We start from the raw sequence: 72,089 nt of genomic DNA, 5'->3' as shown, positions 1-72,089 counted from the left end.
GGCTCACTAGTGTCGTATCGGTAAAGAAGAAGAATGGACAAATTCGTGTTTGTATAGATTTCAGAGATCTTAATGATGCATGTCCAAAAGATGAATTCCCGCTTCCAATAACTGAATTATTGGTGCACGCCACAACTGGTTTTGAGGCTCTATCTTTCATGGATGGATTTTCAGGGTACAATCAAATTAAAATGGCACCTAAAGATGAAGAACTTACAGCATTCCGCACTCCGAAAGGAATCTGCTGTTACACTGTAATGCCATTTGGACTAAAAAATGCAGGGGCCACATACCAAAGAGCCATGACAATCATTTTCAGTGATATGTTACATAGCACCATCGAATGTTATGTGGACGATCTTGTCATCAAAACAAGAAAAAGGGAACGTCATTTAAACGACTTAAAGAAAGTCTTTGACAGACTCTGAAAACATCAATTAAAGATGAATCCTTTGAAATGCGCATTTGGAATGACATCTGGAAAATTTCTTGGCTTTGTGGTAAGGTACTGAGGAATTGAAGTCGACCCTTCAAAAATCAAGGCAATCATGGAAATGCCTCCTCCTCGAAACCTGCGAGAGCTACGAGGACTACAAGGAAGATTGGCGTACATCAGGAGATTCATCTCAAACTTATCTGGAAGATGTCAACCATTCACAAGGCTAATGAAAAAGGATGTGCCTTTCATATGGGATAACACATGTCAAAACGCTCTCAGTAGCATTAAAGAATATCTTTTGAAACCCTGGTGTTGATGGCTCCAATCAAAGGGAAACCTTTAATTTTGTATATCGCAGCACTTAAACGCTCACTGGGGGCAATGCTTGCACAAAACAACGAGGAAGGAAAAGAAAATGCACTCTACTATTTAAGTCGAACGCTCGTAGGGGCAGAGCAAAATTATACCCCTATTGAGAAGGTTTGCTTGGCCTTAGTTTTCGCTGTGCAAAAATTACGACATTACTTACTGTCACATAGCATTACTTTGATATCTAAAGTGGACTCACTCAGATACTTGATGTCAAAACCAGTGCCATCCGGCCGTCTTGCAAAATGGTCCTTGTTACTATCGAAATTTGAAATTAAGTATGTCTCTCAGAAAGCTATAAAGGGACAAGCACTAGCTGATTTCTTAGCAGCTCACCCTGTTCCCGACAACATGGAGTTACCGAGTGACTTGCCAGATGAGGAAGTATTCTCGACATACATTTCTCAATGGCAACTTTATTTCGACGGAGCAGCAAGGAAAAAAGGCCCGGGGGTAGGTATTGTTTTCATTACACCATGTGGAGGCCTAATCACGTATTCATTTTCGCTCATAGAGTTATGTTCAAACAATGTGGCAGAATACGAGACACTCATCATCGGACTTGAAATTGCACTCGAACTACATGTCGATTGCCTTCAAGCTTATGGTGATTCACAGCTAAGCATTAAACAAATGAATGGTTAATATGATGTGAAAATTGAAAATCTAACCTTGTATCATGAAAGAGCAAAACACTTGGTGTCACAATTCCAAGAAATCAACATTACTCACATTCCAAGGTCTGAAAATAACACAGCCGATGCACTGGCAAAGCTAGCGGCATCTTTAACTCTCCCTGAGGAACGAGAAGTTAAAATTACAGTGGGAGAACGACATTTACTTCCTTCAACACTAGAGCGGATTGAAGAAAACCATGAAGTTAACGCGGTTACAGTCCTGGAAGTAGATAAATGTTCTGATTGGCGGTAATCTTTGATTGACTATCTTCAATATGGAAAACTACCAACTGATCCCAGAGGAAGAGTTGATGTACGAAGAAGGGCCAACCGATTTGTGTATATGAATGACACACTATACAAAAGATCGTTTGACGGAATATTGCTAAGGTGTTTATCAAAAGAAGAAGCGACCTATGCTCTCTTCAAAACTCATGCCGGTATTTGCGGAGCCCATCAATCTGGACCTAAGCTTGCAGCTCAATTGAAAAGACTTGGGTATTACTGGCCTACAATGGTTCAAAATGCGATGAAACATGTGAAGTCATGTCAGGCATGTCAAATACATAGAGACTTCAAGTACCAAAATCCATTGCCCCCCCATCCGACCATCTTGTCTTGGCCATTCAATGCATGGGGGTTAGATGTGATAGGCATGATAAACCCAAAATCGTCCCTCCAACATTAGTACATCCTAGTAGGTACAGACTATTTCTCAAAGTGGGCTGAGGCAATACCGTTGAAAGAAGTGAAAGTGGAAGATGTTGCAAATTTCATAAAGAAAAACATAATCTATCGCTACAGAGTCCCGTCCAAAATAATCTCGGACAACGCTCTCTACTTCAAGTGTAGGGCTATGGTCAATCTTTGCAAAAAGTACAACATTCAACAAGCCTTCTCCGCAAGTTACAACCCAACCGCCAATGGTCAAGCAGAGGCTTTCAACAACGTGTTGTGCAACATTCTAAAAAAAATGGTGGCAAAGAACAAAAGAGATTGGCATGAACGCCTTCCCGAAGCATTATGGGCCTATAGGACCACCGTTCGTACATCCACCCAATGTACTCCACATAGTCTGGTGTATGGATCAGAAGCCGTGCTACCCTTAGAAGTTCAACTACCTTCCTTAAGAGTAGCCATACAATTGACAAATCCTGAAGAAAATGTAAAAATCAGGTTAACGGAACTTGAAGCACTTGATGAAAAACGACTTGCAGTGCAACAAAGACTTGAAATCTATCAAGCTCAAGTGGCAGGTGCATTCAACAAAAAGGTTAAGTTTAGATCGTTCTCTGTTGGAGATTTAGTCTTAACCATCCGAAAACATGTCGTCATCACCAGAAAGATGCAAGGAAAAGTTGAAGCCAAATGGGAAGGACCGTATGTTGTCACCAAAGTCTTCACCAAAGGTGCCTACGAACTCTCCAACGCCAATGGGAAATGCATATACCCATGCGTTAATGGGAAACTCATGAAGAAGTTCTACCCATAAACAATGTGAAGCGAACTCCGAGAGGGAAATAAGTGCAGAGGAAGCAAGACAAGGAAAAAATCCTTTCCTCTGAACGACGTATGACTTGATCCCTCAAAAAGGGGTACGTAGGCAGCCTATCATTAAAAATGGGTGCAATCATAAAAAAATCAAAATCAAAATCAAATCCTGAAAATTAAGGGGTGAACTACGTTCGGCTTGATCCCTTCATAGGGTACGTAGGTAGTCTAGCTTTATTACTAGATACAGCCGTAAAAATCATTTTCCCAAAATCAAGGGGTGAACTACGTTCGGCTTGATCCCTTCATGGGGTACGTAGGTAGTCTAGCTTTATTACTAGATACAGCCGTAAAAATCACTTTCCCGAAATCAAGGGATGAACTACGTTTGGCTTGATCCCTTCACAGGGTACGTAGGCAATTTGATTCCCAAAATTAGATGCAGCCATAATTCATCAAAAATTATATTTTTCAACGGAATTAGCATTTATTTGAACTGCCACATGCTAACATTTTCAGTAATTCTCAAGGCCAAAAGCCACTAAAAACGATTTTAAATTGAGAATGGCAAAAGCATTTGTTCAAATAAGTCATATGCTAGAATTCGTTTGAACTTTTCCCAAGCAAAAGTTTAAGGACAAAACATAAAGTGATTTTCACTTATGTAGAGTGATAAAAAAAGGGATGAACTACGTTTGGCTTGATCCCTTCACGGGGTACGTAGGCAATCTGATCCCCAAAAATTAGATGCAGCCATAACTTATAAAAAATTATATATTCCTCCAATGGAATTAGCATTTGTTTGAACTGCCATATGCTAAACGTTCTCAATATTTATCAAGACAAAAGCCACTCAGGGTGATTGTTAATTGAGAACGGCAAAAGCATTCGTTTGAATCATCATGTGCTAGTATTTGTTTGAACTCTTTGCAAGCAAGAATTTAAGGACAAGGCGTGGGTAAATTTTCACTTGTATAGTGATAAAAACAAAAACAAAAAAAAAATAAAAAAATAAAAAAAGAAAAAAGAGTGATGTGCATTGAAAAACAATAATTGACATGCATGCTTGACTATAAAGAAGCCAAGTCCAAATACCAAAACTATAAATTGCTCATGGGTACTGCACAACAGCGGTACATACCTAACAAAGGGTAAAGCAGCAGCAGCAGCAACCTTGTCATTTCCTGGAATTCCGCCAACAAAAGGAATCCCTGAATTAGCATCATCATCATTGCAGCACCGTCGCCGTTAACAAAAGGAAATACTGGGCACCAGTCAACAGCCCGCTGGACACAAATTTGACCATATGCATTCATTCCTTGAAATATAAAATGCAGCATTGGTCATAACCTCAGTATACGATGTGGTCATATCAAGTCTTATACGCTCAAATTTTTTTCACGCATAAAGCTTGAGGGGGCAATCTGTTGAGCAAAAAAAAATAATAATAATAAATAAAAGGAGGTTGACTCCTCGAAATAGGCACAACAATTTCTTTTATTCCTTGTGGTACAGTAGATCAATACTCATTGCTTCCTTCCATACAAGTATTGTTGAAACAAAAAATAACATACAAATAAAGATGAATGGAAGAAAGGCTGTACATCAAAACCAAAGAAACAAAAAGAGTCCTACTGTTTTGTACGAAGACATCAGGCAAGCCTTCAAAAGCAAGGGGTCATCACCAAAAGACACCTGCAACAAATCAAGAACAAAAAATATATATAAAGTTGCAGAATATTCATTCAAAACCAAAACAAAATGAAAAAAATATGAAGCTTTACTGACCGTTCTGTTCTTCTCTCAAAAAAAATAACGAACAACAAAAATGGTACATGACAGCTTGTGCAGAAGAACTGATCGAAAGAAATTCAAAGGGTTTTGGGAGAATGCTAAAGTAGGGGAATTTGAATTCCCTTCCCTATTAACTAGCATGAAGATAAACCCCTATACAAAAAAAATAATAAAAAGAGAAGAAGTTTGCGGCAAACAAACTCCTTAAAAGAAAATAGGAGTGCCGCCCACATGGAAAAGTTTAGACTTGGGAATCCAAGTCCACAAGGAAACAAGAACCAAAGATAAAATAAAATAAAAAAGAAAAGAAAACACGTTTCTTCCTACAAAAAGGGAGAGAACGTGGAGCAAAACTCCCCATCTTCTGCAAAACGTGGAAGGTTTTTTGCAAGACATGGGAGGTTACACAGTTAGCGGGAGAGGGTGGCGAAAAATAGGGCCTCTATCTCCCCCACGTAAAAGCTCCAGAGGCTTCCTATGATGCCTATAAATAGGCATTAGTCACAGAGAAAGGAAAAGAAAAAAAGGAAGGAGACCCTGCAGAAATTAGGAGAGAAATTGAGAGATCTCGCCAGAGAAGAAGAACGAAGGAGGAGAGCAAAGCGAAAAAAGAAGGAAAAAGGAGACACAACAAAGGAAAGAACCAAAACATTTAAAGGTACATATCTATCTTTCTAGATTTCTTTGTTTGGTTTCTCTCAGTTCTACAGGAAAAGAAAATGAAGCAGTTGGCTTCGCTCTCCATCACGGCGATTTCGAACTAGAGAATAAAGTTGTAGGCCTCTGTCACCTTCCTTTCTCCATCAGTGAAGACACTTGTAGCAACGTCACGAACGTCAAACGAAAGCCCAAAAGGATGTTGCAGCCATGTCGTGACCTCTCTACCCATCAAGTTCGTCTGTGCCGAGTAGTAGTCCGTGCGGTTGTAGTTAATCCCATGAATTTCTTCGGGATGGTCTAAACCACCCCGTGAAGTTCCAATCAAATTCAGGACGCTGCAATGGCTCTAACACCACCGTCGCTGCGTCTTCGCTGTCATCAACAACCCGCAAAGCCTGTGTCAAAAACAAACAGCCGTGATCACATCTTCAAGGACAAGCCCGCCTCCCGCATTCTAGAATTGATGGTGTTATGCACAACGTTCCAGCTGAGAAAGAGAGCCATAAGAACTTTCAAGGAATAAAAAACGCTTACCGCCGTCGTTGTCTTGAAGTAAAAAAAATGCCTTAGAAGAAGGAAAGGACGTGCTGCCCACATAGAGTACCAAAAATAGTACGAGATGCAATCTAAGTTGCCAGGAAAAAAAACCGAAGTAGCTACCGAAGTCGAAATGGATGCTGCTTCAAAGTTAAGGACGTGCCACTACGGTTATTCCCATGAATTTCTTCAGGGTGGTCTAAACCACCCTGTGAAGTTCCAATCAAATAGAAGTGATCCGTACCGCCTACTGTTGCCTTTGACATCGTGAAATGGCTGCTATGAGTTTTTAAGTTGATTCAACAGGTACGTTCGTGTTTAAGGATATTGAAAAGAAGCAGCAAGTCACTCGATTTTCTTCCGTGGTAGAGTGATCATCATCACAATTTTATGGAGCCCAGAGATCTGCAGCTGCTACTGTCACTTCAAATTTCCGTGAGTATTCTTCACCATTCCACATAATTCAAATCAAAAGTCTTGGGCTCGATGCCGTCAAACCCAAAAATCCAAATCAAGACCTGGTGTGCATGGAGAAGGAAGAAAACTGCTTTCGCTGTTGCGTCTTCGCCGTCTCCAAAAGACTTTGGTAGCAATTCAACACAAGCAATCAGCAAACTTTGCCGCATGTTGTTCTCTTCCAATGACTCCACGAAAATGACAAATTGTTCGGGTATCCAAGGCCCTCGGTGGTTGTGCTTTTCTAAGTCTTATTTGGGCTAGGAATTCAACCCGTGAAAGTTCTAGGATGGGTACTAGTTTAACCTAGAGGGGGTGAATCGGTTCCAATTTAAAAATCCAATTCAATTTTCAATTTAATTTTTAGTTCTCAAATTAATTCCACATTCACATCACATATAAACTATCCTACACATATGCAATTATAAAGATAAATAAAATGTGCACACAGGATGTAGGATTTAACGAGGCAAAACCCACCACTAGGAAAATCCTCGGGCTTCCAAGCCAGGACAAACACTAAGAGAAATGAGTACAAAAAGACTTACAAAACTCATCAACTAGACACACATACTAGTAGGCAGCTTTGTCTTCGCGCTTTGCTACTCGATCTCTCTTCAGCCTTCGAGTGGAAGTGGCACGACACTAACGCGGCCGTCAATCACTGTCGCCTCGAACTTTGCAGGATACTAACGCGATCATGCAGAGTGAATGTATGATGTTATGATTTTTGAAAAACAATCAATTACGAAAATCACAAGGCACATTTTCATAATTGATTTCTTGTTAAAGCACGATAAAAATCAGTGATTAAAATAAGAATTAAACTTTTGAAACCGCACAAATGCAAACTGATTTTTCTCTCTCAAAATACTTGAAAACCATTCTCTGTGTCATGGGCTGCTATAAGATTTTTCTCTCAAAAATTATTTCATAGACTAATAGCAACGTACAATTAGAATATCAATACACATGCCGCATTAGAACAGAGAAAACGAAAACTGGGATTATGATGCAGACTCGTGAAAAAACCTAGAGCATGAAGTAATGTCTTTCCAAAACAAATGACACAGCAACAACTTGAAATCCTTACTCATGCATATGCGGCAGCCATAAACAAAACCACAGAACCTACTTTAATGCATGATGCGCCCAAAACCCCGAACCCTATTGTGCTGCACTCGGTATTATATATGCTCTGTTTAATCCCGTGTGTGTTATGCGGCAGCCCTAAAACCCTAACCTAATGCATCTATAAATAGACTGCAGTAGAAGACTTTAACTTGATTTCAAATTCCTTAAGATTGGAATGACATGTTACCAGATAAAAATTAAAACCAATAGGAATTATCAATATGCTAAAGGTGCAAATGTACAGATCAACAAGTAGTCTAGGAGCATGCGGCTAATTAAAAAGACATGGGCTTTTAATTAAGATAATGAAATCATAATTAAAATATCAAACTAATAAATATGAGAAGCCCAAACCTAAATAATCCATTTAACATAGACTTGGACTATATGAATGTATATGCATGTCAAATTTACCTGAGTGGATGTCTCTGAAACGCTTGTCATTTTGTGATCGAGAGCACGTGAGACAAATTTAGACTAAAATAGTTACAACTGAAATAAGCACTAGTCTAAGATTACAGACTCGGCGTTTTGTTTAGGAATAGCCAATTTTACCTAACAACCCGCATGTTGTTGAAGAAAATAAACAAAGAATGATCCAGTAAAACAAAAAAAAAAAAAGCTTTTCTCAAAATTGGTGAGCTTTGCACGTGAATGTTGGGTCAAAGTTTAAAAGACTCGAAAACAAGAAATGGTCATCTTCTTATTACCATCCGTCAAAATTCAAGCAAAGGAAGTAGACAAAAGAAAGTCTTACATGCAATGCAAAGCTATTCTTTGCAGTCCCATGAGAAAAGAAGTGCACAAGGGTTTCTCATGCCACCGCCATATCCAAACCATCAACAGACCAATATTGCACTGATCACTCCAAGGAATGAATTAATATCCCAAAGTGGCATCTTCTTTGACGACACCAAATTCATGGATGCAAATTACTCCAAACATATCATGGATATCAATCTCCAGTAGTGTAGCACCCACGACAGGACAATTCCGTCTCCCTCTCTGCCGAGTGGTGGTACTCCGCTCCTCGGCAAAGAGCTCTTAGAGAGCAAGGAGAGTAACGGAGGAGAGAACACAAAGGGCTGCTCAGGCATCTAGAAGGTTGGCAAAGGAAAAGATGGTTTGTAAAGGAAAAGTGAGTAAAATTGACAGATGCTACAAGACAAAAGGGAAAAAGAAAAGAATGTGTTGTTCAAGAGTTTCACCCAAAGTCTTTAGGAATGATAAGCAAAATGGTCAAGAAGCTGCAAAGGAAAAGAATAAAAAAACAAGTTTAAAACTCAAAAGGAGAAGAAGAACTTCAACCTAAAATATAAAGAGGTTTTTTATCACATGGAAAGTAAGTACAAATTATGGATGTGATCTTCTTTTCACCACATGAAGTTCTATTTGGACTGGAAAGAGTTCAACCCGAGTTCAAAGGAAAAGAAAAAAACTTGTTGTCAAACTTCCCAAAGTAATTGGGAAACTCACGTGGCAACCTTAGGAAAGATAGGTCTACTTTTTTTTTTCCTGCTACTTTGACCAAGTGAAACTCCAACACTTTTTCAAGAGTAAGAGAGAAGCTTGTAAACAAAAGTTTCTAGATATCTAATAGATGCTGCACACATCAAAGTTCCTAATTTCATTGGAAATGTTGCCCCATGTGAGAATTGAAGGAATAAAACAACATTTGTTTACTCACGTGAACTTTACAAATTTTGAACTCTATGATTAAATATTGGGCCAGACAATATGGCACTCACAATATGGAAACGGCATCGATTCCGTGGAGGACGTAAATCACCTCAAATGCTATGGATGCAAACTATCTTAAAGCATGAAGCTATATATAAAAAAATCAAATGGCACAAAGCCCCATCAAAATCTCAACAAAGTAACGAACTACGCCGGTTTGATTCCATTAAGGATACGTAGGCAGTCTAATATCAAGTTTTAGATGCAACCACGAAACCGAAACGAATCCTTGGTTTATATAAACTAAATTCACTCTTGCTATCAAATACCAAAATGGCACGAAGCCAAAGAAAAGTTTCAAAGGGCAACAAAGCCGTATCAAAGTCTCAAATGGCACAAAGCCAAAGAAAAGTCTCAAATGGCACGAATCCATATCAAATTTTCAAATGCTCCTCGCCCACATGAGCTAAAACTGCACAAGGCATCAAAATGCTCCAATGGCTTAAAGTCCTCGCCTGCACGAGCTGAAACTGCACAAGGCATCAAAACCCAAACACCATGAACTACGAGTGACTTGATCCCTCAAGAGGGTACGTAGGCAATCTAGGATTCGACCTAGATACAGTCACAAAATCAAACAAACACCAAAATCCTCAAATTACATTTTATTCGAATTGGAATCAAAGGGTATTCCTTTCCCAAAAGAAGGGTTGTAATTAATAGGCGCATAGCCTAGAATGGGTCGAACTCGAATTCATAAAACCCTCTTCAAAAAATGAACGAAAGTAAAATTGTGTCGAGTGAATTATTTGTTTACATATTATGTACAATTTTCGCTCAACAGTAGCTGCAGCAGTTCTTAGTATTAGTCTTTTTTTACTCTGCAGTCTAGTCAAATGCTGCAGATATGACTGCTTTCGTTATATTTACAAGCGGTTTATTCTATTTTGGTGACCAGGTCAAACCTCTGAAACACTCTCATGATCTGCCACCTCCAGGAAAGAAAGGACGCACTTATATATGCAGCTGCATGATTTTCCTGCGTCCAACCAGTGGAGCAAAATTAGTTATGAAGAAGTGGATTGAGGAACTTAAAGACCAACCATGGTCCAGAGAAAAAAAAGCAAATGATCAGCCTGCTTTTAACTGGGCATTAGGCAAACTTGCTAACGAGGTATTTTCACTTTGAAAGTTGTGCTTAATATAGGTACATTGATATTAGGCCCAGATGCGTGAAAAATGTTTATGGCACCATACCTTCACGAATTATTTGGATCCTTTGAGTGATTATGTGTTAATTTTCTGCAGGTGGATCTCTATCTGCTGCCGCAGGCAGCATTCCCAACTGAAGGACTATACTTTAAGAACAAGACATGGGTGCGGGAAACTAAAGGGATGCACGTTATAATCCACAATAATTATATCCTGGGTTTTGAGAAGAAGATAAAACGCTTCCATGATTATGATCTCTGGTTGGTTGATGATCATGTTGATGAGTCACCTCTTGGGAGAATATGAGATTGACGGACATCATGGATATTATATAAACCAACTCCCATAACTCTGTCATCCCAATTTCCTCTTTTGTTAATCATCTTGTTCTCCTCTCGATCACCAGAGTCTCCACTACTTCATACCATTCCTATAATTTCACTTTTGCCACCTTTCTGGTCCCTACGAGGGACGAACTTAACTACACAAAAGAATATTTCCATTTTCATATCCCAATCACGAATAACCAATGAAATCCATCCCCTCCAATATGCAATGACATATGCATATAATCATCATCTCAATATCCACATTATCAACAATAATATAAATCATATTCCAATATACACAATTATATCAATTACAGAGATTTATCAAATATAACACATTTTCACAAAGCTTAAACAAGACAAATAACCCAATGGTGATAAGTTCTCCAAGAAACCCCTACCTCAAATCCAAAGCTAAAACGAAGATCAACTTCATTAACGCAATAGCTAAGCTCCAAGCACATGATCAAGCTCCATGATCACTCCTAAACCATGTATTTCTTGTTCTTTTCTAATCACTCTCTAAACATATATATATAGTGAACAAAAAAAAGAGAACAGTGATTTTGGTGTCACTAAGTTTCAACAAAAATATTTGGACAAAAATGCCCCCAAGACAAAAAACTTTAAAGGCATCCCAAAATAATGCATCAAATAAGGAGGGTTATTTTCATCATTTTAATAATGCTTTTTAATAATTAATTTTTTGGTACAGTTTTTTTTTATTTTTTTTATTTTATAATTGGTATCTCACAATAGGCTAGCAATAATGTGATTCAATTTATCTATTTTAAACATGTTCAAAACATCTTAAGAGGCGTGTAATGCTGGTTATAAAAAAAATTTTAGCACGCGGATAATAATGTGATTAAATAAGTTGTCAAATGATTGTTTTTGTTTTTAACAAACAATATTATCTACACTAAGGGGGAGAGGGGTGGGATTAGCCTCACAATGGGTTAGCAATAATGTGATTCAATCAGTTGTTTATTAGATATTATTTTCTTTATTTTTAAACACGTTCAAAACATCTTAAGAAGTGTGTAATGCTGGTTATAAAAAAAGTCTTTCGCACGCGGATAATATTGTGATTAAATTAATTGTCAAATGATTGTTTTTTTGTTTTTTAACAAACGATATTATCTACACTAAGAGGAAGGGGGGTGGGATTAGCCTCACAATGGATTAGCAATAATTTGATTCAATAAATTGTTTATTAAATATTATTTTCTCTATTCTTAATGTAAATTATATAGAGACCGATTTTATATGTGAATTCAGTTGTTTTAATTGGTTTATCAGGGGTTTCTTCTAGCATGATCTAAAAATTTTCGTTTACTTCAAATATTTGACTTTCCTTTTGTCAATTTACACATATAAATACATTTAAAACGTGTAAGTCGTACGTAGCTGATTTTTTTTTTTTTAAACAAACGATATTCTCTACACTAATGAGGAGGGAGATATGCTTAGCCTTATAATGGACTAGTAATGATATGATTTAATCAATTATTTATTAAATATTACGTAAAAAGGGGTGGAGATAATATTGATGGGATTGTGGAATGGCTTGTTATTTATATTGTTATTTATAGGGAAAAGAAGCGGCTGAAACTTCCTCCCAATTGGTGGGTTTTGGTGGCTATTGAAAGCTGGCATGAAAGGTGTTAGTTTTGTGGAGAAGTTTGATAAGAATGTAACACAAATATGACAACTAGGGTAGGTGATAATGCTGCTAGGTTGGCAACAAAGTGAAGGTGCCAAATGCATGGCTAATGACCCAAGGGTTGAAGAGCCATGTGTACATGACTACCATTTGGCATTAGATATTCAAAGAGTGTTTATGACTGTCCAAGTGGCTAAGCGTTGGTTGACAAGTGGCAAATAAATACAGGTGGACAACAAAATCACAACACATGGCAATTGAAGATGATGATCGCTTCGTACAGAAACTGAAGGATTAGGATTTGGCATTCTAAGTTAATAACTATTATGGAGGGATGAGTAGGCTTAATTAGTGAATAAGCTAGGCATGCAAACATGTAGCATGCACGACACGATTTCACGAAAATATGTGATGGTTCCATAAGGAATTGGTTATAGCAAAAGGGTTGGCTAAGAGGATAAATGTCGTCGAAAAAGGCATTTTGCCGTCACAAATACTTATTTTCAACGGGAAAAAGCCCTCGCTGGGCGTCGCAAATTGTCTCATTGGAAATACTTTTTATCCAACTAGCCGTCGAAAATACTTTACTATCGATGCACAAGACTTGTCGTTAGTAGTTAGTTTTTCATCGGAAATGAATTTTCAAAATGACAAACTTATTTTATTTTTGAAATGGAAATGTGCTCGTAAATAATTATATAGTTGTTGAAATTACTTTCCAAAAGACATGTTTTTTGCGATGATGTTGTTCCGACCAAATAATTGTGTTAGAAATTTTGTTTCCAACAAAATAATTTTTATTTGTAAGAGTGCACAATCGTCGCAATTACAATTTTCAACCATTAACTACTACCCTAATGTGTCACAAATATTATTTTCATCGAAAAAAAATAAAATAATAGATATTTCCAATGGAAATTGAGGTAAGAAATATATGCTTTTTCGTAAAAATTCCGCTGAGTATTGTTTAAAGAATATTTTGTATTATCATTAATAAAAACAAACGTATATATGATAAATGTGGTAAAGCCAATGCATTCATTACAAACCTAAGATCAATGTGGTAAAGCCAATACATTCATTACAAACCTAAGATATGTGTTTGAACATATTAACACTAGTCCTCAAACTCCGAAATGCAAACTTGAATTCTTTCAAAGATGTGCAGATAAAAGCATCTTTCCTTTTGTACATACAGTGTATGTAGCTTTTTCATCACTCCTTCATATAGCTTTTTCATCACTCCTTCATACAGCTCCTTCATGTATCTGATTACATGCAGCTCGCTACAATTTATGTAGCTCCTTCATCACTCCTCATATCTCACTACACCAAAACCACACAACCACAAGTTTAATTATGATACAAACATCAGACTAACTGCTAGCAGAGCACATAAAATTAGCAACTACATAAATGGGTAGCTCCATTTTATTAATAAATAAATAAACAAACAAACAAAAAATGAAAATTTTGAGATTTTGCAAGAGTACTCACAGGGGGCTTCAGAAAACGATGTCAAAGACCTTATTTTCGTCGTCGTTGGACATGGAAGCGACTTGGACACCTGTCTTTTTGTGGCGGAGAAGCAAAGCTTCCGACTTGCACTCTCCGATGAACTCCTCGGTGACCTTCTCGAACCCTAGCTTGTACAAATCTTCATCTGTCAAGGTTAAGGAAGAGAGCACCCACAACACTATGTACCTGTGAGTACCCACAAGAAAAAATGGATTAAATCGCAAAATTACCAACAAAAAAGAAGGGTAACTTGGGGTTTGAGTTTCCTATATTATGTACGTCCTGGTAGTGGTTATGGTGGAGAGTGAGTTGGGGACATGCCGACGGCAGTTGAGGAAAGGGAGGCGAAATAGGTTTGGGAAAATGAGGGAAGGAAGCCGGTGTGACGGTGGAGCAAGGAGGGTGGCGATGGGGTTCGTAATCGGATGGCGGTGGCTGCTTTCAATGAGAGGAAAAACTTCTATTCCAAGATTGAGAGATGAGATGGCGGTGGCTGCCATGATGTTGGGTCACGGTGATGGAGATAGGGGAGAAGTCTGAGAGACAGAGAGAAAAGGAAAGTGAATGAGAGACAGGAGAAGTCTGAGAGATAGGGTATTCCTCCCACCCCTGATTTCCTCCCCAATTTTGCAGCATCTCCTACTCCCCAATTCCCTGTAACCAACCACCAAATTTCATGCCAATTTCCCAAAAATCGGATTTTCTGCCATAATTGAACCATTCGATGAGAACCCTCTCAATTCTGTGCTTGAGTTGATGAAATTCAATCAAATTCTTAAAAAAAATTGCTGATCACCCAAATTATAAGTCCAATCTAAAAGAGAAATTGCATCTGCAAGCATGAGAAAGAAGAGATTTTTACCTTTTCGTCCTGATACAAAGCGATCTGGACGTGGACTTCATCCAAGGATTGCCAGAACACAAAAGCCCCCAAAGTCATAGAGAAGTAGGTTGCCACGTCCTTCACCATCCTCTTAGCCTTCTCGTTTTCTGCTTCCAAATCTCAAATCCAGGAGAGACCTGAAAAAATATATGTCAGACCTCATAAGATATAAACTGAAATACAACACGTGTGAGGATTTCATGGTTTCTATCATCATCACGTATGGCTACTAGAGGATGGAGGATGGAGGCTAGGGTTTCGTTTCTGAAGAGGAAATACAGAGAAGCTGCAAGAAAGAGATAATCGGCACTCTCTTTGGAAATAGAGACTTAAGTTTTTGGGCGCCATGCCAAATTTTTGAAAATAGAGAGCTAAAAATAAAGGCGCCATGCCAAAATTTTAGCAACTTTCCAAAACACACGGTAAGGATTTAATCTCACTTATGTGAGATTAAATCTTATGATTATTATTGTAGTAAAGTTTTTTAATTAATGTCGAAGTGTGAAAAATATAAGAAAAATATACAAACGCTTGTGATGACAATCTCTACAACTTTTGTGAAAAGGTCAACTCCAAAATTCGCCACTATCATCCCATAAACCATAGATTAAATTTTAGCCGTTGATTGTCGTTTACGGTCCATTCTTCTCACAAAATTTTGTTTTTCAAATTTTCTTTTTAGAAAACATAATCTTCTAGTGAACTCAGAAACATGAACGGTTCGGATCTTTGATATCACGTTCAGATTTTTACAGTTAGTCAAATTATTGTTTTGAGTTTATAAAGTATATAACATTGACTCATATTTCAGTTAACCGTAAACATCGGAACGTGATATCAATAACCTAAACCGTTCATTTGTTTGCATCCGTTAAAAGATTATGTTTTCAAAAAAGCAAATCCGAAAAACAAAATCCAATGAGAAGAATGGAGCATAAATGACAATCGACGGTTAAATATAAATCTAGGGTTTATGGATTCTGGTGTCAGATTTCGGATTTGACCCCTTCACGAAAGTTGTAAAGCATGTTATTACGAGTGATTGTATTTTTTTTTTTTACATTTTTCACACTTCTACATTAATTATTATGAGCGTTTGCATTATTTTTTTCACATTTTTCACACTTGTAAATGAATTATTATGAATTTTTTTCATGTGCTTTGGTATCTTAAAATTGCTTTGGAAGTTTTTAATCTCACGTATGTGATATTAAGAATAAAATATTTATGAGTATGAGGGTAAAAAACTTTGCTAGATTAACTCTAAAATTGTTAGCCTAACAATCTTTTTGTTGTATACGAGTTGATTTAAATTTATCCCACTTCTTATAATAGAATAAAAAATAAATAAAGTTTAAATAGATAATCATTTTTGACGGCATGTAGTTCCTCTCGCAAATACACAATCAATTCTAACAACAACTAATAACCCTCGAAAATAAAGAAATTACTTCCGACGACCACTTGTTTCAGAAATAAACAATTACTTCCGACAACTTAAACACACCCTTGAAAAAAAAAATACAACTATTACCGACTAATACAAGTTTCATCGTAAATAAATGTGGCACCAAAAATTCCCTAAAAAAAACAGCTATTTCCGACAGCAATGGAACCCTTTTCCAAGGGCATTTTGAGTGTAGAAAATAATATGCCTCTTGTCGAATTATTTTCGACGGAGCACAATTTTTGGTCAGAAATAATGATTTTTTCAAGGGTATTCGTAGGTCCTTGGAAAAAGTTGGTCGTAAATGACCATTTTTTTTGTAGTAAAATTAAAAACACAGCTCTCACAATAAGTTCTACCAAAAAATATGGTTGGAGCAAATATGGTCAACTAGGACATGGGGATTTTGAGGATCACCTTGTTCCTCACAAGCTAGAAGCCTTGAGTGACAAATTTATTTGTGAGGTGGTCTCTTAGCTTTTAGACTCTAATATAATGCTTTATTGATTCGTATAAAGATACAAGCAGCTTTGGTACTAGTTTTGAGTAAAGTTTCCTGCCTTGTGTTTTGTTAATTTAATATTAATTTTTTTCCCATTCCTTTTTGGCATCTGTGGTTGTCACGTATGGTATCAGAGCTCTTATGACATGTGAAATCTATCTTCTCTACACCCGTATTATTTGTTAAATTGCAAACCACATGGGATTGATCTATCTTTGTTGGTCCATTCCCTAACTGCGTAAGCCTTTTGGGTCCAATGATTGTCTGATAATCAATTAAATTCTATATTATTTGATCATACTGCATGGAGCTTACTAAACAAATATACAATGGAAAGTAATGAAATGGTTTGGGTAGCAAAGAAGTCTAGTCTATGATGGCACTTTGTACGACCTCAAAGCATTATATATTCATCACCTCATGTTGCATCAAAATTAAGTGTCATGTTGCATCAAAATTAAGTCGAAACATCAGAAGAGCAGCAACTCTCCCTTTCTTCTCTATTTCTCACTCACTCTTTTTTCTAAAAGGCAATTACTTTACAAAGTGGAATAAATGCCAATCAACAATTTAACAACCCTAGTTCGAAATTATTCACACATATATATATATATTCAGATAAAAAGTAAAATTCACATAAAAATTAAAAAATGGATAAAAGCTAAGAGGGAGTGATGCAAAAACTGAGAAGAACAACAATTGGGATCTAATTTTCGGGCCATAGACAGTGATGGGGAGTGAGAGACAGAGAACAAGAGCGAAGCGCAATTGGCTTACCCAGTTATCCGTATGGTTGAGTTGCGGCTGCGAGACAATGAGTGAAACAGCAGCTGCGCTAGAGACAAAGTTTTGTTTAGGTAAGTGAACCTGCACACTCCCACTCTACCCAATCATTAATTCTAATTAAAGTTCAACACCAACAACAAACCCTAAATTCGATCCCAATAGCAAACCCTAAAATTCAAAAATTCTATTTAAAACACAAAATTACATAATCAATTGCATAATTAGAGAGAAAATAATAACTAGATTCAATCAATTGCAAGAAAAATAAAAGAGGGGGAATAATAGAAGGAGGGGCGGAATCCCAGAAGAAGAAAACTGAAAAGACGAATTGTCACTCAAACGAAGAAGAAGACTGTGAGAAGACGAACCTGGGATGAGAGCAAGAGGGCGTCTGGAGAGGAAGGGAGCATCTGAAGAGGAAGAAAGAACGTCCGGAGAGGAAGAGAGAGCGCCTGGAGCGGAAGAATGCGTCTGGAGAGGAAGCGAAAAACTGTGTCTGGAGAGGAAGAGAGCCCGACTAAGTTATACCGTGAAATTGGATGGCATAAGCAAGCGGGTAAACACCGTGTAAATAAGGTGGGCCCGGATTATTTAATCCGATGCCTATTTAATCCAAATAGCCACCAAACACCGTACACCGTATTATTAGTACTATCCGGTACCTTATACGATGTGCCAAACAGGGCCTTATGGTTCCTCAAAATAAGCAAATCCATCAAAATTTAACTTAATAACATCCAGAGGGGAAGGGTTCCTCTTGATAATATGGTTATGGTTCAATGGCACCCTCTTGACTGAATTGTTGTTTCCCAAAAAAAAAAAGAAAAAAAAAAGCAGTACCCACTTGTGTTGCCATTGTAAAACATATATTGTATATGAATATTGAATTCTGAATATTATATCACAGTACCAAGTTAACCACTTACTTGAAGATGATAACATGCTTGTTGGGATTAGAGTTCTTCTGCAACTCTCCTCTTCAGTATGCAAGGCCTCAAGAATGGGGTTTGAGTTTCTGTAAGCTTGCGTGATCAGAGAGAGTGCAGGGAATATATATATATATACCATACACAGTGGTAATCAACTAGGACTCTTTCCATTGAGTAATCTTGATTGATCTTAACCTTATCACAGTGAATTCCCTTATTCATATCTGCTAAAAAGACTTCTAGTATATTATGAGTGTTCAAGCTATTGAGTCCTAATATACATATTCCTTATCAGCTCACAAACATTGTCAATGTTGATCTCTAATATTCTCACATGAATAACAAGTGCTAACCAAGTGCATAGCTCTTATCAGAGCTTACAGCCAAACCACGACTTTTAGTTGCATCTGGATCTATGCTATTAAACACTTTGTTATTTCGATCTTGCCATAATTGCCAACAAATTAAAATTTCTTTACTTAAGTCACTTAACTCCTTCTCCTCATTAGCGTTAAGGATCTCTAATCAGTCAATTACATTACTGACTAGATGGTTGCTACTTTGCTATGGATAAATTCCACGTTTGAAGTTCATGATGGCAATTAAGGAAAAGATGATTTTGACTTTCCTTATCCCCATTAAAAACATGGCAACTTGTACTAATGCTTTGAATATGTATACTTAGTCGCAGCCTAGTATGCAATCTTTCCAAGATAAAAAGCCAAGCAAAAATTTTAACTTTTGGAGGAATTTTTAGACTCCACATCCGTTTTAGAAGTTTATTTCTATTTACTTCTTGGTTGTCATTACCTTGGATCTACATGGCTGACTTAACTGAGAGAATTCCCAATTCAAAGAATGCTCCCACACAAAGAAGTCGTCCTTGTTGTACCGCGAAATAACAACCATACATATCTTTCTAACAATATCATTATCCAACACTTGCTGAAGACGTTCTCTGTTCCAGCAATTGTTCTTAATAAATTCATTCACTCTTAAATTCCAGTTCAAGTTTTCATGGTTGTCTTCCGGGATGAGATGAAATAAAGGGCAAGGAAAGACCCAGTGATGGGTCCAAAAAAGGATATCCTTACCATTACCAACAATCCATCCTATACCATTGCGAATAACATCTCTACTTTTCAGAATACCTTTCTAGGCAAGCGAATGATTTTGCTTGATTTTGCAATTTAAGAAACTTTCATTTCTAAGGTACTTATTTGTGATAGTTTTCACCCATAAGCTATGTTTGTACCATACTTGACCAATCCCAAAACTACCAAGCACCGGTCAACGTCATACATTCAAAGACCCACTGAGGGATTCATGTTGAGGCACTCCTGCTGAAGCACAAGAGTTTCCCTCCAACAAGGAGGTCAATTACAGCACGACATATATCAACGTCAGAATAAAGGTTATAAAGTCCCACATTGATTGTGAACAAAAGCTGGAGACTCTCCTCAACTATAAAAGAAGACCATTCTCCTACAATTAGTCTCTAATGTTATTATTGTACTTAAACTAGTCATTAGAACCCACTAATGATGATTATGATTAAACTTATGTATTGTTTAAACCCGTCACTATTAATGAGAACTCCTCTACTCCGTGGATGTAGCCAGACTTAGGGTGAACCATGTACATCTTGTACTTGCTTCCCTATCTCTATCTCTTTACATATTATCATCACTAGGAGACCGAAGCAACCGAGCGAAGGTCGCAAACTTGACACTTTACGTTGTTCCAAAGTCTCATCGATTTTATGCATCAACATTTGGCGCCTTCTATGGGAATGACACTTATTCCTACTTTCTCTAGCTTTGTCAAGCTGGTTTCCATAGTTCGTACACTCTTTTCATCAGGCATCCCTCTCCAACATGGGGAAAGAAGGGATCCATAGAATGCAGAATACCCCCCCCCAGTGCCTAATGGGAAGCAGTGAAGGAATGAGCGAAAGAAGTTTGCTTTTCAAGCTAAGGTCGAAGAGCTTGAGGCTCAGAACAACAAGATAGCAATTAAGAATGAGATCTTCCAAGAACAGTATGAGAAACTCTTCGAGATGCTCTACGAGGCTAGGCATACTCAATCTCATGAGCTCATCGCCCATGTGGATGTTAACCATCACCTGGGTGCCCCTCAACATGGAGGGTCATCGATCTTCAACATGGATACTCCTAATGAGGAGCGAACTACCCATCAATGTGTTGATCAATGCGAGATTTCTCTCAAACCAGTTGCTTTGACCCGAAGCAAGAGAAGTGGAGGGAAGCATCTCCGTGCAGAAGGAGTGGAAGGATCGAAGGTTGTTTATCACGACTGTCAATACTTCTTGAGGCAGCGTCGAGAAAACCATATCCATATAAACTCAATGATCAAAGACCCAAAAGTCATCGAAGGGCTCAGTCCCCTACCACAATGTAGGCCAGCCCTCAATCCTGGAAATGAACGATAAGCCTTGGAGGGACTAGAAGGTGTAAGAGACTCGGGGGACTTCTAACGGGCACGTCCTGGAAATAAGTACGGTGAATCCAGGAAAGGCCACATGTCTTTGACCAAACTTCCCTACTTCCAAGGAATGAGGGAAACTTACAAATGAGAGTTTTGATGGTGTCTGACTCCACTCAAAACCCTCTTATCCTGCATCTCCTCGAGGAAGTGAACATGTTAAAAGCCAAGCGTCATGCCCAAATCCCTGGCTAGGATCAGCCAAGACCATGCCCTATAACAAGGAGGATCTTTTGCACCCCTTGTACAAGGAAAAATTAAATAAAAGCTTAGCTTACAATCGTATACTGGGAGGGAAGATCCAATTGAGCATATCCACATCTTTGAATCTACCATGGTATACCAAAGACACAATGATGAGGAACGATGTCTCATATTCCCTTCAACTCTCACTAGTGGAGCTCTCAATTGGTATTGTCGCCGTCAACCTAATATTGTGGATTCATTCACTGAGCTAAGAAGATTCTTCATGGCTTAACACCTCTGCCAAGTTGATCGCTTACATTCCGCTGATGAGTTATACATCATTCGTCAAAAGTCGATGAGTTATTGCGTGAATATGCATGTCACTTCAGTCATAAGTACTCTCGTTACGCTGAGGTAGATGATAAAATAGCACTCAAGGTTTTTACGGTAGGCATGCGTGAATGCTTCTTCACTTGGAAGACTTACTCTGAGGTGATGATGCAAGCTTACAATCATGCATTTACCGAGGCAATGACATACCAAGGGAACCCTCATATTATTAACCCCTATCAATAAGTAGGGAGTGGAAGTCAAGTTCTATCAAGTGAGATGGTTTTGGCCATTCAGACACCAATTGCATCCTCTCCTGCCTCACTTAGCTACCTGCTAAATCACCAAACGTATTCATCTATTGGCAAGATGAAGGATTTTTACTCTCAGTAAGCTCATTACAACAAGAGGGATAAAGCTTCGTATCAAGATAACTAGGGGTGAACGTACCTTCAACTATTATGACCATGGGGTCAAGCCTCAAAGTGGGGGACTAGGTACTGAAGGAAATGCTTTTACAAGAAGGCATACATATTACAAATGTCTTGACTTTCAACTGTTTGAGATTATTTGTAACATAAGCCATTCGACAAATATTTAATGAAGAGAGAATTCTAACAACTTCGATTGAGTCTTTTACATTCCTAGCATTGGAACACTTGGTCTACACTGACCTACCTCTATACTCTAACTCATAGCTTCAACATGCGTATTTGACATAAAGTAAGTGAAACTATGTGTTACAACCAACATGGAATCCAAACAATGGATTCCTTCATACATAGAAAAACATTCATAAGCATCACTCATGTCAATCAACATAAACATCATACATTTCAACACATTCATAGATAAGCCAACTAAGCTTCGAAGGGGTATCTACATACATTTTGCCATTCAACACTTACTATAATGTGCCTCAGTAACTTGCCACTTTTGCCACTAACCATGTGACGAAGGAACTCACCTTCATATCACCAACCAGGTAATTAAGGGTATAACCCATACTCTAATATCCTTCGACAACTTGCCACTTACCACCAACTAGGTGATGAAGGAACTCACCTTCGTATGACCAACCAGACGATTAAAGGTACAACTCGTACTCTAATATCTTTCTGCAACTTGCCACCTTACCACCAACTAGGTGATGAAGGAACTCACATTTGCATCATCAACCAGGCAATGAACAGTACAACTAGTACTATTAATAAATATTTTTACCTCGGTAACTCACCATTCTTCCCACCAACTAGGTGAGGAGCGGTATAACTTGTACATGCAAACTTTTAGCATTCACAAATAATCAAAAACCCTCAAGCCTTACAAGTTAAAAAGGGGATAAGCAAGCTTAACTCAACCCAACTGGGGGAGCACTTATGCTCAACAAGGGTTATAGCCACCAACAAAGTCTTATTACAAGTTAACAAAGGCTTCAGTGCATGGTGTACAAAGATCAAGCTCTTCAGCCCTCTTGCATCTGCTTAAGACATTATGCAAACACTATAACTCGTAGAAAGCTTCACACAACCTTCATTAAGAAAATTATTAAAATTCACCATATGCTCACTGACATTCCTATCACCCCCAAACTTTTCTTCCAAGTTAACAATGTTATTAAAATCACCTATTAGCAACCAAGGAAAGACCGAGATTATTACTTGGAAATAAAGAGATAATTTCATTCCAAAGTTGGGGTTGATGACTTTTTTGGGGGTACGCATAGACACAGGTAAATAAGAATTGCTTATCTGAGCATTTCTCAGTAACTTCACAATGAATAAATCTAGAATTTTGGGCAATAACATTAAGATTAATATAAAAATCATTCCAACATAAACATAAACCACCAGCCCTACCATCCCCTCTAGCAAAAAAACAAATTACTGAACCGCTTAGACAAATTAGCACTCAGACCTCTAACCAGGCAAACTTCGACTCAACCAAACAAAAAACATCTAAAATATTTAAACTACAAAGTAAATTAAACTAGCTGGCAAATTCGGGCCTACCTCAACCCCTACAATTCCAATGCATCAACTTCATCAATCAACTTCATCTAGGTTGTAGCTCGGACCTTCTCAATATTTAGCTTCACTTCTTATCTTTTTCTTATTTCCTCCAAACTGAACTTGCTCAAGCACACCATCCTTTGTTTCCATGAAAACATCCTCCCCAACCTCAAGATTGGTGACCTCCTTCACACTCTTCCCGTTACTATTGTTGTCGTTACCCAATTCATATCACTCTTACCACCTACGGTACCAGACCTAGAACCTCCATCAACCATTGGGCACCGCTTAGAAACAAGTCAGCCCTCGAGACCTAAGTCCTATTGCCCCTAACGACATTATCATAGCTTTTCCTATCCCTACGAGCAGAGCTTCTATCCCTATTATTACTTATACCTCGCCTCAAAGGTACGTCAAACCACCCCTCATCTTCCTCACGCTGCTCTTGTACATTTGCACCTCGGGACTAACCATCCCCATCCACATGACCAAACTCATCCAACAAAGTGGGTTGAGGAAACAACAACATAACCCCCTCTTGAAGATCATTCTTAGTCTCCTCACTGACTGGGAAATTCTCTGGGCAAATCATCGACTCATCTTAAAAAATCCTATTCACTAGCAAACACCCATCATTATCAAAATCCGCAGGATATGAGTGTTTCTTATAGCGCATCCTTCCACAATAAAAGCAGATTTCAAAAAGCTTCTCATAGCTTAACAAAAACGGACATTCTTCATCATCATTCACCACTATCAATCTCTTAAGAGGTAATCTAAGATCTACTTCCAAAAGAACACGTACAAATAAACTATTCAAACCAGACAGGGTGGTCTCATCAACCCTAATAAAGCTTCCAAAAGGTTGGGTAATAACCTTCAGAATCTTCACATCCTTATACTGGATTGGTACCCTAGGAATTCTTAGCCAAACTCTTAGGTTGGAGATAAATTTAATATCACAAAAATGGATACTCCACCTTTCCAAATGAAAGATTTTCCCTTTAACATACCAGGGCTTGTGATCCAGTGCAAACTCTAATTCTTCCTCATCCATAAACTCAACAGCATACCACCTATGCCCAAAGTGATCAAGATAAAAAGTGTTTTTTACTCTATCCCCCCAGGTAAGACCAAGTTTCCATTTAATGGTCCTAACATCCAGCTACTTGCCCACAAGCTTACCCATCAGGACCCTACACTCCATCTACTCAACATTGAGGTTTGAGAAAAGGATTGTAGAGACCCTAGTAACACCATTTTCCATAGTGAAAGTTCCACGAGCCCTTTCCACCACAACATGAGGTTGACCAGGTAACGGGTTGGCAAACTTATTGGCCCAAGTCGAGATCCTAGAGCTAGTAGGAATACTTGCTTGCGTAGAGGAGAAGGCTTTAAGTTGAGAGACAACCGTCATGGTTAAACAAAGGACACTCAAGCAAGGAGAACTAAAGGGTAAGATGAGAACTACAGCAAACCCCCACCACCTATAAATACTGCCCCGGAACATGCATCAGATACTCACCACGGAAAGATCAACAGATGCACCCAAGCACTTGATAGGAGCTATTTATGCGACTTAGTTAATCTTGTTTTCTTGCATTTATGTTGTTATTTCTTAGTTAATTTAGTATTTCAAGCCATTTTCGTATGTTTGTAGGTCCAAAGGGTTAAAGAGGCAAATAAGTGCATTTTGGAGCCTTTTGGAGCAGTTTTGGGCATGGAATGAATATCACATGCTTGGAGCTAAGTAGATGGACGAAATTGAAGATCAAAGGAGGCTAGGAATGAATAATGTGATGAAAGAAATGAAGAAATGAAAATGAAGAACAAAGAGTTCAGAATTGGAAGCCAAAGTGTCTAAAGTTGGAAGTTTCTATTCTTGGAGGTTTCCATTCTTGAAAGTTTCTATTCTTGGCTTGGAAGTTTCCTAATCCTTCCTCACCTATGTTCCAGCCACAAAAGGATTCCAAAATATGTTATGACATTTAATTACATATTCTAGAAGCCCTAAACCTTCCCTAAAGTCCAGCCGCACCTTTCTCTCCTTTCTTGCCTATTTTCTAACCCAAAATCACATTCCTTTTCCTACATAAATTCCTGCCACATATCCTTTCTTATTCTCTTTAAATTGTGTACCTTTCTTACTTATTTTGATGGATTGTTGACTTTTAATTCTCTTGAGACAAAATAGCTAAGTCTCATTCACTTTTCTCCTTGTCTTTGTCGCACATCCCCTTTCCTATTCTTCCAAAATCTGACACATATATCCCTTTCCCTTTCTACCTAGGATCCTGCCACACCTTTTGTTTCCTTTTCCCTTTAATTTCTGATTTTACTTAGCTTTTCCTTGTGAACTTAGAAGTTAAAATCCTTCTACAATAATTAAAACTTACCTTTCCTTTTCTCCTTTATTCCTGCAGCACCTTAGCCTTAATTCCTTAGGGTTTTTACATACTTTACTCTATATATAAGCCTTAGCCGCACCATTCAAAGGGGGGCCATAATCCACCTTTCACCATAACTCACCTATATCCATCCACCACCATAATTCACCATAAAAATCATCAACCACACCCTGTGCGGCAGCAAAAAAGAAGAAAGAGAGCCTTTGGACGTGCTTGCCATTCAAGTTAGAGTTACTAGAACGTTTTAGGTGTAATCTTTCTTTTGTTTTCAATGTTTAAGTTCAATAATCTTTGTTTTGCGAACATGAGTGGCTAAACCTGTTTTTGCTAGAGGGAATTCAAAGTCATGAACATATTTACAAAATGAATTGATTACTTTCAGTTGTGATTTCATAAACCTTGAATGCAATTTACTTAACTGTTTGATTGATAACTTATTCTTGTATGTTGATTGAGGGTCGACACTTAGTTTCCATGCATGAATTTGATGCTAGAATATAAGGGAGTTTCACCTAATCGTTATGAACTTATATTCATAAGTAGTGGAGGTTGCTGGTCACGATCATGTTAAGTAGATTCCTAGCATAAGTTTCATGCAATTCATAGTTACAAGTGCCTTGTCAATGCTTATGATTTTCATATAACTTAATGATCTTTGCTCGTATCTCTATTATGCAATTCATGTAAGGAACTTGTGAGGAATGATTTGGGTTGTCGCATGCAATCATCCAATTCAATGAAACTAGGAAAATCTGAGGGTTAATTAGTGCAATTCACGGTTAACCTGGGGCATTGAGGTTTATGGTTTATCGAAAGAACAAATAAACAGTAATTTGTATGCAAGTGTGTCATGTGTGGAGAAGGAACTCTAGCTATCCCATCATCCATTCAAATCCCCAATTTCGTGCAAATCTGTTTAGTTTTAGTTTCTGTTTTGTTTTTACTTTATTTTCGTCCAAAACCCAATTCCCCTTTACTTTAGTGTGTTTAATTAGTTAGAATATATCCTAGTTGTGTTTTTAAGTGCTTTGAGTTAAGATAAAACCAATTTTTGTCCAAAATTGTGTTTAGTGTCAGAAACTGCCTAGTTTGTGTTTTTAGGCAGTTTTGAGTGTTTTTAGCTTATTTTGAGGGGTGGTTTGGGAGTGAGGTGCTTAAAAAAAAGCACCCATGAAAAAAAGTTGTGAGAGTTTTAGGTGTTTGGTAAACTGAAAAAAAAAATGGCTTATTTTGGAAGCTGCTGTGAGAATAAGCTAAAATCAAAGGAAAAAGCTGAAACTGCTATTTGTAGCTTTGGAAAACTGGCTTTTTTTTCAAAGCACATGGAGCTACAGTGCTCCTTTAATGAAAAGACTTACTATCAGACTGCTTTTTTTTTTTCCAAAAGCATTTTTACAAAAAAGTTTACCAAACACTGCTGATTTATTTCACAGCCGCTTATTCTCACAGCAGTTTTTTTCAAAGCACAGCAATACCAAAACAGCCCTGAGTCAGTTTAGAGTGTTTTAGCAATCCCTCCTAATCCCCGGTTTAAGAACGATCCCTACTTACATATATATTACAATTGTCAAAAAAGGGTTTAATTTGTGTGTTAAGTTAATTTTCGCATCAGCACTCAACCTTAGTAATTATCATAATACTAACCGGCCTAAAACAAACTCTACAATAGGTTTGCTGAGCCTCGAGCCGCAGAAAATTAAACCAAAAAGATACGAAAAAACTAAAACCATAAAAAGGAAAAGTAAAATTCAAGAATCTAGACAAAATATAGCAACCCTTTAGCTTCCCTCTAGCAACATAATTAACATTCTTATAATATGACCAATCGGTAAGAGTACTTACCTTGCACACCTAACCTAGGAAAGCACCCCAGTTGCAGCCGTCATCAAGCGATGACGTCATCCACCATGATTGATATCTTGGGGAAGCCCTTAGCGTCAAGCACGCCTAGCTTGGGAAAACATCCCCATTACAGTAGTCGTCAAGCAACATAATGTTATCCACCATGATTGATATCTTGGGAGAGCCTTTCGCCTATACAAATTTCCATTATCCAATTTAATATGATAAAAATCACCACTCTTAGATTGAAAGTTAACCATTCGTTCAGATATCCCAGCGAGACGAAATCTCAAAACCCTTTCACTTCCTAATTTCGTACTGCAATTGCAAAAAATAGTAATTTTCAACCACTCAATTAGCAAACTAGTTAACTTAGGATTAGCTAGGCTGAATGATAACCTGCTCAACCACACAATCACCACAATAATTGATGGAGTAGAGTGAAACCCTAACCTTAGAAATTTGCTCTTTTTCCCCCTTTCGACTCTCATCCGCCCCTTGTATCACTGTCATATATATATATATATAAAGATATATCATGTATTCATATCCCATGGTGCCCAGTCATTGTCCACATGGGCGCCACGTCACAGTTAACGGAAAACTTAACAGTTTAACTAACAGATGTATGAGACTGTCCTAAAATTTACACTTTAGGTATGACTCTGGGACGAAAAAAAATTGATGTACTAAATGTTGAAAACCACGAAACATGAGGGTAGTAAGCAGTATTTTTCCCTTTCTTTATTTACTCTTATGCCTGATTTTATTATTACAGCGGGATCCATAATGATGTTGACATTTTTGTCTGGAAATACATTATTTTACATGATGCTATTCAACTTATGCTAATTTTCCGTCAGCTCTTTATGCTTTCATCATGTTGTCGATGTTATGTAGCTCTTCTTCTGTCAAATTATTCAAGTATTGTTCATCGCCTTCTACTAGCTCTACATCTTTTTCTCTATCTTCTTCCACCTTGTAATACATATCTTTTGTTTCTCCTTTGAAATTTTGAGGCTTCCAGTATGGCTGATGACGGGCTTTTGACTTGCTGTAAATATGCATTTCTTCTTCTACTAATACCATATCATACCTAAAATCTTCAAACTCATCTAAGGCAAACATTTGGATCCCTTGAAATTTTAGAATACTTTTGTATGAAGGAGTCCACCTGTGTGGAGAGATAGGAGATAGTCTAAAGGACTCTTCATTAATTATGGATATGTGCCTAGCTTTCTCCTTATGCATATGTACATACCAATCTGTAGGGCTACTAATAAAACTTATGCAAATTTCTTTCCACTTTTCTAGATAATCTTTTGCAACTTTTATATGTTTTTCAGGAAATGATTCTAGTTGGGAAATATGGTTAATGAATATTTTATCAAAATAGCCAAACTCTAATAGTAAGGTCAGGGTAACTTCTACTAAAGTATGCTTTTTCTGATGCTCATAACTAAAATGCCATGGTCTAAAATCTCTCATGTTAATCCTGGCTACAGCTATGCTAACCTCTGGTTTACAAATACAACTCTTTGTATTATCACAAAGACATGGTGGATACATCTTTGTAATAATATCCATCCCCGATTTTGGATCAAAGATGGACTGATACAAAGCACATCGTAATTGTAATTGTAACTTTTTCATGAATTGTGATGCTCTGCTCATGATTTCATTTTGCATATCTGGTGGCATCATCCTTAATTTTTCTTTTGAAATTTCTTCTAATAGGATATCATCTATTATCAAGTCTAAAGATATATTCCCAAAAAAACTTTCATATATTTCTTGTTTTTCTTTGTCACTCAGATGATGATGCTGCTCCATTTCAATGTCTTCATCTTATAACTCAATCTTAATCTCTTCTATGGGCTCACTAGCCTCTTGTTCTATGGGTTTAATAACCTCTTTTCCTTTATTCTTATGCTGATCAGTTCCCAAACCTATTTTCAATTTGCTTTTCAGGGTGTCACTTGCATTTGCTGCATTATAAGAGATTGGAGTTCTTGGTTCATTTTGATAAACTTACCAAGTAATAACTCATGGTCTCTAGAAATGGCTTGAAGTTTTTGCTCAAAAGAATGAATATGTTGCTGGCTTTGATGGAAATTAAAATTAAAGCTATCAAACTCTTGTTCTAAAGCTCTAATTAATTTTTCACGACCTAACCTCATGCTTGGCTGTTTGATTTGGATTTCCAAAACTTATCTAAGAGAACCTGTTGCCTATCAAAAAGCCCTAGTACCCTTGACCTATACCTCAGAGTTGGAATTCTGATTCCTTCCACAATATTGTCATTAAAGTTGAAAGTGGGTACTGGTGGTGATGCTGGTCTGCTTATGCCATTTTGGAATCCACTGAATGGTGGAGTCTGATGGTGCATCATTATGCTACTGAAAGGTGTTCTTCTGCCTTGTGGTCTTGTGCTATTTAAGGATGATGGTCCACGATATTCCATTCTTGTTCAACAAATTAATCTTGATAAGATATCAGCTAATGTATTGTCATTACCTTTTATATGTTCAAAAATTGGTTTAAAACCATTTCCTGTAATTGAATCAACAAAATTAACCCATCTGCGGGCTGCTTGTTTATTAGCATGTATGTTGTTATAATGAGAAACTATATTTTGACAATCTGTTCTAATCGTAAATACTTCATTATGTTAAAATAAGAAGAATGCTTCAAGTGAGTTAATTATTCCTAAAATTTCTAAATCTGTTGATGGTAATCTTGACTGTACATCACTAAATTTTCCTGATGAATATCTACAAACTTGTTCGTCAGACTTTGGAGACTTCTTATACTTTTTCTGGTATAGTATACGTGTTCATCTTAATGATGAAGCATCTGTTTCGAGTACTTTATAACCATCATCTAATGGTAATGTTAATGGCTTAAGTTTAGTAATTTCTTCTTTTATATTTTGAACTAATTTAATATCTTCACTATTAAAATATTTTTGTCCTATTTTGCTAGTTTTACTATGTAATATTGCTATTTTTCTTCCTAAATCAGGGATAAAATTTCTTGCATAATTTAACAATCCTAAAAATGCTTGTAACTGTTTCTTATCTTCTAACTTATCTAGAAATTCTAAGACCTTTTTAGTTATATGATCTTGTAATTGTATTGTACCTAACTTAATATACATTGCTAAAATTTTTGTATCTTGCTTTTCTAATGCTATTTTATTTTTGCTAATCACAATTCCATTATTGATAAATTCTTGTAAAACTATCTGTAAGTGTTTTTTATGTTCATTTCTATTTTTACTATGTGCTAAAATATTATCTACATAAACACTACAAAAATTATCATATTTCTTGAAAATTTGATCCATCTTTCTTTGAAAGATCGACATAGCATTTTTAAGTCCAAATGGCATAACAAGCCATTCAAAATGTCCTTCTGGACAAGTAAAAGTTGTCCACTCAATTGATTCTTCTGCTAATCATATTTGCCAAAATCCTGATTTATAATCAAATTTACTAAAATATATACTCTCTTGAATTTTATTTATAAGCTCATCTTTATTTGGTAACTTATAACTATCTTCATATGTATTATCATTTAATCTCTTGTAATTATAAACTATTCTAGCCTTATCTCTCTTTAGTTCTGAATGTTTTCTTACTATAAATGCTGCTGATCTATGTCTAGACTTAGAGGGTCTAATTACTTTTAAATTTAACAACTCTTTTATTTGCTACTCAAACTCTTGTTTATCTATTAAACTACAAGGCATATCATCTGTCTTAATAGTTAAATATGGATTAATTATATCTAATTTTGCTAGTATTTTATTTTTATTTCAATGTAACTCTGGATCTTCTCCTATAATTCTAGTTTGTTCTGCTAATTGCAATAATTCTTCTAAACTCTTTGATTTATTTAACTGTAATATTTCTATACAGGTTCCTTCTTCTAAAACCGAATATTCATGTTCCAATATTTTTTCATCAAACTTTTCTATGTTATTGTGCTCATCATTTTCTTTTGAGTTTTCCAAATAATAACTATTTTGACTACTAGATTCTTCTATGCTTTTGTATGCTTCTACAATATTACTTTGGTCCGTTATTGTGATACTTCTTTTGAAAAATGTTGTGTTAGGGTTCATAAATAAAAAAACTTTGCAAACTTTTCAAAAAATTTAAACCTAAAATGAATGGGTATGATCCTACTGGTGAAATAAATGTTAATGGTAAATTAAATTTTTGTTTTTCTACTTTAATAGACTCATTATTAATGCAGTATGTTAAGTAAACTGGTCTCTCATCAAATTGTGTTATTCTTACTAGTTTTACTAATTTTTGTCTATATTTTTCTGGTACTAATTCTTCTCTTATGACATTCTTTGTATTCCCTGTATCTATCATAACTGTTGTTTGTATCTTATGTTCTTTTGCTAATTCTATTTCACAATTTATGGTAATTAAAGAACTATATTTTTTGCTTTTCTATACTATAAACAATATTTCCTAATATTACAATATTTTCTTGTGATTCTGCTAAATTAATTTCTAATAACTTATTATTATAACACTTTTCGCACAATATTGAATATGTGTTATAGTATTTATTTGCGACTAATTTACTACACTTCTGACATTTTTCTGGCCAACCTAAATTAATGTATTTATATTATTCTTCATGTTGTTCTTCTATGAATGCACATATATACTCTTCTAAATCACTGTTTGTGCTACCTGAATCTTCCGAGTCTAAATATATCATGTTAATACTCTCTATACTATAAATACTCTCATTATCACTTAAATCATCTAAACTATATATTGATTGTATATCCTCATCCTCTTCTAATTTAAACAACTCTATCAAATATATTTTATATCTCGACTGTTTTCCTAATTTTGGACATTTAGGTCTAATATGTCTAACTTCTCCACATGAATAACATTTACAACTACTCCTATCTTTTGGTGCTTTATATTTTCTAATCCAAGGTTTGCCACTTCTTTTCCTAAATTGTTTTGGAATATATTTTCTCTTCTTATATGTTCTTGAATGTTTTATGCTGAAATTCTTATGCTGTTTGTAGGTTTATATGATTTATATTTTTTTTTTGTATATTTTCTTATACTTATACTTTTTGGCAACCATACTATTGTGGTAAATCTATATTTTTACAACTCATAAAATTGCGTCCTAATTTGTTTCTTAGCTTTTATTTGACTACACTCTTATTTAAGTATATCATATACATGTTGAATCTATTTTTTTTATGGCAACCATACTATTGTGGTAAATCTATATTTTTACAGCTCATATAAAATTGCTTCCTAATTTGTTTCTTAACTTTCATCCTCTTCTATTTTTTCTAGTTGCTTGTAATTACTAAACCTAATTGTTGCTTAACATGTACTAGTTTCATATATTTGTACTTTATTTGGTTGTCTATTTCTTGCTACTTGTAAATTAGGTAATGTCCACTGAGTTCCTTCTAAAAAGCTATAATCTACGAGTTTTGTTCTATCATATTTACATGTTTACTACCAAATGTTTGAACTAAATTTTGAAATTCTAAATTAAACTTATGATTATATTTATCAGACACTTTACCAATATACATTAAGCTAATACATAAATTTTTATATTCCCCTTTCATAATATAATTTTTTGTTCTTATGCTCACTTTAATATATTTACTAAATTCATTAATTGTTATAACATAACTTGGAATACAACCTATGACTGCTAAGTTTGAACTTAAATCTACTTCAGATGTTGCTACTGCTGCTTGTTGATAATTATCTCATCCATCGTCATATATGTATACTAATGTTTTTGTGCCTACTTATGCCCTGGTTAATACTGTTATTCCAATTAATATTGTTCCTATATGAATCTGATTGAAATGTGATTTTTTTTCAAATGCATAACTAATTCCTTACTAATTAAATTAAGTGTAACTTCTTTATCGATACAGCTAACTTCATGTTGACTGATGCTACTTACAATTCTGCTTCTATTTTCATATAAACCTAATTGATACGATTTATATTTATTTTTCTGTGTTCTCTCAAAACCTCTTCGAATAAATTCTTGTGCTTTTTCTTCATTTGGATAAATATCTTCAGCTCTAACTACTTCTTTTTCTTTTTTCCTAAAAAGTTCCATTTTCTATTATCAAAAGGATTTAGCTTAGGTCTTCTAATATTATTATTTGCACTTAAAGTTAAATTTTCTAATTTATCTAGCAAAGATAGTGGAAGTGATGAAGATGCGTTATGTAAAACTTGGTTTATTTCTGCTATTTGTTCTTCAACTTGATCTAATTTTTCAGCCAAATTTAAAACTAATTGAATAATTAAATTATTTTGCCTAATGGGAATATTACTACTGATTACTTGTGTTGAAAAATTTGTTAAACCTACTGGTTCTTTATCTAACTTACTAATTTCTTTCAAAGCTTGGATATATTTTCTGCTAGTTCTAGAATCGGTCATTAAACTAATAATTTATCAATTTTATTATGCAACTTATCTACTTGTTCACTCAATTCTTTCTGTACTAATTGAATTTTTTAGACTTCTAATTTAATTGCTTAACTACTTCTAATGATCTAAATTCGAAGGCTTACTATCTATGAGGTCAACAAGCTCTTTTATCTCTCTTTTGCTAGGAAACCATTTTGGTCTAAGGTTATTTTTCTTTTTTAGGGTTCACTAATTTCTAAATTAAGATAATCTATCATAAACTACAGTCTACCTTTCTCTAAAGTTACGGGTAACTAGTTTCTTAGAAATTCTCTTTCTTCTCTCAAGGTCTCTAAAGTTTGATATGTTACTATTTTTGCTTCTAAAACTTTATGTTGCACTTCTGTGTTATTATATTTACGAATAAATGAAGGATGTTCAAGATAACCAAGATAAAACTTATGCTTCTTCAAAGTACTGCTAATTCTTTTGGATATATATGCTAATCTTCTCTTTATGCTAATTATAGTTGGGTGTCTGGGATAATAAATACCTGGTGGTTGTGGTTGACAAGGTCTACAAGGACAATAATATATGTTGTTCATACAAAATAAACAAGTGTGATATCAGTTGTGTTAATGACTTCTATCCTCAAGGTACTTTACTATTATAATTATACTATTAAAATGCTAAACTTGGCTCCGATACCAGATTCGCACAGCAGCCCGGTTAAATAGTAGGATGGCCACTAGACATAAAACCTTGCACATGGAACTCGACATGTTTCAGCATGATGACCACTCACAATACAGGTATAAGGCCTTAACGACTAAACTCAGAGGTACCTTGGTTAATGTCCAGTTATTTGTATGACAAGCATCCAACTATAACAGAGTGCTCGAACAAAGTATGATCATCTGTTTAGCAGGTTAATAATATAACTACAATAGTGTTTTCCTGTTTTGGACTAGAAGTCTAATTAAACAAACACACTAAATAAATAAAAGAAAGCTTACTTAAGACTTGGAGATTGCTTGAATATGTACAGTTGAACTTTTATTGATATAGAGAATGTTTACAAAGATAGTTGTTTACAAGAAAGTGTTTACAAGGATGCTATGAAGACTAAGGATGCTTGAGAGTATGAAGATGGTGTGAGCAATGTCTAAAATATCGATGATATCGGAAATATCGGTAGTCCAAAAACACGGAAATTTCGATGGAAATATCGGGATATTATCGATATCGATAAAAATTGAATAAAAACCACGGAAATTGTAAGAAAAACTTGGAAATTTTTATTAAAACTTTGCAGGATGTTTATTTAGTCATTCCTTATGAGTCATCTTCTTAACTTGACAAAGTCCCCTTGCCTCTTTCTTTACGAGTATAGTCATTCCCTATGGCACCAATTCCTGGTCCTGCCCGCCTACTGCCATGGTCCTCATCCTGTGTTGCATGCATGAAGTTTGCCTCACCAGTGAAGGGGCTCATAAATCCGGGAGGTGGTCCAACATAGTTTCCATATCCACCACTACCTCCAGCTCCACTATATCCTTCATCATTCCCACCTCCGGTGGTAGGTGAGTCTCCTGATCTTGTACTATAGCTATCATTAGTATCAGCAGAATCTTGTGGTTGTGTAGGATTAGAAGAAGGTGGAATTCCAGTGTTTCTTGGTCTTGGGCGCAAAAGTTCTTCTAAAGAGTCAGCGCTGCTAGATCCCACCTCTTCCTCTAATACTCTTTCTACATTTATCTCTTCATTACGTGCTTCTTCAACAACTCTTAGAGCTGGGTTGCCTTCATCATCATCTAAATGAAGAGGTCTAATCCCTTGATAAAGTTGGTTACCCTATGTATCATCATCTTCAGCAACAATATCAAACACATCTAGTGGGTCACCACGATCGACATGATCTATTTCTGTTTCCTTATCTCTAATTTGAAGCTTCATGTTGTAGTATCAATAAACTAATTTTTCCAACCTACTATGAGCCAACCTATTTCTTTGCTTTGTGTGTATGAGTGCAAATGTACTCCAATTTCTTTCACAAGCAGATGAGGAAGTTGTTTGTGATAATATTTTGATTGCTAACTTTCTCACAGTTAGTGCATCAGTCCCATACATGATCCATCATTCAGCTATAATGAAAAACAATGTTGATAAGCCTAATAACTCCAACAAATTCTATTATAAACTGATAGTGAAATATGTTTACACTCACTAGGAGACATTTTTGTTCGAGCAGCAACTGATGTTGGTTCTCCAAAAGTTCTTCTTGCAATTTTAAACCATGTTAGCTGAATTCAATAAATCGTGTTAGTTTAATCCAACAATGTAATTATTATAATTTAAGTAATTGTGTACCTCATTTCCAAATTGGCCAACTGCTGGTGATGCAGGGTCTAATTTAGAGTATATATTATGTACAACACGTATAACGGTACCATCATCTCCAACACCGGGTCTGTATTGGTATCGAGGATTCAAATAATATGCTATTCAAAGAAACACATACTCTAATAAGAGAAATAATGCTTATGCAACTGAAGAAATGAATTGCAAATTATGACATAATTTATACCTGCTGCATGCAAATCGTGGTATAATGTTTTATACCATCGGTCATCAATTATCTTTATGACCCACCTTGCACCATGTTTTCTTTCCAAGTCCTCCACTACACGCATCAACTCATATATTGCCCCCATAGTAGGATACACTTCTGTGTCAACGATCCGTAAAACTTTGTAAAGAGGTTCAAACACTTGGCACACATGTTTTGATTGAGTCCAGAAAACATGATCAAGCACTATAATTTCCACCATACGACCTGCATTTGAGCGGCTGAAATTGTGGTTGGCCTAATCGTCATTAGTGAATAGTTGCTTCAACCCTGCTTTCTTCTTAAGTAGGTTTTCTAATGCAATATAGTTGGTGGCGAATTGAGTGGTAGCTGGACGAATAATTTCTCCTTTGCAAAATTCACGCATCTTTGCCAACAACCAACCGTGATTGTAAATATAATTTGTGATCGTTCTAGCTCTTTTTACAACATTAGCAATATTCTCTCTCTTCCCCATTGCCTCAAACATGACATCAATACAATGTGATGCACATGATGTCCAAAACACATTATGATGCTTCATTAACTTTTTTCCAGCTTTGACAAATGCAGAACAGTTGTCGGTCACGACTTGGACAACATTATGTTCTCCCACCTCCATGATTACATCCCTCAATAATTTGTAAATATACTTGTAGCTCTTTATGTGGTCTGAAGCATCAACGGACTTCAAAAAAATTGTCTTTCCCTTAGAGTATACCATGAAGTTTATGATAAACAATCTGGTCAGGCCAGTCCATCCATCACACATGATTGTGCAACCATTAGTTTCCCACTTTGACCTCAACTTGTTAACATACTTGCCAATGTCTTTATACTCCATTTCCAAATATTTGTTTCTTACCTCATAGGGAGTGGGAGGTTGTACTCCAACACTGGCTTGTTGACACCCCAATACCATATTTTTTAAATGATGTGATGATGCCTTCTCAGTAGGGACATTTTCATAGATAAAGAACTTGCTAATTAGACGCCCCATTCCCTCATTCACATTACCTCCAGTGAAATAACTCCAAACACTCTTTTGACATGCTTTGGATGACTTATATAAACTTGGGGCTATTGGTGGTGTTGGTTGTGATTCTCTAACACTTGCTCCCCGTCTCATTTGTGCACCACCACTTGTCCCAGAACCTTGTGCTCTATTAGGAATTTTATGAAGGTGTTCTCTTTCCCATGTTGACTGTTTGGAGGCATGTAATGCTTATTTGAAATTGCGTCGTTCTTGAGGTCCCATGTCATTATCACATTCTTCCTCATCGTCATCATCGTCACTGTCAACCGCATGGCCAATGACTTCTCCTTGTAGCCCATCTCGAATATTTTTCATTCCATGTGTTTTCTTTTCCTTCTGATGTTTTTTATTTTTTAATAATGTGGTGATGAATGCCTTCACTTCTGGGGGAACATTATCGCATTGTTGGACATTATTTCCTGGATCTAATCCACTAAGATGGTACTTAAGTCATGTCATTCCGCCACTCTTCATTACCCGACCACAATATTTGCAAATTGTGCTATGTTTGTGTCCGTCTATTGGGTCTCTATGTTCCCAAGCTAAATCACGTTTAGTAACTCCAGTAGACATCTTAAACATACCTATATTTATTTTTCATGGAAATTAGGCAATTATTTTTTGGCCAAAAAATATAGTAGTGACGGTTACATAAGAGAACCTAAATAATAAAGTTATTCTATAGAAAAATTAAATAGGAAGTAAAGAAAATAATTGTAAGAATTTAAGTAATTATAAAAATAATATGGAATAATAAAACCTAATATTATGAATAATAATCCAATTTGAAAATAAAATAATAAATAACATTAAACATATTAAAATTATCCTAGGGAATAATTATACATCATTACTTAATTACTTCAAAAAATTAACATGCAAGTATTATTTGGTTCTTAGATCACATGCACGGGTCCACACAAATTTTTTTGTTGTTGTATAAATTACAATAATATAAATATAAGTATGTAAACTTACCTTAAATATGGAACCCTTTGTGTAAAGGCCAAATAGAATCTGCGTGGACCAACAATAAAATAATAATTACACAAATGTAACAAATCTGGAACTTTCGATGTCGTACGTAGCAGCAAAACCTCGACGATCCTCTACAGCTTGCTGTCTGTGAATAAATGAGAGAGAAAGAAGGTATTTAACATTTAATTTGAAGTGGCACAAGCTACAGATCCATTTATTCAGTTTGAAGCTCTGAAAGGGCTCTGGAAAGGCTCTGAAAGGGCTAAGGGAAGAAGAAGAAACGAAAAAGTGTAATAGAGGTTTTTCAATTTTCGAAGGGTCAAAAAAGGTGTGATGATCTGATACTCAACCTCTGGGAATGTGAAAGAGTTGGAAGTGACACACAGTTTTGAGTATGAAACCACCACTACTGTTTGTCTTTTCAAAAGTTGTCAAAAGTTTGAGATTTATACATATAATATATATATATATATATATATATATATATATAGCATTTAGATTTATATATAGGGTTTGGGGGATTTATATTTTATATATATATATATATATATATGTTATATGAATTATTTGGATTTTTTTTTTCTCTCGGATAACACACACACACACACAGACCCTCAATCTCTCGATCCTTCTCCCTCATTCCTCACCTTGTTTCTTCTCCGGTTCTCCCCCCATCTCTTCTCTGCAACTCTCATTCCCAAAGCAAACAGACACACACACACCCAACTTCCCTGTGTTTCCCCCTTCCCCAATGCCTCGAACCTTCTCCCTCATTCCTCTCCTTGTTTCTTCTCCCCCCATCTCTGCAACTCTCCTTCCCGGAGCACAGACACACCACACCCACACCCCACCGTGATCTCCATCACCGTGGCGCACACTCCGGCGAGCACCATCACCACCTGTGGACCATTCTTCCTCCCTTTCTCACCTCCCGGCGAGCACTATCAGGCAAGGGGAGGCCTTGTTTAGGCCGTACGAGGCGGAGGATCCATCATACCCGAGCAGGTTTTGGGATCCAGAGAAAAGGGATTGCTCATTTTGATGGGCCTGAGCGTGGATTGCAGAGAGAGGCGCATATCTTGGCAACTGCGACGATGGAGCCTTAGCTACAGTTGGGACGACGAAGCCTCGATGATATTATAGATAATATCGCGATATATTGACAATAAGTAAGTGGATAAGTGTGAAAATATCGCCCTCTAAAAAAAATGATATTATCGGCGATATTTCGCCAATAATATCGATATTTTAGACCTTGGGTGTGAGTATATGGTGATAGTAGGGTGTTGAGATGTTGAGGCTGAGAGGTGTGTTGTGTGTTGTGATGTTGAGGTGTTTTTACAATGAATGGAACTCCACTTATATTTATTGAATGAGGATACAACAGTATAAAATTTACAAATGGATGGTGTGGACATCTACTTGGTACTTGTCACTTTGCTTCTACTATTGCTGAAAATATCATCACTGTTACTGAAACGTGTCTGACTCTTGCTTTGTTTGATAAATGCATGTGCATTTGCTTGTCTCCTTTTGCTTTGCATGTGAACTTGCTTGTTTCCTTTTGCTTTGCATGTGAACTTGCTTGTCTTTTGCTTTGCATGTGAACCTGCTGCATAGTTTTTTCTCCTAAAGTTTTTATATTTGCTTTGATGAAGAGCATGTGACTTCTGATGAATGTTGGAGATTGGGATACTTTTGGTTTTTTCTGTCATAAGGTTTTCAAGGGCAACATTGCTATTTTTGAAATTATTTGTCCTTAAGGTTAAATGAAAGTTTTCTAGGGTGTTTCCATTAGTTTTCCCTCTTTTTTAACAAAATTTTTAATTTTTTTGGGTCCTGTTTCGTTTCTGATTCAATTTTTTTATTATAAAAATACAAAAAAAAAAGGACAATAGAGATGATTAATTTTTAGGGTTTCCTTTGTCTGTTTGGGTTTTTAGTGTGGGTGTGTTATTTGGTTGTTTTTTTTTTTATTTCCAGGGAGAAGTGTTCATCGTTTATGTGTTTGGATTTTTAGTTTGGGTGTATGATTTGGTTGTTTTTTATTTCAGGAAACGTTGCAAGCTCTTTCTGATTAAGGTATATAATTTATGTTCCTCCTCTTAAATCTTTTGTTGAACAAAATTTAGAATTTATTTGGGTAGTGTTTCGTTTGCGGATCTATTTTCTGTAAAAAAAAAATTGTGATAATTATTTTTTGGAGTAGTGCTTGTGTTTGGATTTTTAGTGTGGGTATATATGATTTGGTTCTTTTTTATTTTCAGGAAGCAGTGGCTATCTTTTTTTCCCCCTTTCGTATGTACGGTTCCAGGTGCCTCAGATATCAAATCTTGAAATTGCTCACCTTAAATACACAATGCGTGCATGTGTAGTTTATCATCGAATAATCAACCTCTTCATCAGTAAATTAACGTTTAAGTTTGTTTTTAATTTAGTTCACAAATGAATCAACCAACTTTTGATGCCCTTTTGATATGAAATTACAAAGCAACGTTGACTATATTTTGTGTATATTTTTTTTTTCATTCTTTTGAGATGTATTATTCATTTATATCATAGATGATGAAGAATTAAAGAAATTTAATACCGCTTTGGATGATAAGTTCATGTTGATGACAAGTACTATTGATGATACCAACTGTTCCTCATCTGCTCTAATGTTGCGGGTGTATATATTATGCAACTGTTAATATCCATAACCAATGCAGGTTTTTAAGCACTCACATAGGTTTGTATTTCAGTGAAAAAAAATCTAGGAAAAACAAAAGGAGGTTGAACCCATCTACATAGTGAGTCGAAAGAAAAATTAAACTCAAGAGCTAGAGAACGAGAACTGGTCTGATGAAAAATAGGAAGTGAACATATATAAGGTAATGTCACAAGGTGAGATTTCAGTATGAATTTTTCATTGCCAATTGATTGCTGCTTTTAAACCAATCTGTATAGATTCTGTTTTTAGTTTCTTTTTGTTTTATCAATTCACCTTACTTCTTTCAACCAGATGCAAGTTCCAATATTGCATTGTTAGCAAGATAAATTACTTGAAATTGAAGCTTTCTCTGATTGAGAAATCTCATTTTGTTTAAATAGTGTTACAAGTTCTGTGTTTATTTTTTTCCCAATAGGTGGGCTTAAAAGAGATCAAGTATGCAGGGGAATGGTATGATCAACATATCAAAGGTAGAGATCGACTCTTTCTCTCATGTTAAACTTCTACTGTGATGTTTATTATTATTAAATTTTAGCAAAAGCATTGCTTATCATAAACCCTATCATAATACTAAATAACAGGGGGAGAGATGAAAAATAGAGAGGTGTCTATTTGATTGTATGTTTACTTTGGAGATTTTGGATAACGATCATGAATTGTGGTGTTAGTGCATCTCTGATTTTTTTTTTCTTCACATTTCTGGATACTGTTTATAGCTAAATGATTTATATGTGGGTCTTCCAAATTTTTTAACTATTACTCTGTATGAAGTTTTATTAATTTTTTATTCATTGGTTTCAAGTATGGTTGTTAACAATGTGAATTTTCAGTTTTGCACAGTTAAGAGACTAGATGGTAATGTTTCATTTCTCCCTCTCTCTCTTCTTATTTTTTCAGCCATGAGTTTTAATAAGCTACTGATTGACTAAGAATTTGTTAATCATTTTAATACGTATGAGATTTTTACTTTTTATGATGCATTTCTATTTTTTTTTTTCAAATTACTTGATTTACTAATTTTATATGGTATACAAATTTTTATGTCAAGTGTGTCACTATATTGTTGTAATAGTTAAATTGGATGTAATATAAAGTGTTGAGATAAAACTAGGCATAGCTAATTATCTTTCACTTCTTGAGATACAGTCTTAGTTTGATTTAGCCTATAACTGATAAATCTTTAATTATTACTTGGATCAGAACTGATAAGCTTGAGTCCAATTTACTAATTTGTTGCCAAAGTGTGAAATTACTGATTTTGTTAATTTTAATGAAATGGATGGATCCCAGTTAATAATGAAATAACATAGTTATTTAGTTATAGGAGAAACTAACAATTCTTTGTTTTATCTCCCCAGTTTTTTAAAATTAACAAATTAGATTCATTTGTTCTGTATTGGTTTTACATTCTGGGTTGATTTAAGTAATGGGGTTTCTTTTCATTTCAAATTAATTTAGTTCTTACCGGATCAATCAAAGATTAGATGTCACATCTCAGCTCGGCTCCGCCGTAGCACGAAATTTTCTGCTCTGAGCTTACCATTCCCTCACGGATTTGTTTCTGGGACCTCAAACGAGAACTTCCCAGGGGTCACCCATCCTAGGATTGCTCTCGCCCAAACTCGCTTAACTTAGGAGTTTTGATGGAACTCGAAGCCAGTGAGTTCCCAAAAGGCCTCGTGCTATAGGGAGGGGAGTATGTACATATAGAGCACGTCACCACCTCCCCGTTGGTCGATGTGAGATCTTACATTAAAAGGGTGCAACCAGTAGTTTTTGAAAAAGGTTGGTTGTTCAAATTTTCATTTTTTTCTTTATGGTTGTTTGAATGGACCTTCATATAATCTAAATATAGCTGAATTGAATGTTATTTTTCTACATTGTATTTGCTTTCTTAAATTGATTCTTTTTATGTTGATAAAGGTAATTTGGTTTTGTAGGTCACAGTTTTTCAGCGTGAAATTTAAGCTGGAAATTCAATTGAGGTATGAATACTTGCACTTATTTAGGGTGTTGAATTTATCCTTGGTTTTAGTGGATTGTGCTTTTAAATATCGTTTAGGGCATTGTATTGTTAATTTAATTGTAATTTTGTGCATTTTTAAGTGATCATTTAGACTTTGAGTTGTGAGAGAGATATGGCAGGTTTTGGAGAAAATAGGAAAAATTTAGGAGTTTGGAAATGCAGGAATGAATAGGGAGGGTGGGAACTAAAGGATGGCAGGAAGGAAGGAAGAAGGGACTGTAAACATGACATTTGTGTGTGTTCGGTTTGTTTTTGTTCTGTGTTGAAAACTTACTAACTTAATTCTAGGGTTAAATTTTGCTTGCAACATAATACAGTGAAAAAAAAAGGAGCAAAAGGAGACTGCAAAGAGATGCAAGGATTTGCAGAAAGCTACTCACTTGGGGATATTAGGGGACATTTTATTTTGAGTTGTTGACTAAATGGCATGTTGTATGGCTTTTTAATATTTTCTTTTTCTTAGTTAAAGAAATGGAGGTGGAAAATATATTGGAAAATAAAACTCGTTATTCATTGATTAAAAATAGAAGAGAAGTGATCTGAAAACTTATTATACTTACAAATATAGTTAGAGCAGAAACTAACAATTCTTTCTTTTATCTCTCCAATTGTTGAAAATTAACAAATTAGATTAATTTTTATACGCTTTTTATGCTGATTCACTAAAAAATATGTACATCATTTTAATACGTGTGAAATAACATCTGTTTTTTACAATTCATTTCTAATCTTTACAAATTATTTGATATGATATTGTTACATAACATATAAATTTCCATGTGAAGTGTATTAGTATGTTGTTGTGGCAGTTTAATATGATAACTTTAGGAGTTGTCATAAAACTAGACACTTGTAGTTGTTTTTAGCTTTTTTAGATACAGTAATAGTTTGGTTTAGGCTATAACTAATGAATTTCTTGTTCTCACAATATTTCAATTGTGATACAAGCTCTGTATCAATGTTTTTAAATTTTTTTCTTAGTTTTGGAAAAGTGCTTGGGTAAGATGATTTTCAAGTTTCTCTTTGTCACAGTATTTTAATTGTGATACAAGCTTTGTATCTGTGTTTTTCATTTCATGATGATTATTTCATAGTCAGCGTAAATACAGTAATAAATTGAATATAAACTGACTAGACTAAATTTGATATTTTATTTATCTATTTATTTTTATCTGTGTTCAAAATCAATAGTATTATGAAATTTCTGTTTGATAAATTGTTGGTTGTTCCAACGTTTATTTTAAACTTTATGTAATGACTGTTTGCAATTTACAAAATTTGTATTTAATTTCAGTAGCTTGAATGGAAGACGCAATTCCAACACATATCAATCAGTTACAACCGTATAAAAAGGTTGTAAAAATTAAAGTCTGCCTGTGTAGAATGTGGAGAGCGAGAATTCCATAAATGACTGATAAATATATAGGTCTGCATTGTATACTGGTTGATGAAAAGGTGAGCAATCATTATTTAATGATCTTAAGTAATAAACATTTAGTATTGCCCATTGAAAATTTGTTAATTGTTTCAATGCATATAATCTAACGTTTCTACTTTCTGTAAGAAACACTATCTAGGATCTGATTGTCATCTTTAGACATTGCTTGATTTTGTATTGTCAATGGTATTTATTTTCACTCATTGTGTCTGTATGGTATATAGATTTTTTTTTTTAATAATATTCAGTGTCTTATTCTTTGTGTCAGATTTTTTTTATACCTTAAAACAATTTTTTTTAAAAGTGTTAATTAAAATGGTTAATTGATAGTTACTGTGCACATTCTTGCTTAGTATTTACTATGCACATGCACATTCATGTTATACTAAATATAAATTCACCGGATATTTTAACAATATTTTTTTCTTCCATTTTTTCCCATGCTGAATTGCCAACCGACAAGTAATATAAACTTAAATGAATTTTGTTTCTTCATTGTTAATCTACTGATGTTAGGAATACTTTGAGCTTTTACATTCTTTTGAACATTTTTCATATTTGACTTACAGGATTAGTGTTGTTGTACACCTGTCTGCAACTGTTAGTCAAATTGAACAACTTTTTTTTAACTTGAGATTTAACTGAAGTACTAAGAACTTAGTTAAATGAAAGTTTACTTTGGTTTAATGACATTTAGGTGTTCAATGTTGAGTGCATGATTATTAGGTCCACAATCATTGAATACATGATCTTTTATATGTTTTAACCATAACATGTCATAAAATTTTCAATCCTGCAGCAACGCAGGAGTACTTCCCGCAGCAATGCATGGATCACATTTTCTAGTTACTGTCTAAAATAGCAGCTTTGCTAATATTAAGCACACTCTGCTCTTTACATAATTATAATTATTTTTATAATAACAATACGACAAGCAAATGAAAATTAGAAAGTATTATACCAATTCCATTCTTCAAACTGTTTGTTGGCTCGGAAGCGTCACCTCGCACTCTTATGAATTATTTATTTTATTGCGATTAAGTTACTTAAAATAATTTTGTAATTTTCTATTTTTATTTTATGTATTTTTTTTATCAAGGATAACTTTAGTAAGTTAAATTGTGAGTTTGTTGGAGAGAAGGGAGATTGGTGAGAATTAAATCCACATCCAGGTGCACATGCATAATTACTTTTCGTCACTGCGTTAAAATGTCATTTGCAAATTCTATTCTTTATATAAGCAATAAAACTTGCATTAAAAAAAAAAATCACCTTTTTTTTCTCCTTCTAAGAAGATACACCATTTTTAGTCCCTAGCATACTTATTTTTTTGTACATTATTCTTTTTTTTTTTCAAAAGAAAGAAATTTTATTATATTCAAATGGAAATGTTTACATCCAAAGTCAAAGTATTAAATAGCCATTATGGCTCAAGACCATTCCAATTATGAAAGCCCCTTTCTCGGGTAATAAAAGAAGTCACTAGATGCGCTGCCTTGTTGCAAACACGAGGAGCGAAGATAAATTCTACTGACTTCAACTACTATTTCAACCACTGAACATCAAAGAGGATGCCTTCAATCACAACATCAAGTTGAGTTTTCCAGTTAAGCATATCCACTAGATATTTGGAGTCCGACTTTATCTGAACAACCTCAAAGCTCTTATCAATACTAGCCAACACTGCCGCTCGTATTGCTTCTGCCTCCACCATTAAACTAGATTAATATGACAGGTCTCCATCGCCTCCTACCCATTGAAAGATACCTGCATAATCTCTTACCCCCCATCCATATCCACCACAACCCGACGCCTTGAACCTCCATCAACATTCACTTTGATTGTACGAAATGATGGGCGTACCCAACTTTTAGGAAGAGGATAACTAACCTGGGCAATCTCTTGCCGCTGCACCCCATCTACATATGGTACCCTCCCTTAGAATTCCTCAAACTCATACCATTGTTTCTTCCGTAGCATCATGGACTCCATTGGCTCCACATTTTTCTTTTCAAATACTAAGCGATTCCGAGACTTCCAAATTCTCCACAAACGTTTATTGATTTTGAGGGTAAAAGATAAGGAAGTGTGTGAAAACTAAAAAAGGATATGTAAAAATTACCTCATTTTGCCACTTAGTACTACGGTGTGGTGATATTCTTCTTCATTTGTAAGTGAGAGGTCTTATGTTCAATTCTTGCCAAAGACGAATTTAAATTACATTTTTGTTAGCACATTGTGAGGCTAAGCCTATCTTCTTTTTTTCTTAGTGTAGATAATATTGCCTACTCAAACAAAACCTCCTTTTTTTTCTTCTTGCTGGAATTGGATTTATCGTGTCAATATAAACTTTAAACGTTTGTCTATCCTATATGCTCATACTTCTATCTACATTATTACTTAAATAAATATAAATAAAGAGAAACAGTTATGCTCAAAAGATTTTGAGTTCAATGGATTCTCTTTATGAGGATCCTAGGAATCTTTAAATTGTGTCCGTTCATCGTACATTATACGGTCAGTTTTCATCAAGTATTATTCATATTTTATTTTAAATAAAAGTATTTAAAATGATTTTTGACCTCACGATGTATAATGAACGGACAAGTTTTGAGGATCCCCGGGATCCTCACAAAGAGGATCCGTAGAGGATCCTCATTCATTTCAAACCACATTTTTAACATTTGTATTTTATATTTAATAAGGATGATGTTATCCACATACATCTTTTTATCTTTCATGCATACTCATTTAATTCTTTCTTTGATCGTTTTCAATTCATTTAATCTGACATCTAAAAATTGAAAGAAATATATAAAAGATAAAAAAAAAATGTATGAATAGTACCACGGTTTACTAATACATAAATGTAAAACTTTTTACAAACGACAAAAAGTAATGATAAATCAAAATAAGCATGACATAAAGAAAAATCTTAAATTATTAACTTGATGATGTGTGCAAAGTACAAACCTTATCAAACAAATTATAACCTCAAATAATGCCAATTAAACAAATTAAAAACCTTTTGATCCATGTGAAGTTTCTTATCTCTAACAAAAACAAATTATAATTTCAAATATAGATCACTCGGCAAGAACAATAATTGTGTCATGTACTAATTAAATCTCTTTATATTAAATCAGGTTTTGGTCCAAATTTGCAGTACAAAAATGCTATCCTTTATATTAAATTGACTTGTGAATTTATAAATCACTTGACAAAGACAATCTAATTAAATCTCTTTATATTAAGTTAGATTTTGGCCCGAATTTATAGATCACTTAGTAAAGACAATAATCCTTTATATACTAATTAATGCTTTATATTAAATTGATTCGTGTTAATAGATCATTCGGCAAGGACAAAACTAATGATAACCTCAAATGCATGTGTGTCATACCCCATACCCGTGGTAGGTACAAAACCGGAATTTGGAATGCGAGTTAGAATTAAATAAATAAAAGAAACTCAAACGGTGTGAAAATAATTCCACTTATAAGAGCAGTTCCACCGTGGGTTATTGCCCAATGGACTGGCTCTCAAACAGGGCAGGCCCGAGGGAGAGGTCTGGCAGGAGTTGCCAGCCCAAGAGCTTGAAGGTCATGTGACGCAGGGCGACGTCAGCCATCATCTCCTCTGCATTTATGGGTCTCAACCTTACAACTACTCGACCTCGATCGTCCTTGGAAGCTCCGTCGTCTTTAAAGGCCAAGTCGGCATCGTGGGCTTTCCCGGAGTCGGCGTCGTGACTTCCTCAGAGATGGTTGTCGCAGAAGATGCATAATTGAAGAAGAAGTTTTCCGATAAACAAACAAATAAGGAAAAAGGAAGTGAAGAAGAAGACACATAATTGAAGAAGAAGCAGAACCAAATCTGCAGAGAAGAAGGAAGAAGGAAATCTGCAGAGAAGGAAGAAGCAGAAAGATATAATATTAATTATAATATTAATATAATTAATAATATAATATTAATTTATACAAAGTAAATAATATAATATTAATTATAAATAAAAAACATACTAATATTTTATTGCCTATTGCCAGGGCTATTGAAGTGTAACGGTGGAGATGCAAAAAGCGGTTACTGTTCATTAAGGGCAGTTACTGTTTACTGGGTGGATAGCATAGTGTATTGCCTGGGGAGGCCTTTCCCATGGTGGAACTGCTCTAAGGGATAGGGTGTTGGGTCTCCTTTCTGGGTTTGAAAATTTCATTCCTTAAATTATTGTAATAATTTCGAACATTTCCTTTCTCCATAATAATAATAAATTTATAAAAAAAAATGATTGTTGTAGACATAATTTACTGAACAATCATAGAGGCTAGAAAGAAGGGGTGCGGCACATAGAGAGAAGAGAGAGATGTGTAATTGTGAGGTGTGTTTTATTTCACCCCATTGTGCCTTTATTTATAGTAGTAGGGAAGATTAATTTCTTACCCTAATAGGATTACAACTCTAATATGATAATATATAGTCTAAGAGATATGGTAGAATCCTATAAGGATATCCTAGATATGTTAGGATTTACACATTACCGTTCGGTGCATCTTTGCCAAAGCAGAGGATGCCCTTCAGTGCATCCCTGCAGGGCACCACCATTTGATAGACTCCAGCCGAACTGGGTGTATATTGTTCGGTACCTCCCAGCCGAATTGTTGGGGTACCTTTCTCTCACAAGTGTGGTAGTAATCAGATTGAAGAATTTGGTAAACTTCCGCTCTCTATGGTGTTGCTTCAGGAGCAAGTTAAAAATAAGGAAGGACTAGAGAGTATTCTCCAGTCAAAATTTGATCGGATTTATAAACTTCAGAATCATACTCATTCATAGACGTAATCATGGTGTGTTGTAGTTAATGTCGTTCATGATTAAACGGGTCGTAGAAGTGAGCCAAAGAGCCATGGTATCCTCGTTTAAGAGGTATTTCCGTTTGTAATACTTCGGGCATAAGTCTTCAAGTGAAGATCATGGCGGAGGCTTATTCAGCTCTTTCATGTCATTGTTAGCCTTAATGGTTTGTCAGATTCTTGATAGTCAAGTGAATATTCACGTCTTATACCCACATAAAGTGGTTTCTGTCAAGAAACGTCCAAATAAGTGAAATTGAACTTGTTACGGTTTGACAATCCACTGAATGGAAGGAACAAGATTGTGATTAGTGCTACGAAAATAAGATATCCATAAGCATCAAAGTTAGAACATTCGGGGTTCTAAGACACGGTTTACATGAAAAACATCGGGTTTTCATGGGTGTATTGTTTTATGAAAACTTCGGGTTTCAAAGGTACTAAATTCGAAACTACAGGTTCAAGTTTGGTTATGAACTTTTAGTTCATAAGAGGAAGTACCTGTAAGAACACAGAATATAATATACAACTAAGTGTAGTGGATTTGGGTTGCTTCAGGAACTCAAGTGTGAGTGCTTCGAGACTACGAAAGTGAGTCAATGGTTCAAAGAAACAAAATAATTTATTGAATCTTTAATTACCAAAAAGTGAACTTCAGGTCAATAATTTTGGATTAATTATCAAATTAATGAAATGCTGGTCACTTTAATTAATTCAATAGATCGTAACCATTCAGGTTTGATCGTAGAAGAAAAAATACTAATAACATTCGGGTTAAAATTATAGAGAATACCAAAAAAAATAGCATTGGATTAAAAAAAATAGCCCAATCTCCGTGGGCTTGGGTGCCGTGTGTAGGGCAGGGCCTAAAAGGGTATAGTGGGCCACAGGTTGCTGCGGGGCAGCCTAATCATGGATGTAGGCCATGGGCCGTTTTTGGGCAAGCCCAGTTGCAAGGGCTGGCTTGTTGTGGTCTTGGGCTGGAGCGCTAGCAAGCCCAGCATTCGCTAGCTTGGGTTGAGGCATTCCAAAGCCTATGCAAAGCTAGCTTTATGGTTGGGTCGTGACATGGTGAGCCCAGTAGCCATAGAAGCTGTTACAGGCGGGCCGGGGCAAAAGGCGAGCTCAACAAGCTTCAGGCATGCTGGTGATGGCCCTAGGGCTCAGGGACAAGCCCAACAGAGCTTCGGGCTGTGCTGGAGTGGGCTAGGGCTTCATGCCTGTTTCATAAACCCAAACCAGGCTTTTGCCCTGGCTGTCCAGTGCATGCAGCAAAGCCCAAAAGGCTGTTGCAGAGGTCCATGGCATCAAACGACGTCATCCCAAGGCGATGGCATGGCTGCAGGTTAACTAACACGACTCAGTGTTAGCGGTGGTGCGATTGCAAAAAAATCCCATATTTTTTTTTTCGAATTCTAGGGTAAAAAAACTCTAATTGCTTCTAAATTAATTTTGAAACTTTAACTCACAAATTCCACATAGCATAATTGCGTATTGCATAAACAAATATATATGTATATATATATATACACACACATATATATAAATTGACAAAATATATGAACACATATGCAATATATATAATTGAAAGGAAAATATAAATATACGAGGGGGTTCATGCATCATGGAAAATGTTTTCATACTTTAAGGTCATTTCAAATATCTTAATTTATTTTAAAAGAACCTGATTGGTAGAAAACAACTGAGCCTTTGAATTTGTAAAAGATCATTCTCGGAAGGCCATAATTGCATCTCCAATGCATTGTATCATGTTCAACACAAAAAAATTAAATTGAATCAATAACATGTAGATCAATTCAATAAAATAATAAATTAATCATAAAATGAATGATTAAAACGTAATACTCCCTTGATTGAATAACAAACTCTCTTTAGCGCAGCGTCAAGAACGGGCTGATAACGTGTTGTAGGCATAATTTACTGAACAATCATAGAGGCCAAAGAGAGGGGGTGGGCACATAGAGAGAAGATAGAGATTTTGTTAGATTAGATGTTAAGCTAGCCACTGACGAGGTTCAAATCCTTTTATTAAATTGATTCAGTGAATTTATACATCCCTCGACAAGGACAATAGTTGTGTTGTGTACTAATTAAATATCTTTATATTAAATTAGATTTTGACCTGAATTTATAGATCACTCGGCAAGGACAAAAATCATGTGATGTACTAATTAATCTTTTATATTAAATTTGATTCGTTAATATATAGATCACTCGGCAAGGACAATAATCGTGTGGTGTACTAATTAATCCTTTTTATTAAATTGATTCGTAAATTTATAAATCACTCTGCAAGGATAATAATCGTGTTGTGGACTAATTAAATCTCTTTATATTAAATCAGATTTTGGCCAAAATTTATAGTACTAAAATGCTATCTTTTATATTAAATTGTAATCATATATTTTAAATTGACTCGTGAATTAATAGAATCTTGTAAATATGCAGTACAAACTAGCCTCATAATACGGCATTGCTAAACTAGTTCTTAGTACTACGGTCTAGTAGTATTTCTCTTCACTTATAAGTGAGAGGTTTTAGATTTGATTTTCACTAAAGACGAAGTTGAACACATTATTATGGCAAACTCATTGTAAGGCTTAGCCTACTCTCTTACCTTCTTAATATAGATATTATCATTTGTTAAAAAAAATATGAAGTATAAAAAATACTATCATTTATTTGACTCATAATTATAAATCACTCGGCAAGAACAATAATCTTGTCGTGTACAAATTAAATCTCTTTTTATTAAATCATATTTTGAATCAAATTTGCGATACTAAAATGCTATCTTTGATATAAAATTGGAATCATATATTTTAAAAATATATTTAATCAATTTGGAACCATTTAGAAAATAAGTAAATAAAATACTTAGGACACATCTTAGAAAACTTAGGGATATTTTGTAATTTTCGACATATGAAAAAAGAAAAATAAAAAAGGAACGTACAGACAGAGAATCACCTAAATCATATTTTGGCCCGAATTTATAGTTCACGCGGCGGCAAGGACAGCAATCCTTTTCTTAGATCACAAAAAATAAAAAATAAAAAAAAAATAATAAAATTTCTCTTTTCAAAGTCACGTAAATATCAAACACGAATTTCTCACCTTCACTACTACTTCAGCCTACGCAAAAATCTCTGACCTCTCTTTGTACTTACTTCACAAGATTCCTTTGATCGACAACGCTTATCTGAAACCCCGATAGACATCGATACCTATCTGTAAACGACTGATAAAACTTTCTGGGTTTTTCGATTTCCAGAAAAAAAGCTCTGTGGGTTCTTTAATTGGCATAAAAAGCTTTGGTGGGTTTTCGATTTTTGACCTGGTTAAAGAAATAAGCTCTGATTTTTTATGTGATGGTGTAAAGATTGAAGCTTTTTCAGTGTGAATCCATGGGAACGAGAAGCTAGCTGAAATGGGTTCGTTGGAAAGTGGGGTCCCATTGAAGAGGGACCCACTTCTGCGGTCTTCATCGAACGGCAGAAGCCCATTTTTGCTGAGACCCAGATCGAAGTTTTCAAGGTTTCTGCTCCTGAAGAGGCTGGATTACTTCCAATGGATTTGCACTGTGGCTGTGTTTCTGTTCTTTGTGGTGCTGTTCCAAATGTACTTGCCTGGTTCGGTGGTTGAAGACGAAAAGTCAGGGGATTTGATGAAGAATGTGGGATTGAGGTCGGAGAATTTGAGGTTCTTGAAGGAGTTGGGGTTGTTGGATTTTGGGGAAGACATTAGATTTGAGCCTTCAAAGCTTTTGGAGAAATTTCAGAAGGAAGCTAGAGAGGCTAGTCTCTCTCCTGCTTTCAACTGGACACGGCAGCAACGTTTTGGGTACAGAAAACCTTAGCTTGCACTCGTAAGTATTCGATTTTTTCGACAACTTTCAATGATTTCCAGATGTTGTGTTTCGTTTTGGATCAGTGTTTTGAGTTTGGCTTCTTGTACTTGGAATGTATTGCATGCTGGGATGTGTTGACATATTGGATTTCATATGACGTTGTGCTTGCTTACTCTGTTTCTTTACTGATTTGTTTTCGTTTGTTGGCCTTCTGCTTTCGTTCTTTTATTACCTGAAGGTTTTTGCCGATCTGTCGGTTGATTCGCAACAGTTACTGATGGTGACTGTTGCAGCTGCATTGCAGGAGATTGGATACACACTTTCGGTAATTTGACATGGATGCTTTTTGAAAGATTTAACTCCAAATTTAGTTTGTCACCAGGGACATGCATGTCTCATGGATTACGAGTAGTCTTTGCACTATAAGTATCTACAATAAATTCTGTGTTTATTGAAGATTATATGGCAGTTTAATGCTTTTGTATGTGATGGTTTTTTGTGTCATGTTGTTTATACTGCCGCAGGTTTATTCAATTGAAGATGGTCCTGTGCATGACATTTGGAGAGCACTAGGAGTTCCGGTCACCATTATCCAAACCAGTGACCAGCCAGAGCTTAATGTAGACTGGCTAAAGTATGTCTTCATGCTTAATGTAGACTGACATATTGTGGACTTATTACAATTTCGTTTCAATGCAACAATGTAGAATATCTTCTCACTTCAACTAGCACTTATGTTTTGTTTGTTTGACCTCATTTGGAGCATTAGAGAAATATGAGCATGAGTTCTTTACATGAGCCTTTCATGTTCGTATAATACTCATATTTTTCTTTTCTTATCGTTTGTATGCTACATCCTTAATCCTATTTACTTCTGAAGCTGAGTTAGTATTAGTATTTATATGCTTCATTGGGACCAAAGCCCATGCTCAGAGCATCTCCAGCGGTGCTAGCTAAATGAAGCTTTTTAGCTACTTTAGCAGAAAATGTAGCCAAACTAAGAAAAAATGAAGTCCAACAGGCTAGCTATCTTGGCAGAAAATTTAGTTTTTTGAACAGTTGCTCGCTAGATGTCGCGAGGAGGAGAGAGAAATTCAAGGCTAGCTAAACTTATTTTAAATTTTTAATGTTGTTTCATTGTACGCTTGCACACCAGCTGTTTTCTGCACAACGACGAGAAGTGTATGAAACTCAAGGAGACTACACGAATATTCAGTCGTCGACGGCATGGACGGTGGAGGACGATGGTTTTGGTACAATTAGATCTGGAAATGGATTTGGTAGCCGTAAGATTTGGAAATTAAGAAAGATAGATACAAAAGGATGATTAATGTTTGGATATAGATCCTTTTGAAGCGAAATCAATTGAAAGTGGGAGAAGGGAAAGGAAATGAGAGAGGGAGGAGAAGTTGAGGATGGACCAGAGAGAGTTTGACCAAAGAAGATGGTTCGCTGCTTCTAGACTTCTACCGGGTCTTCCATATCTGGATATTTGTCTATTAAAATGATTTTTAATTTTTATGAAATAACACTTAAATATTCAACGCTAAAATACTATTGGACTTGACTGACTAGCTAAAATAGGGGGAAAAAAGAAGCTAGCACCATTGGAGATGCTCTCACACCATGATTCTATTTTGTTTGAATGAATTACTAGTTTCCCGTTGTGAGGATATGTAACATCAGTTTAATTTCCTGGGAAATTATGTTACTTTGTGACTGGATGTTACATCCACTTTGGTTGATTTTGTTTACTTATTGTTTAATAAGCCAACGTTACTGGCCATGGTTCAGTTAATGGGATCTAGTGATGGTTGAATCTGATCAAAACATATGTATCTTGCAGTTATAACGGCATACTTGTGAACTCTCTTGAAGCAAAGGGCATCTTTTCTTGGTAAGATATATCATTTAGTTACTTTAAAATTTATGATTGACTTCCTAATTATCAACGTCACTTGAACATGTTGCTTTCTTTTGAGACTGCCATTTGCTTTTGTGTGTACTTAAATGTAGTTGTTGCTTTGGTGTTCTTCCCTTCAGAAACTTCTCTATCAAACAACGTGAATGATTTTACTTGTCACAGTTTTTTGCAGGAGCCTTTCAAGTCTTTACCTATAATATGGACTATACATGAACAAGCACTTGCTGCTCGATCAAGAAAGTACTCTTCAAATAGGCAGACTGAACTTTTAAATGATTGGAAAAGACTCTTCAACCGATCTACAGTTGTTGTCTTCCCAAATCATTTTCTGCTGGTAAGATTTATCTGACCAGTGTGATTTTATAACACTTGTTATATTGTTGATTATCATTCTATCACAAGATCATACACATGAAAAGGTTGTGTCTAGACTCCTCCATGGTTCTTCTATCACGATATCATACGCATTAAATGAGTGATTTACTGTGTTCATTTGGTCTCCTTCATGGTCCTCTATGGTCCTCTGTTTGGTAGTTGCTTGCCATTATGTTGCCATAGTTTGGACTTGAACTGCAAAGGCCATAGCTCTTCAAATTACTGTAGGGGAGAAGGAAAAGGAGGAATCACATTCCGCACCCTCAAGGTTTTGAGATATTACAAATCATCTACCAAAGACTGCTGTTAACAGACTTGTACTAAAAAGGGGTGGAGTGTAATCCTCCTATACTTGGGATATGTCTTATCATTTTGCATAATATCAAGGGAAGTGAAGAATTTACTAAAATAAGTGAAGCTGGACTCCATATAACATTCACTATATTGAGGTCAGATGTCTTATCAGTAAGGGAATCGGTACCATTAAACAAGCACTGAACGTTGAGTGGTAACCATCATCCAATAAAACCAATCATTTGAAAATAGTAGATGTGATAGTGTTAGACAATTATGACTCTGACTTGAAACCCATGCTATCATTGGTTTTAAAATTGTCCTAATTTCCAGAAGTTTGATTGGTTTCTTTACTCACACAGATGATTTACTCGGTATTTGATGCTGGAAACTTTTTTGTTATTCCGGGTTCTCCTGCTGAAGCATGCAAGGAAGATTCTTTATTGGCTTCAGACAAAAATAATCTGCGTACCAAGATGGGTTTTGAGTCTGAAGACGTTGTAGTTACAATTGTGGGAAGCCAATTTTTGTATGGGGGCTTGTGGCTGGAGCATTCCATTGTTCTACAAGCTGTATTACCGCTTCTGGAGGATTCCTCATGGGTTAACAATTCTTATTCTCATCTCAAAATCATTGTTTTGAGTGGAGACTCAACAAGTAACTATAGTTCGGTTGTTGAGGTGTGTAACTGAACTCTGCTTCAAATTGTGTGGGGATGGATATATTTCTTTATAGTAAGCTTGACGATATGTTATGTATGCTTCTTATTGGTTGATGCGGTCTTAGGCCATTGCCCACAATTTGAAGTACCCGAGTGGCATTGTGAAGCATGTAGCTGTTGATATGGATGCAGACAGCGTTCTAAATATATCTGATGTTGTGATATATGGATCCTTCCTTGAAGAGCAATCATTTCCAGACATTTTAATCAAAGCCATGTGCCTTGAGAAACCAATAGTTGCCCCAGATCTCTCCATGATCAGGAAATATGTATGTTTCTTAATACTTTTTTTCTTGACTATACAGACTCGTAGGTCTTGGAAAATGATCAAAGTTCATATCTTAATGAAAAAATTATAATGGAAGACTTGGTGCAAAACCGAGCGCAGTGGCATTTTAGGATTCATACAGCCGACCCCACTTAGTGGGATAAGGCTTGGCTGTTGTTGTTTTATTCATAACCTTGAGTTTAAGTTCAACTGAAACTTAAATCAGGAACAAGTGCTTGGGATGGTGTTCAACACAGATCCTTTTCACTGTTAATATTTCTATGCTCATCATACATTAATCTGTATTTATCTTTTTTCCACTCAACTAGGTCAACATCCTCTTGATTTTTTTCTTTTTCTTGGACACATTGTCCCCTTCGACATGGTGCTCTTAAAGTCTCAGAAATTTGTCCCCTATCTGGCATACAAAACTAAACAAGGGCAAAAGTCCCGTTATATCGTTAAAGTCTCTCCTTTGAGTGAGCATTCTTTCAACCAATGGACTCGGACCTCGAGGAAAGGTCTTGTTAGATTGTATGTAGTTTTAATATTAGAATCCACTATTTCATATATCTTAGTGTTAAGTGGCTAAGCTTATCTGGAACTGTAGAATTAGGGCATGTAGAACATTAGAATCCACTATGTCGTATATTTTAGTGTTAAGTGGCTAAGCTTATCTGGAACTGTAGAATTAGGGCATGTAGAATCTAATGACGGATTTACTGAAATGTGGGGCATAAAACGTGTTGCCATATAATGATTCCTTCTTGTTGAATTTTGGATTGTTAATTGTTGCAAAATTTTGTTTTGGAAGAGGACTACTAACTGTATTGGCATTAACAATCAGGTTGATGATAGAGTGAATGGCTACCTTTTCCCAAAGGAAAATATCAGGGTCCTTTCGCAAATCCTGGTGCAAGTTATTTCAAAAGGAAAGTTATCACCGCTAGCTCGCAACATTGCCTCAATAGGGAGAGGTACTGGCAAAAACTTGATGGTGTCTGAAACTGTCGAAGGATATGCTTTGCTTCTTGAAAATGTTCTCATTCTCCCATCAGAAGTTGCACCACCCAGGGCTGTTGCAAAAATCCCTCCCAAATTGAAAGAAAAATGGCAATGGCACTTAATTGAAGCAGTATCAAATTCAACATATTCAGATAGAAATTTGAGAAGTCATGCATTTTTGGATGATTTTGAGGAGGATTATAACCGTACTCGAGAGGAGAGGTTGAATGGCACCACTGCAATCAATTATTCATTTATATATAGTGTATGGGAGGAAGAAAAATACATTCAGATGGATAGTACCAAGAGAAGAAGAGAGGAAGAAATGGTAAGGGCCGTTGTGTGCAGTAAATTATTTATTTTCCCTTATGTATTGAACCAATTCATGGGCCTCCTTTATTTTTCTATTGGAGCTTTGTCCAGTTATATATACCCACAATTTAAAATTTTGTGCAGTTAAAGGATAGAAGTGATCAATCCCATGGAACATGGGAGGAAGTGTATCGAAATGCCAAAAGGACTGATCGCTCCAGGAATGATTTGCATGAAAGGGATGAAGGGGAGCTTGAAAGGACAGGCCAACCGTTGTGTATATATGAACCTTACACTGGGGAGGGAACCTGGCCCTTCTTACACATTACATCTCTTTATCGTGGACTTGGGCTGGTAAGTTCTCCAATTTGTTGTGTCTTCTTGTATTCATTTTATAGACTTAGTTGAACATTATATGCATGCATCCATACAATTGTTCTGCCCGAAACACATTGATTTGAAAAACTACACAATTTGTGTTGCCACTTTTTTTTCAGTTTTTTCGCTGTCAATTTATTAGGGATTCTTGTAGTTTTTCCTCTGACTGTTGCATAAACTAAATTCTTGTAGTCCACTAAAGGTCGAAGACCTAGGGCTGATGATGTTGAAGCACCTTCTCGTCTTCCACTTCTTAATAACCCTTATTATCGAGATGTACTTGGTGAATATGGAGCATTCTTTGCCATTGCAAACCAAATTGACCGTATACATAAGAATGCATGGATAGGGTTTCAGTCATGGAGAATAACAGCAAGGAAGGTATTGGATTTCTCTCTCTCTCTCTCTCTCTCTCTCTCTCTCTCATGTTTATGTATTCATTATGCCTCACATTTGTACAAATGATTTCAACAAACTTCCGAGTACCTGAAAAAACCCATATCTGCATCTTTGTCTTAACCTGTTGATCTTGTTGGAAGTTGCATAGTGGAGCATATCAGTTTATATTCGTGGCATGTAGGAAGGCCTCATTGGGCCTGTCAACAAACCTTGGAACCAGTAAAAGCTCTAGCTTTCATATTCCTTTTCGTTTTTGCCTTTTCAGGGTAGAAGAGGTATCACATAATAACAGTATCTTAGCCATCTAGCAAGATTTGAAACATGTTTTCTTAAAGATAGTGCCATTCACACACCTATTTTTACTTCCCACACACCCTTGTTAGTTTTTGTCTATTGATCTTCTTCAATTCCTTCCATCTGACGGCCGAAAATTGAGAGGAGTGTGTGAGAGGTAAAAATGGCTTTCTTACTCTCATTCTGTTTTTTAAGGAATAAAAGTGTTGCAACAATGTATACTTCATCTTGTCATGCAAATGCTAAATGTTGTTACTTTCCCTTACAAATGTTGCATGAGTCCTGTCACTTTAAAATAAAATCCACAAAGAAAGAAAGTGACGACAAAGAAGTTGTATGATAAACGTTCTCGATCTTCTGATAACTCAAATTAAGCAGCATGTGCCTAGGTATTCCATTTTTGGGGTATTCTTGGAGATCTGTCTCTAAATGAAAAATGACTAAACAAAGCAATGAATTCCTTTCATCTTTCTGCGTTTTCTTTGTTTATATAGGATCCTTTGTATCTAACATAGGGAATGGGATTTGGGACAGGTTTCTTATCTGGAATAGCTGAAAATGCATTGTTAGAAGCTATTCAAACACGAAGGCATGGAGACGCACTCTACTTTTGGGCACGCATGGATAATGATCCACGAAATCCTCTGAAACAAGATTTTTGGTCATTCTGTGATAGTATAAATGCTGGAAATTGCAAGTAAGACTGGTGATGCTTTAGTTGATTCTTGTCAGAACCTTCCCTTTCTCTCTCTCAAATGTAAGTTAGAGGATCTTTTGACCTCATTTTTTCCACATGGTAATTGAAGGTTTGCTTTTTCGGAGGCTCTTAAAAGGATGTATGGCGTAAAGTACGATTTGGAATTTATACCACGCATGCCAGTGGATGGGGACACATGGTCTGTTATGCATAGCTGGGCTTTGCCAACGAAGTCCTTCCTAGAGTTTGTAATGTTTTCTAGGTAAGAAATATTGCACTTTGTGTATGTACATAAATGCTCTACCATACAATCTACTGTGAAAGCTATTCTTTAAATTTTAATATGAACTGTTGGGTGTGCAGAATGTTTGTCGATGCAATGGATGCACAAATGTATGATGAACACCATTCAAGTGGCTGCTGTTACTTGAGTTTGTCAAAAGTAATTTGCTTCCGCTTTTATCATTTTTCTTCGATTGATAAAATTTTTGCCTGGGGTTATTGTATTTCACGTGTGCATCTGCAAATTGTAGGACAAACGTTGCTATTCACGGCTTCTTGAGTTACTCATAAATGTTTGGGCGTACCACAGTGCGAGGCGGATGGTATATGTGCACCATGAGACTGGTGTGATGCAGGAACAGCATAGGTTTAAGAGCAGGAAGGGTCATATGTGCATCAAATGGTTCTCATACTCCACCCTAAAGAGCATGGACGAAGACTTGGCTGAGGAATCAGATCTTGAGCACCCCACAAGGCGATGGTTGTGGCCATTAACAGGCGAGGTCTTCTGGCAAGGTATGTATGAAAAAGAGAGACATTTACGGCATAAGCAGAAAGCAAAGAGGAAGCAGAAAAGTAAGGTCCCGTTTGGGATTGAGGTGATTTTAAAAAAAGCCACTGTGAAAAAAAGCTGAGGGTCATTTTTGTGTTTGGTAAACTGAAAAAAAATGGCTTATTTTGGAAGCTGCTGTGAGAATAAGCTGAAAATCAAAGGAAAAGCTGAAGCTGCTATTTGCTGCTTTGAAAAAAAGCCAGTTTTTTCAAAGCACACAGAGCTACAGTGCTCCTTTAATGAAAAGACACACTATCATCCTGCTTTTTTTTCCAAAAATACTTTCACAAAAAAGTTTACCAAACACTCTACTGGCTTTATTTCACAGCCGCTTATTCTCACAGCACAGCCGCTTATTCTCACAACAGCTTTTTTTCAAAGCACAGCAATACCAAACCAGCCCTAAGGAAAAAATAGAAAGAATAAAAAGGCGGACTCACCAGAAAGCAATAGGGAAGTATGTAAAGCCCCCACCAGAAGCCACAGATAGTTCGAACATAACAATGGTTGCGAGGATTTAATAGTCGAATTTGATTTTTACGGATTAGGAAGTTTGGAAATAGTTGATCAATTTGATTATTCTTTTTTTCCTTTCCCTCTAATTTTAATTTTTGTGAGAAAGGGTGTGCACATAGTTGTAATCTGTATGTTGTGAGGTTTTGTATGTAGAAAAAAGTTGCACCCTTTCTGCTGGTCATTACTCGTTAGTGTCGACGAGTGGCAGTACATGTATAATAGTTTGTGCTCGCACTTCTTACCCTAATCCCGTTGTTTTCGTTCCTGGTACATTTTTAACAAGAACGGTACATACGACTATTGTGAAGTCGAATTTTTTATTATTTCTGATGCAAATTTCAGTTCTGGTGAATGTTAACTCAAATTTTCGACACCAAGACATTTCGAGCACATGTTTTGTTATGTTCTTGTTTTACCCCCCAATGTCTTACTTATGTTTCACACTCTTCATTTGTAATTTTGTGCGCTTGCGATTATTTCTTTGTTTCAAGACAGCAAAAGCAACAAGCTGATAACAAAAGCAACGAGTACATAAAATGACAAAACTAAACCACCAAGGGGGGTACAGTGATTGGAGACGAATTATGGGCCTGTATTTCACATGGCATGTCCTGGTTTGATTTCTGGCATTGATGAATCACACGATGGTGGCCAGGGGTGGCTGAAATGCCTCGGTCCCGAAAGGGGGCTGCTGTGGCAAAGTCACTAACTGTTCCCCTTTTAAGAAAAAAAAATTACAAAAACTAAAATGGACAAAAGTCGCTCAATAGAACTTAGGGCCATTTTGGGATTGTTGTGCTTTTTTAAAAAAAAAAATTGCTTCAGCTATGCTTGAAGAATAATCAACTGTAAAATAAAACAGATGAGCGTTTGGTAAACTGTATTTTTAAAGTGATGTGAGTAAAAAAAGCAGTGTAAAAGCATTTGGTAAATTTTAATGTAGAAGTAATATAATTGTATACAATGACAAAATGAACATAGTAGTAGGAGTGGGGAGACAACAGTAGTGGCAGAGACAATGGTGGTAATGGTGGTGGTGGTTGCGATGGTGGTGATGATAACAGTAATGGTGGAGGTATGGTGGTGGTGTTAATGGTGGGATGTGGTGGTTGGGTTGTAGAGGTAACAATGGTGCTAGGGGCGTTGGTAATGTTGGTAGTGGTAGTTGTGGTTGTGGTGTAAAGGTAACAATGGTGCTAGGGGCGGTAGTAATGCCGGTGGTGGCAGTTGTGGTTATGGTGGCGGTTGTGGTTATAGTGGAGGTATGTTTGTGGTGCTAATAGTAGGATGTGGTGGTTAAGGCGTAGAGGTAACATTGGTGCTAGGGGCAGTGGTAGTGCTGGTGGTGGCGATTGTGGTTGTGGTGGCAGTGGTGGTGGTTATGGTGGTGGTGGCGGTAGTGGCAATGATGATGGTGACAATAGCGGTAGTGGCGGTTATGGTTGTGGCAGTAATGGTGGCGGTTGCGGTTATGATTGTGGTGGTGGCAACAAAAGTGGTGGTAATGGCGTTGATAGTGTAATGTTAGTGTTTGTAGTAGTAGGTCGTAACGGTTACTTATTCTGTAAGGAATAAAATGTGTGTGTAAGGAAAATAATATCATTTTTAAAATATTAATGAAGGTATTACAACAATTGAAATATGTATTACAGGCTCAACTCTGCTTTTCATTAAAGCAGCTTTTAAAAGCAACCTACAGGCTGCTTTTAAAAGTTGATGTCTAGAGGTTATTGTTTTAAAATAAGCAGCATATTTTACTTTTACCAAACACTTTTTTACTGCTTAGCTTTAAAGTGAAGCAGTTTTTGGTGAAAAACAAAAAAACAAAACCAAACGGGGCCTTACTCATATCACCAAAAATTGAGCGCTCACAAAATTCAAAACAACCCAACCGTATGCTTGTGATTTAAATGTTGATGTTGTCATGAAAATAACACGAGATGTAACTATTTAACTTATAATTAATTGATCTTTAAATGAAGGGTGGTGCTTTTTTTTATTTTTTTTAGCTTCTCACAACCCTCCTTTATTTGTAGACACCAAATTGGATAAATCCAATTGGATGTAAACAAGGCTGTATAAAAAATTAAAATAGGTGTATGTTTGTGTGTATTATTTTCCTAATATAAAAATGCTCCATTTTTGAATAGTTGCCACAATGTCCATGTTGTTCCATGCCTAACCGATCTTTTAACCCCATTGCGCCTTTAAAGTAAGAAAATAAAAGCATGTCCGGACACAAGATTGAATGGCATTGGCAATTGCTTCCCCAAGTTGAGTAGTTCGGGGAAACTAGACTTAGCTAAAGTACGTGGCTCTCTACGAGGTGGCATGATTTTGACAGAAGACATCAAAATAATTAGAATACTCACAAAATATGCAGGATTGCCAAACCTAGGCTCTGATACTAAACTGACACACCCCGATCCAAATCGAGGCGTGCTGGTCGTCACTTGAGGGTGACATAGCCATGTGCGTGGTGCGAAAGTGATAGTGATATGAAAGTGAGAGTAAACAAAAACCAAACTAACTAATTTACACTATACTAATATATATATAAGTGCGAGAGAAGATATTTAAGTATAGTTACACTTATTCAGAGTGTAGGTAACCTAAGTGCAGTCCAGCAGGTCAAGTACTAATTATACAATACCAGAGAGATGATCCTACATTATTTATAGTCTGTTAGAATCGCCGTCGACTCCTTGTAAGCCACCAACAAGCACGCCTACCTAGAACCTGGGGAGGGCACAAAATAGAAAGTGTGAGCGGGTAAAAACAAAGCTTTTCAAAACCATTTCTCTTTCTAAAAGTAATAACCCCTCGTTGTAAAACCAGTATAATTTCCCAGAAACTAGCATACGTACATATACAGAAACCATACTCGAAAATAGTGAAATCCAGATATATGTTGTGTCAAATATCTCAGCATAATAATTAGGTAAATCAGGTGAAATAAATCAATGTAAAGTGATATGTCAGCCGAATCCACCTAGTGTGGCCTGTACGGCTGAACCTATAGCTCATCAAGTATGCTTGCACACGAGTCGGAACCACCTAGTGTGGTATGTATGACAAGGCTAGGTGTAATAAATACGCTCAAGTGGTACGATCACGTGAAGGCTGTGCGATAAATCGAGGGCCACCTATGAGTCGGAACCACCTATTGTGGTCTGTACGACAGGGCTATGCACCAAACTTGGATCCAAGGTGAGCGTGCAGTGCAGGATGTGAACATCACGTGAAGGACTGTGCCCTGGCCACGGGCGGGAGCACTAACACCAGGGTGCAGGTTTATGAGCTCTAAATGCCTCTATGTATAACCATCATAATGCAACTCACAATCATCAATACATATACTCAATTGGAACTTACATGAGCGTCCGCAGCATCAAATACTAACATACATAACTACTAATGCATATTCTAAAATATAAAACATTTGACATGGCATCTAAAACGCAAAATCATTTAAATCAATTTTCATGGGAAAAACGTAAGGCATATATATATATATATATTGAAAACCAAAAGCCTACTCACTGATATGTGGCAAGGTCATAACCCTCGTATCTTGCCTGACTGCGCTCATCCTCCGGAAACATCTCACCTATATGTGAAACAATTATTTTAACGTTAATTTTAAGTACATAACCAAAACTATATAATAACTTCTCATACGTTGCTCAATTGGGGTGTTTAAATATACCATTGTGGCTTACTCAACACCACGAACATCTTCATATTTTAAGAAAATATTTCCGATGTCTCACGAGCCAGCCAAGGCATGGCCACATGCACCAGCTACGCGTAGGCACGTGCCTGGCACACGGACGAAATCTTTAACGCCGTTAAAGAATATTCCGTTAAATAATAGAATATTCCATTAAATATACCTGACGTCGTTAGGTTTATTCCGTCAAAATTGATGGAATATTCGTCGTCTTCTCTTGTGGTTCGTCGGATTCCGTCGCCTGCCGCCGTCTGTGTCACCGGAAACTGGAAAATCTTTAAACTTTAATATCTCCTTCATTTTTCAACCAAATTTCATGAAACTTATACCAAAATGAAGCTCTGAACGAGTAGAACATATTCTTACCACTTTGAAGACCTAAAATCGATGGAAAATAGTCGGAAAATTCCTTGTAATTTCAGCTAAACCTGAAAAATCCACGTGTAAGATTATCCTAACGTCCAAACTACTTCAAAATTACTCTAACATGCCTGAGAAGCTAGAAAAATACCTTCTTAAGTCTCAAAACTACCTAAAACCTTCGCGATCATGTCGGAGAAAATTGCATTCCTTGCCAAAACTCGGGTATCTCAAGTTCTACCAGTCCTATCCTTAAACCAAGGGTACGACTCAACTCGTGAGGTTGAGGGAAGCATAATAATGCTAACCTTACACTCGATCTGTGAAGTTTTGAAAGGATTTGGGAGCTGTGAGCTCGGGTTGTATGGACAGAGAGAGTTCGAGAAAGTGAGAGAGAACGAAGAAGGAGCATGTGTGTATGTGTGTGCGTGTGTGTCCGGATTGGGCAATTTTTAAATTGCCTCAAATCCTATTGGGTTTCAAGTCTAGGCTCATGCAATTTGGGTCAAAAAACAATCCTCAAATTTTAATTGGACCCAAGAAAATAGGAAGTGAAATAACTAGTTCATTTCCACACTTTCGGGGATAAGATATATTTTAATTCGAGACGGGTCGTCACAATGCAACATCTCAAAGACAACCAACGAAGCACAATATTATCCTCTAGCCACATTGGTCAACGAATCTGATAATGGTAATAACAATCATATCCAACAACATTCCACAATCACTCCAATTAATCAATCCCAAGAAGTAAAGATGCACGATATTAACATTTAACTATGTTAATCAATCAATAAGATCACATATCAATTCACAAAATTTAATAAAGGAATTCTACATAATTCCCTACCTGGATTCCAAGTAATAACATGATAATTCTAATTTATAAACACAACGTCTACTATGAGCAATTCCTATTCACTCGAATCTAGGGTCGGACTAACCTTATGGAAATGAGCAAGAGTAGGAATTCTGAACCACTCAACATAATCCAACTAAAATATGATCACCTATCGAAATGTACCAAGTACAACTAATCCTCATCACCCCTAGGATGCATATGGTCCCCCATTGCGGATATACTAAGCAAAACAATAGGCATAATCTAATCGTGCATACAGTGTTCACCCATCGCGGATATACCAAACATGACCATCCATATACCACTGTTGCATGGTGTAGTTAGACCAACACACAACCTCCTTACCCTATCTCAACCCCTACGACTTACAACGTAATCGCCTGCACTATCAATTTCTTATGACCAATAACTAACATGTCACAAAAGTATACAAGTTCTACAAAATACTTCTAATAGGATTATAGGCTTACATTGTCATAATAGATACCATACATGTCATCCATATTATCAAGAAGAAAAATACACATCTATATCACAATAAGGCGTCCCATACACATAAACTGAGGTATGTATTACCTGGGATAGCTCACTAACCAATATAGGCTCACTAAGCCCTACTTAGTCTATAGTAATACTAATTTTAGTATTCAAGAACGATTAAGAACATTTTGATCAAAATCAAACCTAGTAGATCAATCAGGAAGATCCGCCCACCGGGTTTCCAATCCATAAGTTCCTAAGGTCCTCAAATATTACGTATATTAAAGTTTGGTAATGATCTAACGGTTGGATCATCGATTGTTAGAATGATTAAGTGGCGGCCTCTACAAAAATATGTCCAAATGATAGGATTTCGTCAATTAGATGTCACATATGGATTTGGGGTATCGAATTTAGCCTAGAAAGACAAAGTTGGGCCACTGGCCACATGCTGCTGCATGTGGCGGTTTCTTACGAATGGAAACCCAATTTTCTGACTAATTTCAAAAATTACCAAATTTTATAGACATGTTGAGTAATCTAGGGGAATAATTCTCATACCTAGGCCGAAGTCCAATTTCATCGGGAAACGCCTGAAAACCACATCGATCCGTCAGGAACCCTAAAAATGGGTGCTCTCGATTCATCGCCAAAACGAGCTCCGACACCTCATCCAATGCTTGGGCCTTGCTCCTAGGGTTAAGGGGAATCTATTGGTGATGGTGATCAACGGTAATCGTTGTCGAAATCACCAGAAAAAGGGAAAACTCACCGGACAAACCGGAACTTTGTGGCTTCGATTTGTAAAATTGGGTTAAGAATTTAGAAATCTAACACCACAGAGATGTTAGGCTCGTCGAGAGCTTTCCATAGACACTGAAACCACCTCGAACGGAGGACATGAAATAGGGTTAGGTGGAGAAACCGGGTTGGCTAGTTCTCTCCTCCTCCTTTCCCTCATTTCCCCTCATTTCTTCCTTTTTGATTGGTCACTCTCCCTCATTTTCTCTCCCGCAACTCTCTCTTTTTTCCCCTCTCTCCTACTACTATCTAGCAGCATCTAATTTTTTTTTAACAACTAAAAAGTCTCTAATTTCTTCGTTTCAACTCCGATTTGGGAATAGTTTTCGCCTACCCAGTTTCTCCACTTATACTTAGTGTGACCTCATAAAGTCCAGGGATTTTTAATGATTACTGACCAAAATTAAAACTTCGTAATTAGTTTAATTAAAATCCAAAATTTAATAAAATTTAATATAAATTCCAGAAAATAATATAAAATCTTGTTAATACAAATACATAGTTTACAATACTGAAATCCAGGAACAAGATTTCACATTCTTCCCCCCTTATAAAATTTCATCCTCGAAACTTTCAGTATCAATTCATTATCCACCAATCCAACAATTCTGTTTGTACCATACTTAGGGTCTCCGTATTTAGATCTCGTATAAATACTCGGGGGACTCAAATGTAATTATGTAATAAATGAAGGGGCAAATATGTAATAAGTAAGGAGCCCTTATTCTATAAAAGGACCCTTCACTCTCCTCATTATGGGAGGCCAATTCTTAGGCCATGGGAAGAGCTCTCTCACCCTCAAAAGCTTCATCTCCCTCACAATCTTCTCAGAGAAATATAATATCAGTGTGGACGTAGCCCAAACATTGGGGTGAACCATAATACATCTTGTGTTATTTACTTTCTTGTAGATTCACGGTCGGATTTACGTTGTTCCAAGACCCTTCTGGTTTTGTGCATTAACATTTGGCACCGTTTGTGGGAATCGACACGAAAAGCTATGTCGGTTCTGTTTCATTTTTTTCATCTCACCACCATGAATCTGCACAACCCAAGAACCCAGAACCTCCCTCATTGGGCTTTTCCAGAAAACCTTCGTGGACCTCAAACTCTCCGTCCTCTCTTTCTCACTCTGCTATCCTCTTACAAGAAAGTCACACAAAAAAACCAAAACTCTCTCTACCTCTCTCTTGCTTCTGATCAATTTCACCTCTTCAGAAAAAGACCACAAACCCTCTCTCTCTCTCTAAAAATCCAGTCTTTCTCTCTCTGAAAGACAAGAAAAAGAAGAAGAAAAAGTAAATATGAAAACACGTTGGTTCAATTGGGACTGCCTAGCGGGTCATGATGGATCTGAGTGGCGTCGACCCGTTATCCTTCCACCGCCGAGAACGGGAAATGATTGTTGCTCTGTGAAGCCAGCCTGATGCGGGGCCCTGTACTCTAGGAACCAGGAAGCCCAAGCCTTCACCAAGCTCCACGGCCCAACTCCCAGCTTGGAATGAGCGAGCGAGAGAGAGCCATGGATCCAAACTAGCAGAGACCAGGAATTCCACCAAATCGAGGAACTAGGAAGCCCAGGCCTTCACAAAGCTCCACTTCTCACCAAATTGAGGAACTAGGAAGCCCAGGCCATCACCTTCATCCACACCAGAGAAATTATCCCCTGTGGTGGTCTAACCCACACATTTTCCAGTTCTTAGAAAAGCCAAAAAAAAAAAAAACAAAAAACAAAGAAGAAAGATAAAGCATTTGAGTATGGTTTTCTTTGGGGCTCTTTTGTTCATCTTCCTGAACCATGGAGTTATAGCGGAGGAATGCAGCTTTTTTTGAATGGAGTCTCGTACTACGAAAATGGATTCAATGTGTACTGGTTGATGTGCATGGCGACTGACCCTTCTGAGAGGGAGAAAGTTCCGTCTGCCTTTCGAGAGGCTACCAACAATGGGCTCACGATTGCAAGGACTTGTGCTTTCGCTGATGGCGGGTCCTACTTTGCCTCGTCCCCGTTGGAGCTTCCCATGCTCCGTGAAGGTAACATCGGCAAGTTGATCTTACTGGAGTAAAGAAAAAGAAAAAAGATATGAGAATAATGGATAGGAAATAGAAAGCAAGCATGGCTACCCACCCACTCCATTGTCTAAAAAGAGGGAGCGTTGTCGACCACCCACATGCAAAAGCAAGGAATAAGGGGAAGCTTTGCTCTGCGAGAGCACATGGGAAAGCAAAAGCAAAGCAGGAAAGCAAAAGCAAAGCAGAAAAACAAAAGCAAAAGCAGAAAGCAAAAGAAGATAAAAAGAAGCAGACATAATTGTGGTGGTGATGACATGCAGAAGATGGAATTATAGGCGTGACCCATTTGAGCAGAGGGTCAAATTTATTTTTGAATGATGTAATTTATTTTTCTTATCTTCCGGAGACATCTGTATAACCCCATTAGAGGGTAATAATAATAAAAATAAAAATAAAATAATAAAAAAAAGGCAAGCCCAAAATAATGGGCTGGAATGTTATTTGGAGGGCGAAGGCCCATATGCCCAAAAAAGCCAAGCCCTCTATTATCACCAACCAGGTGATCGAAAGTACGTCCAGTGCTACAAAACATTATTCGACAGCCTGCCGCTATTACCACCAACCAGGTGATCAAAAGTACGCCCAGTACTCCAAAATTATTCGGCAGCCTACCACTATTACCACTAACCAGGTGATCAAAAATACGCTCAGTACTCCAAAATTATTCGGCAGCCTGTCACTATTATCACCAACCAAGTGATCAAAAGTACGCCCAGTACTCTACAATTATTTGACAGCCTGCTGCTATTATCACCAACCAGGTGATCAAAAGTACGTCCAGTACTCCAAAATTACACATGAGCATCACTCATGTCAATCATACATAAACATTCATGAGCATCACTCATGTCAATCATACATAAACATTCATGACCATCATTCATGTCGACAGTCATGAGCATCACTCATGTCAACATTCATGAGCATCACTCATGTCAACATCCATGAGCATCACTTATGTCAATCAACATAAACATTCATGAGTATCACTCATGTCAATCTAGCTTCAAAAGCTTCATTTATAGAGTTCTAGCTTCAAAAGCTTCATTTACAGAGCTTCAGCTTCGAGAGCTCTAGCTTCAAAAGCTTCATTTACAAAAGCTCCAGCTTCACCTACAAAGCTTCAGTGCAGGATATACAAATACCGCCTCCGAACAACCGCCGCTTCGGCTCATACATGGATTCAATTTGAAATCTCCAGCCAACAGACTCTATTGACTGAAGACTTGGGGGACTACATTATGTACCATATATTGGGCCTCAACTGGGCCTCATGAAAAATACTTGAAGGACTTAGCCCATTATTTATGTATTGAGGAGCGAGCCCTTATTCTATAAAATGAACTCCCTCACTTTCATTAGAGAGCACCCATTATTTATGTACTGAGGAGCGAGCCCTTATTTTATAAAAGGGACTCCCTCACCATCATTAGAGAGCATCGCCGCCAGTTGAGCAACTGCCTCGCCTTGAGCATTACTCTTAACCCATCACTTATGTATTGAGGAATGAGCCATTATTCTATAAAAGGGACTCCCTCACCATTATTAGAGAGCATCAACTCTAGCCCATCATTCATGTATTGAGGAGCGATCCCTTATTCTATAAAATGGACTCTCTCACCTTCAACGCCACAAGCCGAGCCAACCAAGGCAACATAAGCCACAAGTCGAACAGCATCACAACATGTGCTACTTTTAGTTGAACATCATTTCACATTGAGCACCACCTCATATCGAGTATTCAATTCTAGATGACATCTAATTACTTCGGCCCACACATGGACTGAATTTCAAGTCTCTAGCCAAAAAACTCTCTTGATGAAGACTTGGGGGACTACTGTTTGTACCATACTTATGGCCTCCATATTTAGATCTCGTATAAATACTCGGGGGACTCAAATGTAATTATGTAATAAATGAAGGGGCAAATATGTAATAAGTGAGGATCCCTTATTCTATAAAAGGACCCCTCACTCTCCTCATCAAGGGAGCCCTTATTT

At 36.4% G+C, this 72,089-nt stretch overlaps 1 protein-coding gene, 4 long non-coding RNA genes and 1 pseudogene across 7 annotated transcripts in view; 3 read left to right on the top strand and 3 right to left on the bottom strand.

Moving 5' to 3' along the window:
• The window catches only part of LOC139197393 (UDP-D-xylose:L-fucose alpha-1,3-D-xylosyltransferase MGP4-like), a 21,886-nt gene extending 11,035 nt beyond the window's left edge, over positions 1 to 10,851 (top strand). For all 3 annotated transcript variants that reach the window (XM_070824732.1, XM_070824731.1, XM_070824730.1), the window contains 2 exons: positions 10,196 to 10,411; positions 10,546 to 10,851. In XM_070824732.1, coding sequence (XP_070680833.1) covers positions 10,196 to 10,411; positions 10,546 to 10,755 — 426 coding nt within the window. In that variant the 3' untranslated portion in view covers positions 10,756 to 10,851. The remainder of the gene's footprint in view (positions 1 to 10,195; positions 10,412 to 10,545) is intronic.
• LOC139197394 (uncharacterized) lies at positions 4,402 to 5,985 on the bottom strand. Its single transcript, XR_011582765.1, has 2 exons — positions 4,765 to 5,985; positions 4,402 to 4,671 (listed from the first exon to the last, which is right to left on the bottom strand). It is a non-coding gene; the product is annotated as an uncharacterized lncRNA (long non-coding RNA).
• Positions 10,852 to 13,407: 2,556 nt separating the features above from the next.
• On the bottom strand, positions 13,408 to 15,304 carry LOC103419964 (uncharacterized). Its single transcript, XR_527005.4, has 3 exons — positions 14,825 to 15,304; positions 13,942 to 14,107; positions 13,408 to 13,770 (listed from the first exon to the last, which is right to left on the bottom strand). It is a non-coding gene; the product is annotated as an uncharacterized lncRNA (long non-coding RNA).
• Positions 15,305 to 41,159: 25,855 nt separating this feature from the next.
• On the top strand, positions 41,160 to 45,178 carry LOC139197555 (uncharacterized). The gene is made up of 5 exons (XR_011583035.1): positions 41,160 to 41,736; positions 41,992 to 42,046; positions 43,035 to 43,361; positions 43,517 to 43,561; positions 44,897 to 45,178. It is a non-coding gene; the product is annotated as an uncharacterized lncRNA (long non-coding RNA).
• A 7,867-nt stretch (positions 45,179 to 53,045) lies between these two features.
• Positions 53,046 to 62,100, top strand: LOC139197554 (uncharacterized; annotated as a pseudogene).
• Positions 62,101 to 64,379: 2,279 nt separating this feature from the next.
• Positions 64,380 to 68,101, bottom strand: LOC139197900 (uncharacterized). Its single transcript, XR_011583280.1, has 5 exons — positions 67,777 to 68,101; positions 65,877 to 65,938; positions 65,674 to 65,776; positions 65,321 to 65,387; positions 64,380 to 64,516 (listed from the first exon to the last, which is right to left on the bottom strand). It is a non-coding gene; the product is annotated as an uncharacterized lncRNA (long non-coding RNA).
• Positions 68,102 to 72,089: the final 3,988 nt, after the last annotated feature.

This window comes from Malus domestica, chromosome 07, assembly GCF_042453785.1.
Source record: "Malus domestica chromosome 07, GDT2T_hap1".
Classification (NCBI taxonomy): Eukaryota; Viridiplantae; Streptophyta; class Magnoliopsida; order Rosales; family Rosaceae; genus Malus; species Malus domestica.
Note: the sequence above shows the minus strand (reverse complement) of the source record. Positions and strands in the feature narration are given on the sequence as shown.